We start from the raw sequence: 72,089 nt of genomic DNA on the forward strand, positions 1-72,089 counted from the left end.
TATGATATGCAAACACTCAGGTATTAGGGTTTGTGAATCACTGCATTACTTTCACTGTCACTGAAAAAGAACAGCCTCATTTTAAGCAGAGTATAATGGGGTCAAATAAATAAACAATAAAAAAGAAAGCCTAAACAGAATTGTTGCCCTCAGGGACGTAAAATTATTCTTATGAGAATTAGGAAATGAAAGACCGAAGAAACCAGTCCTGGGCACCAGTTAAAGGCAAGGACTTAGGGACAGAGGAACATTGTTCCTAAATCTGGTGCACAAACGATGGGGGGGATGGGGGCAATCCAGAAGAACGTGTCTGTTTATTAGAACAGAAAGTACGGGGAGGGTATGATTTCATTAGACTGATTCTTAAGTCTCCAGCAAAGATAGCACCACCATCCATTTATTCATGCATACATTTCGGCTTCGTGGATTCTGCAAATATTAGTTGATCAAGTAATATGTGTTAAGTGCTCTCCTGGAAACCTAGTAACCCAAACAGACGTGATATCTGCCTTGTGGAGGGTACAGCAGAGTGGAGATGATCACCCAAGCATGATAAGTGCAAGGAGAGAGATTAACAGGGAGCTGTGATGCAGGATAAGGGGGGCAGGTAGAGGAACTAATGAACATTAGAAAGAGGAGGCAGTGGGGCACCTGGGTGGCTCATTCAGTTGACCACCTGACTTAGGCTCAGGTCATGATCTCATGGTTCTTGGGTAATGTGCTGACAGCGCAGAGCCTGGAGCCTGCTTGGGATTCTGTTTCCCTCTCTTTCTGCCCCTCCTCCACTCATGCTCTGTTTCTCTCTGTCTCTCAAAAATGAATAAATATTAAGAAAAATTTTAAAAAGAAAGAGGAGACAGGGAAGGATTCTGACAGTGACCTACTTTGGCTGCAGTGGCAAAGGGAAGCAGGCTACTGTCTTCAATGTGCAAGAGCATGATGCTAAACCACAAGAAACATTCTAATCTAATCTAACACAACAATCAGAAAACAACTCTTGGGGCACCTGGGTGACTGATTGGTTAAGTGTCCAACTCTTGATTTAGGCTCAGGTCATGATCTTATGGTTTATAGGACGAGCCCTGCATCAGGCTGGGCTCTGTGCCAACAGAGCCTGCTTGGGATTCTCTCTCTCCTTCTCCCTTAGCCCTTTTCCCACTCATGCATGAACATGCTCTCTTTCTCAAAATAAATAGATTTTAAAAAAGCAAAACAACTCTTGCAAGAGAAAATATTTGGATTTTCCTTTGAACACACAAAACTATTTTATAATGTAAAATCTATTCATGTAACATGAATTATTGATCACTACCAACCCAGACTCCTGCAAATGTGCTTTTCTGTGTGATTTTGACACTATTCAGTCAGAAGTATATCCACATTGGAACACCTTGTACGAAGCTGGAGCTCAAAGTTTAACACTGGGACACAAGTGTGAAAGCCAGAGCTAGAACTTTTGACAAGTACTATGGCCAAACCGTTACTCTTAAATCTCCTTAATTCTGACTTATTTATTTTAATTTTTTTCTGTAAGCACAATGAACCTCTGGAAGAAGTCTGAACCAGTAATTTCAGACTGTAATATGGAATAGTTTTCACCTTACCTACCAATTCTCTGATGGGAGTGATGTGTTTAGTAGTATATTGAGGTTCTAACTGGATTCAGTAGCAGAGTACAGTCACAGCAGAGAAAGAGCAGGAACAAAGATTAAGTGCTAGCTATCAATTCTTTTAGCATTTATTCTTCAAATATGCAGTGAGTCCCAGAGAAAAGGGTATGAGGTTAGTTAGGAAGAGGCGTTAGAACACCAGACAGCTTTGTGAGCCAAATCTGTCAAGTTCTGTGGTCTTGGTTATTTTATACTATGGGCCTCAGTTTCCTCATTTGTAAATGGGAAACGTAGCTCACCTCACAGGCTTTTTAAGTGAATGAAATGGAGATAATTAATGTACTTGTCTTTTGCAAGTTCTCCAGAGCTAAGAAAATGTTAGAGAATCTAAGACACCAGCTGAGGTTACCTACCTACTGCAAAAGATAAAATTGACTCCAAAGCCAATTCTAAATTTTATGGAAAATCTAACACTCCAAGACTTCCTCACATTCTGAAAAACTGCATTTCTCCTTATCTATTCTGGCTCTGATTTCTGGCTTCTAGATGTGCCCTGCATCTGTTCCTGCTTCTGTATTCTCATTGAAACAGCCTCAATCTCTTAAACACTTTTCCTACAAATTCATCTTACATGAGGTAGAGATGCACAGGAAATTTTACTGTAGATTTGAGGGTACAAATAGGAGCTTACATGACTGTAAGCTTAACTGATGCACAAGTAATTAGCAGATACAAGAGGTCTTAAAAATCCCATTGTCCATTCCTGTTAATTTGATCTCTAAATTTTCACCTCTCCATGCTTCTAACCCCACCAAGGTTTTGACCCAGGTCATGATCTTATAGCTCATGAAATGGAGTCCAGTATGTGTGAGGCTGTGCACTGACAGCAAGGAGTCTGCTTGGGATTCTCTCTCCCTCTCCCTCTCTCTGCTTGCACACACACACCACACACACACACACACTCACTCTCTCAAAATAAATAAATACATAAATATTTTTTAAAAAGAGGTCAACATCCCTTATATCCAAATATTTTAAAATCATTGTCAAAAAACTGTTAAATAAAATGTGTTGTACCTCCTTTTTGTAACTACACCAGACCCCAGGTTCAAACCTAGAATCAGATATCTCTGTGTTATTCTACTGCACTCCACATTTCCTTCCCACTGTCTGCTCCCTTGTACTATGTGAGGAGATTGTGTGCCTGTGTGTGGACACGTCAGTCCCCCATGGTCAAAGCTCTATTCACACTTCAGCACAAACAGCCACCCCACCAGTGGTTGGGTCCACTCTTGAAATAACAGGCCCTGAGAAGAGGACAGAGCCTCAACCATTCAGGCAGGAAACTCTTGGGTCCCAGTTACCTGAATGTGGTCCTGAAGATTTACCCTGTGGGAAGGGGCACCAATGGAGAAGGGTCAGAGAATCAAACAGAGTGAGGTTCAATTATAGGTTCTGCTATGTGTAAACTTTGTGACACTGGGCTTAGTTCTTATAGACTTAATTTTCCTTAGCTACAAGTGATGATGATGTGACTATTATTGTTTTGTGATGGGTATTAAATGCCTTGGTGTCATGTAGTAACATTCCACAAATAGTAACTAAGAATTATCATTATCAATCATCATCATTATATGCCTCATTTACTGCTAGACTCAGGTGGATTCCATGAAGAATGAGAAAAGGTTCTCTCACAAATTCATAAGATTTAGGAATATCATGGAAGTCAGCTGGGATAATATAACTTACACAAACTGTCAAGCATCTGTTACTGACCAAGCTAGACAGCATGGCAGACATCAAATCTGTCTCTTCTTCTGGGTGGTGAAGGGAAGGAGGTGTGGAGACTATGCAGGGTCTCCACAAATAGATCATAAATGCAGAGAGAGAGAAGGGTGAGTGACTGAGATGCTTTAGGAGTGTGGGAGCACAGAGGGAGATCTCAGATTAGTCTAGAGATGCTTACATGTCTTAAAGCTGAGAATTCTGAGCCACACCATACAAGATGCAGAGTGAAGTGGGACAACCTGGCAAAAGGAGATAGAAAGCAAGATTGTTTGGAGAACTTCCTGTGGTTTCATAGTTTGTTCAAGGACTATAAGATAGTGTATGTGGGACAGCACAGGAGATGAAGTGGGTTCAGGGGGTGGAGACAGACTGGGGCAGATCATAGAGGTCTCATAAACAGTGCCAGAAAATTCGGATTTAGTTTCTGTCAGTGATTGGAAACGGTTTAGGTCATAGAGAGACATGCTTATATGTATGTTCTGAAAAAGTCTCTCTGCTTACACTTATGAAGAACAGAGGAACACCAGAGAATCAGAAGCAAGAAAACTAGCAGGAAGCTGCTCTATAGGGCATGAATAGATGAACATAGGAGATTTAAATATATATGAAAGGGATTCACTTAACAGGATTGAAGGACTAAAGGTGCAGACAGAATCAGGGATGACTCAGAGTTTTGGCTTGGGTGATAGAGTGGGTCACAGAGAAAGTATTAAAAATAGAAACATTGACACAGAGGAAGAAGAAATGAAGGTAAATGTGACCTTTAGATTTTCTAGCACTTGGTCTTTTCTAGTGCACAAAATGCAGGAAAGGAGGCAGGGGAGCTGAACAGAAGATTTACCTAGAGATAGAGTGCTTTGATGTGAGCCTGTCCTATGTTTTCTCTTTACACAGCTTTACTGGTGGCTAGATGGTGAGCAAATCCTTATATTTACCGTCAAGCAGGGGCTCAGCTAAGGTATTCATATCTATAATAACTCGGCATGTTGGATGGTCCTTGAAGCTGGTCACTCTGTGGATTCAGGTACAGTAAGCCTACTGAAGACTCTAATTAAATAGGACTGGTTTCCAAGTAGAGGGAACACTGCACAAGTCACACTGACTAGAACACTGGTATGAAGAACAAAGTAAATGGGATGTTGCCGGAGCCTTTTTATTGAGGAAGACTATGGGTGACAAGGAAGAGAGTTCATAATTCCTCAAGTTGGTATCAAAATTAGAGTTGTTAGTTGCAAAATCACTCTGCTTAGTCAAAGCAAGAAAAAGGAATTATTAGAATATTAGTTTACAGGATCTTCAGGAGTTAAGAGAGCCAGAAACTGAGCCCCAGTGCAAAATCAATGTTCAGTCCCATATCAGATGCCATGGCACAACAGGGATGTCCATAATTGGAAACCAGAAGCAATGTCATTACCATCCACAAAGAATTGGACTATTACAACTTTCTGCTTTCCTAAAATTCAATGCCCCAGACATGGCTTCCTTGGGCTATTTAGTTTTCATTCAAAATCTTGCACAAGTGAATCTTACTGGTAGTCTAGGTCAGAGTTTTCTACCTTCTTCCCTAGGGAAGGTTCGACTTACAATTTGGCAAATACTAGAATAGAAGAGGTTTTCAAAGATGATAGTTAGGCTCAAAGGAAAACATTGCTCCTGCATAGGTCAATAGAAGTCAGTAAACTCATATAGTACAAGTTTCATTTTAGAAAGTCATTAATTCAGATGCTTTATTTTTTAAAAAATAATCTGTCAATATAGTGAAAGAGAGAAAGTAGAAGTCTATTTGAATCTTTAGCAAAACAAAAGTGATTAAACCTGGGAATTTGAATTACTTTGAGTTGGGTGGCAGCATAGCATGAAACAAGGGCTTTGGAGTCAGAAAGAGTTGGAGTTTGACTCTTCACCCCACCAATTAGTGATGTGGCCGTCTTAGGTGATTTCCTTACCCTCATCTTCATCTGTATAACGGGGACAGTAAGGAAGCCTCTGCAGTGCTGTTGTGAGGGCGAGATGAAATAATGCATGCACAGCGCCTAGAGAAGAATTATCAGGAGACATACCCTCAGCTTTATTATTCAGGACTATGCACTTCTGAATTAGTACCAGAATGGTTTCCCATTATTGTGAACATCAAAAGCACTGTTTTTTGCCCTCCCCCCCTTTTTTCTGCTTTCAGTCTCTAAGGACAGCAATAAACCATATATGGAAGCCCAATTAGGCATGCACAACTCCTTTCTGTCTTATCTTAATCCTGCCAGTAATAGAACAGTAATTGTTCGAGAAACTACAAGGGAAATTGTGAATGAGGAGAGCAGACAGTGCTCCAATTGATCTCAATTACTGTCATGAAATTGAGTCTTCTGTCCGACATCTAAATTTAATGCTTCTTTTTCCCTGAGGATCTGTCCCTCCTTGCTGCGTCCCATTGTATCTGTGGTTGGCCTGTCACCGTCTACATTGCACTCTTCATCAGAATGATGGAATTGTTTTCATTTACCTAGTATCTCCTCTCTGTGCTGTTTGCTTCCCATATCCATGCTCTAGTCTTCTGAAATTCACATCTAAATCTTTTCATTTTCTCTGGCTCAACACCAAGAGAAGAACTATGTTGTGTTTTGGTATCCTAAGAATTGATTTCCATTCATGAGCAAGAAGACAATTTTTCAAAAGCTAAACAAGATGAGTGTATGCTTTGCCCAAAGGATGAAAACATACTCTGAAGTGAATTATTTCCCTTTTTATATGGGTGCAATTAGGAAAGTTAATGATGGGTAATTTTCAGCATGCATATGCTTTCGCTTTGCTGATTTATAAGTAGGCATAAACATAATTAGGTGTGCATATGCATACTCACAGTTTAATGGGCCCTACATTCCTGGTAATTAGGAGGCTCAGCATGTTGTTGATGTGTTATTTTTCAGGCTAAGGTATAGAAAGATTTTCAGATTGACTGTCCCCAGGAAATTACATAGAAATGCAAGGTATATAGTTATATGAGAAATAATGGCATCTTAGGATACATTCACCATCTGTTTTTCTTCTTAAATAGATTCAATAGATTTAGAAAATGTGTCTCTCTAAAGCAAGGGTTCCTTTTTTAAGTTGTAAAGTTCTCTGTATTTAGAAATTAACAGATTTTATAGTATTTTATAACTAGAAATACATAAGAGCATTAAGTGTAGATGAGGTTTTGTAGATGAGGTTGTCCAGGCTCAGTAAATTGAAGTGATTTTCCCAAGGTTATATAGTTATTGAGAAACCTATCAATGGCTTGCCAGAAAATGAAAGAAAAAATACAGTTTTTTGATTGTCGATGCAGCCGCCTCATCTCCCTAGAATCCCAGCTTTAGTGCCAGCAGGATCAGATACATAATTTGCGAGGCCCACTGCAAAATGAAAATTCAGGCTCCCTTGTTCAAATACTATGAAAAACAGATAGATGGTGATGATAAGTATTACACCAAGCACAGAGCCCTTCTAAGCATGGAGGTCTGTGTGCTGCACAGGTTACACACCTATCAAGATGGCCCTGAGTGCCAGTTTTGGATAACATAGACTGGGTCACAAGGGAGTTGTGAACAAGATAACATTGAGGCCAGGTATGTAGAGAAACAATGGTGGACAGCATTTCCATGAACATTGACCAATAGAGAGGTTAATATTCCATCTTAGAAAGTTTGCTTCATTATTTTTGAACAACTGCTCAAATGTTAGGAATAGTTTTCTTTTTTCTCTGATTAATTGGTAGCCAAGGATATGTGATGTATGCCTGAGACAGAGCAAAATTATTCCAACTTTTTATTTATCAGAATTTCTATGTTTTGGATAAAGAGAAGACAATGAAGGCATAGAATGTCTTCAGAAGGACCCAGTTTAATAAAGATAATCCACATTTACTGTGGGAGTATCTATTATATTCCAGGCACTATGTTGGGCAAGTGATATATAAAATATCTTTTTTTCTTGAAGAGCTTTCTGTCAAGTAGAAAAAAATAATCTAACAGAATTAGTTTCATAGAAATTACAAAGTGCTGAGAGGTTTGGATAGAAATTTCAGAGCTCAGAGAAATGAAACAGACTAAAATGGAAGAGAGGTAATTTATATTTATCGCTCCTGTATTCTATGCCAAACTGCTCTAGGGAACCCTTTGCAAAGCAGTCCTGTGAAATAAGTGTTATTATGTCCAGTTTAGTGATATGAGATTAGAAACTAAGAGAACTTATCTGCTGCTGACCACAGACATCATAAATAGGATGAGATTTTAAATATATCTGATTCTATAGGCCATTGGTTCTCAAGTGTGGTTTCTGGACCAAGAGCAGCAGCAGCAGAACTTAGGAACTGCTAGAAATGCAAATTCTGGGGCACCACCCAAACCTATAGGATATGACTATCTGGAGGGCCCAAAAATCTATTTAATAAGCCCTTAAAGGGTCATTGATGTATTAATGCAGTTTGAGAGTTACTACATTAGGCAGTATTCTTTCTCCCACCTTCTGCTACTTTTCTCTACTTACTGAGTACCTATTTTATAAGTCAGATCTGTTGCTAGGTCTTTTATGTATTTTAACTGTTTAATCATTATAATAAAATAGCAAAGAGAACGTTATGCTTTATTTTTGTAGATAATGAAACTGAGGATCAGATAGATTAAATAACTGGAATAACTACCTAGGCTGAGCACTATCTCAGGGTAAATATAAGGATTTGCTCACCATCTAGCCCCGAGTAAAGCTGTGTAAAGAGAAAACCTAGGACAGGCTCACAGCAAAGCACTCCATCTCTAGGTAAATCTTCTGTTCTGCTTCCCTGGCTCCTTTCCTGCATTTTGTGCTTTTTAAGTCTTTATCTGTGATTAGTGTGCATCATGGACTAATGGTAGCTCCTGAATTGAGATCAGTTGATGTGTGGTTAGGAACAGGGAAGTGCCATATGATGTGGGGCTCTTCTGAGTTCTCCAAGTATCATTGACTGTATGAAGACCAGAAGTATTCAAACCACTATGATTTTAATTCACCATTTGTATTTTAATTGAATGCAAAACAACAGGTTAACTGTTCAGATAGTTTACACTAGACATCCTGCATCCTGGAGATGTTTTCATAATCCACAAGTTTGTCCTGTGGACCTAACTGAGAATCTGGTCTCCATCGTTTATCTTTCTTCCCATCTAATGGAGGACACTGTTCACTACAATCCTATAATCCTGATACTATGCATATATCTTTTCTTAATAATGCCCCATGGGACAGATAAGGCAAAACTATAGTTTAATAAGATGTTACTGAAGGCTTTATGATAACAGAAGAGGAAGGTGTTTAGAATGGCTGCAAGATGTAGTTCTTCTCAGGAGCTACAGACCAAGACTCTCCCATGTCACAAAATTAGCTGTTTGACTTGAATATTCCTGAAAATGTGCCTTTTAGTCTCCATCATTATTTAATGCACACTCTAGATGCATATTGAATAAAATATGTATTAGACATCACACATGATAGAATTTGGCTAAACATAAACCACTTTCTTTTTAGAGTTTCTCTTTTTTTCACTATCTTCTCCTCCATATTTTAATCCCATACACAGATCCTGAAGAACTACTTCCCATTAACATGGAATAGTATTTCCTCATTTGCTTTTGTGTTTTTCAGTTTTCACTTGTTTTTTATATCTTATTAATCAAAGGACATTTGTTTATTGCAGAAAATTCAGAAGACACAAATGTAGAAACTAAAAGTACAACCATCACCAATTAACAACCAACGTCAAAAGAAAACTTGGTCTTTCCGCTTGCACACATTTATATACATATTACAAGTGACTTACATTGCACTCTTGTTTTATATTATATTACATTCATTACATAAGTAATGTGGCATTAATACATGTATAACATGTTCAACAACATCATAAAATCACCAGGAACATATATGATATAAGTTGTTTAATCAGCCATTCATAGCAGGATATGTAGACGATTGACAATGATTCAATGACTGAAGGCTGTCATGAACATTCATTCTGTTAACACTATATTTGTGTATATCCATGATTATATTTTAAAAGATGAATTTCTTAGGGACTTTTGGACTAAGTTATATGAAAATTTCAAAATTTTATGCTAACTAATAGCAAATTGACTTCGAGAAAGATGGTGCCAATTCATGCCAACCGGCAATGTGCGTGCAGGGCTATTACTCCATACTTGCACCAACACTAGCTATTGTCTCTCTCCCTGCTCTCCCCCTCCTCTTCCTCCTTTTATGATATTTAAGAGTGGAAAGGTTAAGTGTGATTTTTCATTTCTCACTTGGTAGTTCTTCGCTACATCTAACATTTCAAAAATATATATCAGTCATTTGCACTTTTTCTTTTATTTCTCTGGCTACATCCTTCATCTCATTTTTAATTAAGGTGTTTCTCTTTTTCCCTTTTATTAATAAACTTTCTTTTCAATCAGGCCGAAGAGGGAAAAGTTTTTATCCAGTTGTTGAACATGAAATATAGTCAAGTAGCAATGCTATGAAAAGGGTTCTTCTCTCATTTAATTCTAAAATGCATTGTTCTGCCTGCACACTTGCTGAAACCCTCTGTCCACTGGAGGGCTCTCTCCTAATGCTCCTGGCCTAATTGAACCTTACTGATCTTTAACACCTAGATCAGTCTTTATGAAGGGTGACTATTTTAATCCTGAAACATTTGTTTACAGAACTCACCAAAATGCATTGAGAAGTAGCTCACTTTTTTTTTGAATGGGCCTTATGAAAAATTTCTTAGTCTATTATTTGTTTGTTTGTTAGTTTGTTTAGCTGGATCACAGCCTCTCTAAGAAGTCTCTAAGAATCACAACCACCTCCCTATTCACAAAGAATTTGGGTTCAGGTTGACCCATAGTAAAACAAGGTTGTTGGGTGAGGTGAGATAACCAAGAACTAAGAGCCCCCTCTCTGTGAAAAACACAAAGTTTTTATTTTTGAAAAGCTTCATAGCAATCAAGCATGCAAGATGTTTTGTGATTATTTTCCCCATTTTTTTGAAATGGAAATCATGGTTCAAAGAGGTCAAATGCCTTGCCCAAGGTTACTCTTGTATTATTGTCTTCTTACTCTTAGGAGGAGGCTTCCTCCACTGGCTAGCTTAGTACATGCTTACCAATTTAATCTGGGATTTATCCAGAAGAAGCAAAATAACATGAGATCAAGTGTTTTGTCCATTTTTGCCTCATTGTGATTCTAAGATAACATTTTGGAATTTCATTTCATTGAGTAATGCTGGTGAGTATACAGATAACTTCAAAGCTGTATTTCATATCAGCCTTACCTCCTCTTTAGAGGCCACTAAAAATTGCTGGCTGTGTCAGCTCACTTCTGAGACTGGGAATTATATTACCATTTTCTATAAAAATATTGAGACATGCACAGACACCAAACCAAAAGAGGTTGTTATGTTCCATTTTCTAAAATTGCAGCAAAGAGAGTGAATTTTCTCCCTCCAGATAACATGTTGTCTTTCTTTTTTTTTTTCCCCTTGTGTTCTTTTATATATATATTTAGTGTTATTTCACCTTAGAGCAATTGGTTTATCTTTCACAATAGATTTTCTCTGGTGGTAGTATGCTCTGCTCAATAGGTATTGATGAGTTGGTTGTTATCATTATTATAGAAATAAAAAAGGAACAGTGCACTGAAATAGTGCATAATAGGCTGAGTGATTTGGAAACAGAATTTTGAATGCTGCATCAGCATCGGGTCATGATTTCTTAGAGGTATGATAATATCAGTTACCTTCTGCTTCACACGATTTATCTTATTTCTTTATAGAATTTGAATATTTCACTATATATATGCATACAATGCATATACACACATAGAATTTCCTTTATAGTTCAATATTTTATTTATATATACCCATTGAATATAAAATTATTTTTATAAATATGCTTTAGGTACATAAAATACATTATGTATTTTTATTTATAATAATCTTTAGACATTTATGTATTATATTTTATGTATTATATATCTATCTTAATATATAACAAGTATTAGTTTTATATGAATTTTATGTATTTTTATATATTTAATTTTTTATATTTAAATTTATTTCTATCTGTGTGGATGGATACAGATAGATACAGATATAGGCATTCTCTGATACTAATAGACTAAGAATTATTTGAAAGTAGAATTATTTGAAACTATAGAATATTAGTTGACATTTATAATTGCACTTACTAGCACTGCAGACACTTGCTGTTCGTATCAATAAGTGAATTGATAGATATGAGTGTCATGTGATTCCTTTCTGTGCTTCACTCTCTCTATTAATCAGTTACAGAGTTTTGGCCCTCCCCTCTCCTTTCAGTGCTTTTCTCTCTATGCCCGGCACCAAGATGTGAAGGGAGTAGTACTTCTTTTCTCAGTAGAGAAATCCCATCAATTCCAAAACCTCTCAGTTCATCCCCTCGCTAAAAGATGGGGATTACAAAATATGAAAGGTTATCTATCTAAAGAACAAATTTCTGTTTGACTACTCCCTTTTAAAATACTTTTAATCGGTCTTCCAAGCTGAACAAACCATCCAAAATGCCGTCCTACCACTTCTAAACAGCTAAGACCTGCCATGAACTGGATTTTCCTAACTTTCTAACCTCATCATTGGGAACCCTATCCTCTTGGTCCAGAATTTTCTATGCTCGTATTCCACCTGATCTTCTCCCACAAAAGTCCTACAGTCAAATAAGTATAAAAACAGGTCCTTATACTGTAGGGTTCCTCAAAGACTTTACTCTGTAAAGTGATATGGTAAATACAGGGAACAGCATGCCATGTTTTTCAAATTGTTTCACATTTAAATACTCTGCTTTACACTCTCCCTCTTTTAATTTGAACAACAACTAACAAATGCCCTGGCATGCTAGGAGAAATGCTACTTTAGCTATTCTTATTGATTTTTTTAAATTTTACTTTATTTTTAGAGAGAAAGAGCATATAAGCAAGGGAGAAGGGCAGAAGGAGTGAGAGAGAGACAGAGAGACAGAGAATCTTAAGCAGGCTTCACGCTCATCACAGAGCCAGACGTGGGGCTGGATCTCATGGCCCTGGGACCATGAGCAGAGCCAAAATCAAGCATTGGATGCTCAACTGACTGGACACCTCAGGCGCCCCTAGCCATTCATAGTAGTACTCACATCCATATCTCTGTTCTATTCTGCCTTGAATATTCTCTCTATATTCTGCCTTTACCATCTACTTGAACAAATGTTATGCTTTTTTGAGAGATTAAAGATCATTATAATAGGTTTGTGTTTACATCAAAATAGCCAAACTTATTATTCAACTAAGCCTAGAAACAATGGAATCTGATAAAAATTTTAGGATTTCTAAGAAGAAGGAATAGGTTATAGTAAAAGAGGAGAGTTAAGTGAAACATACGTGAAAAACAGGAAAGTCAGAGGGACTAATGGGAGTAAAATCTGGTAAAAAGTATGATGATGCTAAGTTATACAGAGAAATTGGTAATAATGGAGACCAAGACTGGTGAGAGGTCACAGCCACCTGTATGAGGTCTGTTACATTAGAATAAAGAAGGTAGAACTCTAGTTGGAGGGAACCGGAAGAGTGTGGTTATATGGCAGTGCACCAAAGGATACACACCACATGTGTTTCAGAAAACTCATAATGAACTAGCAGAGAGAAATAGGGTAAAGCTTAAGGAGCACAGGGTCAAATAAAAAGTTCTTTTCAGTTGTGGTAGAGGAGAAGTGTGGTGCATATTTGAAAGCAGGGCAAAGGAGGATGATGGAGATGCTGACAATTCTGGAAAGAAGGGATCTAATTGTAGGTGAAATAATGCATAAGAGTCAGGAGAACAGGCTCAGAAGCAAAGGAGTAAATGAATCTGAAAATGTTGTACAGTGCTGGAGTAAATGAAAATCAATACAATCTTTCTGGAAATAAATTTGGTAGTGGCCATTGACTTAACTGTGGTCTGGCAATTCTGTTTATAGGAAACTTGCCTGCAGAACAAAGTAGAGATGGGTACTCAGATTTATAGCTAAAGCTATGCGTTACAACAAAACTTAGAGTAGTGAAAACATGGAGCGAATACAGATTCTGAAATATGTGTATAATTAGTTATGTCATGCATTCCATGGGATATTGTACTTTCAACATTAATGGTCTGGGAAATTTCTTTTTTAAAAACTTTTAATGTTTATTTTTGAGAGGGAGAGAGACAGAGCACAAATGGGGGAGGTGCAGAGAGAGAGGGAGACACAGCTGTCAGCACAGAGCCCAATGCAAGGCTTGAACTTCTCGGACCACGAGATCATGACCTGAGCCAAAGTCGAACACTTAATTGAGTCCTCAGGCACCCCTGGTCTGGGAAAAATTCTCAAGTATTAAGTGAAATAAATGTGATTCAAGTACTATATATGCTGTATGATACGCACTATGATAAATACATATATCTGCCGAGAGGAATAGAAGGGAAGAAGTTAACAGTAGTTATCTCTGGATCGTGTGATTACAGATAATTACATACTTTTGATCTGTTTCATATATATATATATATATATATATATAATTTCTTCATAATACATATATATACCTGTGTGTGTGTGTGTGTGTGTGTGTGTGTGTGTGTTCATTTTATAGTTAGGAAAAAATATTTAGAAACATAGGTTTTAGCTCTAATTCTGTTACTTTTTACATCTGAGGTTATTAATCTTTCTTATACAAGGAGTGTTTTCAGTCATTCATAGACTCTGATATTATCCTCTAGAGTTCAATTCTCAATGTCCCGGCTTAGTAATTATGTGGTTTTAAAGTCTACCCTTTTTAAATCTTGGGTCCCTCATCTGTGGTTGCATAAAGCAAATCCTCAATATTTGCTACTGATTATAAGTAACTTTAAAGCAGGCTATCTACCTCAATAAGCTCTGGCAATTAAATGAACTAATGTATTTAAGACATATATATCAGGGTGTGGAACACTGCAGACCCTCAAAATATATTATTTTCCCTTCACTCCCCACTCCCACCCCATGCCCCTCTTATACCCTGCCTTTTCCCCTTTTCTTTTGAGAAGGGCAAGCTCTCCAAAGCAGCAGGCAGGAAGCCAGAGGGAAGGTGTGCTGCCACCTAGCGGACCACTATTTCTTCACTGAGGCACCCCAATGACATTTTTTTTTTTAAAGGCCTCCAGAAATATCATAAACCTATTTGTCACAGACACAGGATTTCTGCCGTCCTTGCCCTCCGCAGCACTGACTTGCTTTTTCTTCCTAATGCTGTTTTGTGGAAGGTTTTCATTTGTGAGGCAGCTGAGCCAGAGGCAGTTGCATTCCTTGTAAAGGACACCGCACCAGCATTCCTTAACCCACTCTTTGAGGAGCCCTGGTCAACCCAGGTGAGGAAACAGACCGGAATCAGACGCTTAAGGGGGTAACCAAGGAGGCACTACAGGCCCCCGTGGGGCGCATGGACTCCAGATAGCGGAGCTGCTGCCACTCTCCTAATTTTGCACCTTTTGTCTGGCCCTCCCACGTAGTAGAAAGGGAACCTGCTTTACCTCCACCCAACGTAGAGTGCAGAGAGAAAGACAAGAACAGTGCAGACCACTGTGCAGAATGGGCTTCTCTATGTCCCTCTTTTCTTGGATCTAAAGGCGTGTTCCTGGTAGGCTAGGTACCATGTAGGTTAATCAAATCTAATAACCTATTCCTCAGTGTTCTGTGGAAGAAAGCATGAGACAGAGAAATAACACAAACATTCAATCCTGTTTTAGTCACTTCCTAGCAGTATGATACTTGGGAAATTATTTCACTTCTCCGGGACTCAGTTTCTCCAATTTTAAGTTGAAAATAGCAATAATCATGACATAAATTGGTAGGATGACTTGAGATAACGTGCATGAACATAGAAGTTAATGTGCAAGGACCATAGTGTCGGACACCTGGTGGGTTATTAACAAAAACAAACTTTTCTTTCTAGGCTGTGTTCTGTGCTGGTGAGGGGATGGTGTTGGAGGCTTGTCTCTGGAAGGAAATATTTCAGGGCTCTCAGAATTTACTCTTTGTAGCAGAAAGTTTTTGTAATCATTAAGACTAAAAGAATAGTACAGCTTCTATGCTACAGGTAGTCAAAGTAGAAAGTATCAATCAATTACTTGGGGTCTACTGTGGGTTATTTCTTGGTTAACATGGTTGGCTAGGAATCAATCGACCTGGGCTCCAAGCCCAGTTATTTCATTACCTCTCACTGTACCCTAGGGTAAGCGTATACCTTGGGCGTTTATTCCTGTGTCCAGAGAGGTGAAGTGGCTGGTTCTATTTTACTCGTCTGGTCAGGGTCAGCTTTCAACTCCTTTGTCTGATTTTAAATCCTGGTACTGTCTGATTACAGATATTTTGAAGCAAAATATCCCTTTAAGTTATTTTGCAGTCGAAGGCTTACCTACTCGGGCAACATAAGTAGCCCTGCCAACACCAATATCCTCCCGACATTGCTAAAACAAAAATCAAGAGCTTCTAAGGCAGTTTGTTTAAAATAAGGTGATTTTAAAAGTTCAGAAGTCATTCTGGACTCCCTGAAATTTAATCACTATTTGAGCCTCTTTCTTTCTTTCCTTCTTTCTTTCTTCCTTTCTATCTTCTCGTTCTCTTTTGTGTGTGTGTGTGCACATGTGTGTGTGCTCATGCATGTGTGCATGAGTGTGCATGCATATGTGCTTGTTTTAGCCTACACTAATTTCATAGCCCAACCTAGAGAAGAGATTTGATTTAAATGTAGTCAATACAAGGAGGGAAAGAAAGGGGCTCTTTAGGGTCAATATGATTTAGAGATAGGTGAAGATTTGGACACTCACTCTCTCCATCCCCTTGCATGCTCTTGTTCCATCCCCCCCCCCCCCGTACATATAGAACAGCTTATACTTCTGTATACTCTTAGCCCTTTTTCAGTAAAGTCATGGATTAGAAGTTTGGAGTCAGAGGACCTGACCTTAAATCTGAAATCTGCCACTTAATGAATATGTAAGATCTAGAAAGCCACTTTACTCTTTGATCTTCAGTGCTTTCATCTACAAAATAAGGATAACGTCATCCACCTCTAAGTGATATCATACAGATATACTCAAACCTGGAGCAAACATCCCAATTCATGAGAAGTCATGTAATCTTCAATTAATCTATCACTTCCTTGTTCTAAACACTCCCAAATAACATCTTAACACTCTCGGCGCCCATGATCTTGAGCTCCTGGGGACATGTGAACAATTTTGGGGTCATAAGTAATTCATTATATATGTTTGGTTTTTAGTAAAGCCAAATCTTCTGGAGATGCCTGCCTTGTTGCGGGTCTCTTGAGAAGCAGGCATAATATGCAGTATATCACTTAAGAAGTATATTGTCTTCTGAATGTTCTGCTGTGTAATGATGACTTACTGTTGATCTACTGAGTTCATTTAGAATAAATTAAAGTGGTAGTTGAATGTGAGAAACGTTAACCACCTTGGGATTTTCTTTTGCATTGATTATAGCTTAAAAATAATTCTGAGGAGCGAAGAAGAGAAACATATAATATAGGAAAAGAGTTCATTGTGATGTGGTAATGCAGAGATGCAGCCACATTAATGCACATATACACACGCAAATAGGAAGATATTAAAGTGCTCAAAAAATGGATAGGATTTTAATTTTGTACCATTCTTAGGTGATAAAAATAGCACACACTTAATAAAAAAAGTAATAAAGGCAGAAACAAAAAAAAAAATCCAAGGATATGCCATCTGTAAGCCTGCAATCCAAAAGATCAGCTTCAGTTTACATTTTAGAGCATTTTCTTCAAATAATAAGGATTTTTATAAACACGCAAGCATAATCTGAGCTCAGCATTTAAATACATGGGAAAGTTTCTTGCAGTAACTCACTTAAGAATGTTTTGCTTTCAACATCTTTTATAAATTCTTACACAGCACAGTTCTCAGAACAAGGTGGCTGTATCAAAAAAACAACAAAGGATATTTAATAACAGGCTTTCTGGTGCCTAGCTGAGAGGGGACAGGATATCTGATACGATGAGATGGTAAAGTCAGGCCACACTTGAAAGGCCTTTAAAGGTTCTAATTCAGCACCTAATTACAATGTGTGTATGAAGGTCTACACCCCAGCAAATATTTCTGATACTGGCTGGGTATCTCACAATTCAACTCACTTCTGTGACTATCTACCTGAAGACAGCATCAGATTCCACAGGTTAGGGGCTCAGTCCCACCAGACTACCCCTCCTTACCCCACACATATTTCAGACACAAGTCACAGGTCCAGGGTGTCATCTGTGCTTCTGTCTAATTGGCTCTATCGACTGAAGTTTCCAGGGATCCTCTTCTTGGGTTTGATTAATTTGCTAGAGTAGCTCACAAAAGTCAGGGAAACATTTTGCTTACTAGATCACTGGTTTATGATGAACTGATATAACTTAGGAACAGCCAGATGCATAGGGCAAGGGATGGAGGGGGCACAGAGCTTCCATGCTCTTCCCAGGTGTGTCACTCTCCCCAAATCTCCATGTGCTCTTCAATCCCAAAGCTTTATGAACACAGTCCTCTTTTTTTTTATGTTTATTTCTGAGAGAGAGAGGGAGAAAGCAAGCCTGTGGGGGAGGGGCACAGAGAGAGAGAGAGAGAGAGGGAAACAGAAAATCCCAAGCAGGCTCCATGCTGTTAGAGAGCCCATTGTAGGTCTCAATCTCATGAACTGTGAAATCATGACCTGAGCCAAAATTAAGATCAGATCCTTAACTGACTGACCCCAGGTGCCCCTTCTTTTGTTTTCATAGAGGCTTCATTACAAAGGTATTATTAGTTAAATCATTGGCCACTGGATACGAAACTCAATCTGCAACCCTCTTCTCTCCCCAGAGATCAAGGGAATAGGACTGAATTTCCAACCCTCTAATCACAGGAATCACAGGTGGATTCCTCTGGCGACACGCCCCCCCCCCCCCCCCCCCCCCCCCCCCCCCCCCCCCCCCCCCCGTCCAAAGTCACCTCATTAATATAACAAAAGATACCTTTGTTTCATCACTTAGGAAAGTCCAAGAGTTTTAGGAGCTCTGTGCCAGAAATGGCAAATATATATCTCTTATTAAAAGTCACAACCTCATAGCCTGTTTCTGTTTCCATATGTCTTCGTGTTATGTAGTAATAGACCAAACACTCCCCTAATGGGAAAGCCTTCCTAGTTATTGCCACATAGTGGGCAGCCTGGGCAATCAGGATCTCTTGCTTCAAGTCATAGACTCCACTCACATGTATTTGTTGCCTTCATTCAAGCTGATTCCTCTTAAGTGGCTGGAGAATAGGTATGAGAATAGGGGAAAGGGAAATGTCTAGAAAGAGTCTACAAATTGCTTTGAAAGCTTCCAACCTTCTGAAATTCAGTCATGGTAAAAACTTTCTGCCTAGTTTGCTACTGAAGAATAATAAATTTGGAAGAAAGAGAAGCCATTTGGCTTGTTAACTTAAAAAAATTTTTTTTGCCCCATAACATTAGACTTTGAAAAGTTTTCCAACTCAAATCTAATTCCAAAAGAGAAGCATTTATAATGTACTTTAAACCTTTCAATGTCAGTAACTTCTCATCTTCCAAATTCAAATACACTTCAACACACAGAGTGATTACACATATACATGGATGAAGAGTATCAGGAAAGACAGCCTACTATGGTAACAATTACAATTTGTTTAAAAGTTCTCATCTTATGCTTTAATTTTTCAGATTCCCTGTCAGGCTGCTTGGCATCCCATGCTAACTCTTAAAAAATGAAATTATAAATTTTGTACCTAGGAAACTTATTGTCTTATTCTTCCTTTGATAAAGATTGACATGGTTCTGACCAGAGTGTGGTGGAGTGTTCATTGAGCAGACATCTTCTAAACTATGCATAGGGTAAAGGAAAGCCTTTATGCATGTATCTGATCAGTAAATCCATCTTCAAGAGTTCTGGCAGAGATGGGGCAAGTTATTTTCTAAGTCTATTTTAATAATTAGACTCTTGTTACATATTATTCTTCTTCAACATATTCCAGGAAGGGATGCAAGAATGGATCTCAAAAAACAATATTGAACATCAAGTTTGAAGAGTGAGGGGTAGTCAAGTTAAAAATGAGAAAGTCACTCTGAGATTTAAGAGCAGTTTGAGATTACACCATGAGTAGAGAGAGCTGAGCCAGCACTTCGAAATTCTACAAGTGTGGAAAAGGAGATGTCAGGAGATTTATTGCTCAAAAGCCCAACTGGCAGTCTGGTCATTACAAAAGTCTTGTTAGGGTCTCTTGTCTCCCAGGCAGTGTCCAGCCTGGATCAGGGATGTCCTCTGTCTGGATCTTTCAGAGAACTCTAATTGGAAGCTCAGGTGCCTTGCATCCAGTCATATCAGCTTCCAGGCCTTCTGTGTCTTATGCTCTAGTCCTAGGGACCAGGATTCTACCTGGTTCCTGGCAAGAAGACATCATGTTGTTCCCTGTGTCTAAATCACGGCCTATTTATAATCTTCAACTCCAAATATGTTCTGACAAAACTAAAAATTCCTTGTGGTGTTGTTCCCATTCCTTCCCCAAATGGGAATTCTTCCCTCACTTCCACTCCCCATTCAGTTGGGACTCCTGCGATTTGCTCTGAGCAATCTCTCTGTTGTCTTCCAGAATCTCCCCAGTGCTCGTACAATTTCCCCATTGCCAAGCTCACTCTACTCAGAGGGAAAGCTCCTCATTTTCTAGTTTTTGATTAATATCCCCCAAAGCTTTTTCTAATTGGACTTCCTGACAACTACCTGCGTTTCTTCTTCAGAGCTACCTGTGATGTTGATTATTACCTTCTTTCCTTGGAACACAGATGTTGGAGTTGAATTCCCAGTATATTTGCCTCACATCTTATGTCAGGATAACTTTGACACTGTTGTAGGGTTGTGTCTAGAAGCACAGCATTCTCTGTATTAGTCAAGGTTCTTCAGAGAAATAGAACTGCATATGTATATTTATGTATCATAAATATGTTTATTATGAAGAATTGGTTCTTTATAGAGGCTGAGAAGTCCTAAGATCTTCAGCATGCTAGAGATCCAGGAGAACTGATGATATAGTTTCAGTCCAAGTCCAAAAGCCTGGAAACCAGGAACACTGATGGTGTAAGTTTCAGTCTGAGTCTGGGTCCAAAGGCAGGAGAAAACCAATGTAGCAGCTCAAAGACATCTAGGTAAAGAGAATCGAATGCCCCCTTTAGTCTTTTTTTTGTTTACCTAAGGCTTTCAGCAGACTGGAAGAGATTCATCCACAATGGGGAGGACTCTCTACTGATTCAGATGTTAATCTCACACAACACACCCAGAATAATATTTAATCAAGAATTCAAGCAAGCATTCCATGGGGCAGGCAGGTTGTCACATAAAATTAACTATCACACCCTTTCTTCTCTTATTACTGTGGCTGAAAAACATACTTTCCACTATAATCATGAAATTCAGGATCATCAACATGAATCTGATACTCCATGAGCAAACTTGCAATGCTCAGACTTGGAGAAGAAGTAGTTTTTGTTATTGTTTTACTGTTTCTGGTCTCCATTTTATCGGATATGTTTCCTACATACCTACGTAGCTCACCTACCCATCTTATTAGACTCTTGCCTCACCTATTATACAACCCCACCCTTTCCTATTCATGGCTCAGATTTGTCTTTGCAAAAGCAGCCTGGTTTCTTATCTTATTCCTTGCTGAAAATAAATTCCCTAATGCATTATAATAGCTACAACAACAGCTGTCTTCTTGTGTGTACTTACCTGTGCCATATTTTACATATATTAGCATGCTAAATCCTCACAACAACCCCCGGTAGTGATGATGATTCCTAATTTGCAGATATAGTCACTGAACTGCAAAAGGATTACAAACTTGCTCAAGGCCACGCAGCTATTAAATGGTAACACCACAATTTAAGCGCACACATGACTGATGCCAAAGCCTGTGCACACCATCATTACGCACTGTGTTTCCTGCCTCCGCCTCTCCAAATTGTTTCACGAAAGGCTGAGTAGCTGGCTGAAATGGAAATTTTCATCTCTGATTCAGTCTGGTAGCTCTACAGAGATCCAAACTTAGTGATCTTTTCCAAGCATTGGCATAAACAGAAGGATTGAAAATCTTATGTGACTTCTCTGTGAGCAATTAAGGGGCTGCATTCTGTAGCGTGCCTTTCACCATTCACTATTCATCATCACAGACTTTCAGACATGCTGAAGGTCACGATTGAAAACAGTTATTTTAAGAGATGGCATTGTTCTCAAAAGCCACAGTAGGACCATTGCAGAATGATTTTTAACTCAGATCTATATTCAGAAATGAATTCTTCTTTCAGCTCAAATGACGCAGGTTTGTTAGTTTGGGTATGAGTAGGAGGTGAGGAGTTAAAGAAGGAGGGGGAGTACTCATTCTTATCCAATTCTTGCTTACCTTTTGGGTTTTTTGATTTTTTCATTTTTAAAGAGTTTAATTATTTTATTTTATTTTAGAGAGAGAGAGAGCGAGAGAGCTCATGAGTGGGGGAGAGGGGCACAGGGTGAGAGAGAAGGAATCTCAAGCAGGCTCCACACTCAGCACAAAGGCTGATATTGGGCTCAGTCTCAGGATCCTGGGGTCACGAGCTGACCAGAAATCAAGAGTCAGATGCTCAACTGACTGAGCCATCCAGGTGCTCATCTTCCTCACCTTTTGATAGTTGTTTGTCTCCTCTGTGCCTGGCAGACTGTTTCAAATTCCTTACTTCAGCCTGGCATCTCTATTTCATTTAATTTATTCCTCAATAAGGGATTTAAGGAATCAATTTAAGAAAATTGAAAGATATAAGGCACTTGCATAATGAAGTGTTTTTTGCAAACAGATGCAAAATTCTGTTTGGGTCATGTTTTTCTTCAAATACATGGTAGGGAATGTGTGGTGGGAATACGCCCACCTTTCTCCTGAGATTCTGCTTTATGCTCACTTTCTCTACTATAATTAGTCACCACTGAAGATCCGAAGATTTGGGGCAGCAAAGTATGGGAAAAGCTACAATACATACAAATGGTGATGATATGTTGTGGTAGACTGAACTGTTGGTCTTAATTCTCTACTTCTCAGTAGTAATAGTATGTATTCACTCTCTTGCCCTTCTGGGCAGCATACTTCTCCACCTCTTGCCTTTGGGTTTGCCCATGTGACTTCTTTAGCCAGTTGGTTTTCAGTAGATGTGTGACGGTCAAAGGCTTGTATTCCTGCATTTGTTCCGTTAGCATGAGACACACACGCTGTCATAGCTCACTGGTCCCAGCATAAGGAGCACACGGAGCAGACCTGAAATGAACTCTTTCAAGCTGGATTTGAATCAAGCCAGATCCAGCCTAGATCACTTGAATCCCAGCCTTGTGCAAAAGCAGCATGAGACACAGAGCACATTTCCATGCTTTTTAAAAAAGAAGTAAATGCTCATTTTTGTGAGACACTGGATTTGGGGGTGATTCGTTATGTCACATTTTTGTAAAAATGGCTGATGGATGCATGACAAACATCAGGGATAAGAAACCCATGTTAGAAATGAGTACATGACCCAAAGCTAGACTATATGCAACTTCAGATTCTACTAGTACTCACCCAGTGCCAATACAGTACTGGCGGCTTCACATGTTCTCTTATTCAAGTTTTACAACAATCATGTGAGGTAGGTGTTGCTGTACTCAGTTTACTAAAGTTCAGAAAGATGAAATGACTTTCTTAAGACTCCACGGTTAATAAGTTATAGAGCTAGACCTGAACCTGAGATTTTCTACTAGACCTACTTTTGCTTTGTGGAAACATTTTTCTTTTCTCAGTGTAGCTACTTTATTTTATTTTTTAATGTTGATTTTTGAGAGGGAGAGAGAGAATGAGTGGAGGAGAGGTAGAGGGAGGAGGAGACAGAGTCGGAAGCAGGCCCCAGGCTCCGAGCTGTCAGTACAGAGACCAATGCAGAGCTCAAACCCGCAAACTGTGAGATCATGACCTGAACCAATGTCAGATGCTTAACTGACCACCCAGGCGTCCTCACCTTAATCACTTTAAAGTTGTATTTGTGTGTATTTCTAAAGTAAGATGAAGAAAGCTAGTAACAATACTTTCATATTGACAGTATTTAGTGGTTTACAATGCATTTGCATACTTCTCTATTTTTTCCCTTCACTGCCCACATTCACACTTACAGATAATGGCTGGGATTACTCTGGCCATTTTACAGATTGAGAGACTGACTCACTAATGTTCTCCTTAATCTGACTCTCTGAGTAAACTTCAGACAGGTGTTTTCCTGACTTTAGCCCCCTTACCTTTCTTAGTAAAGATCATTTACTTTAGAAAACTTGGAATTATAAATTATTTATCTGCTCATTTGACATGGAAATTTTCTCCCAGACTTTTGCCAGTTTTACTGCTCAGGAATGTTTTTTTTTTTTTCAAGATTGAGCCCTATCTCCTAGTCTCTGTGAGAGGGTAGGACCCTAACTTCCAGAAACATCAATTAGCAACACACAGATGGTCTAATTACATTGGCCAACCTTCCCCCAAAGTCCTCTAGTACTTTCCCACTAGCTCTTGTCTCCTATTGAATTATCTTAAATAATGTCTTCTTTGCCCCTTTAACTCCACCTGGTACATTTTTTTTCTTTGACAAAAACAGGGGATGATTCCTTTAAGAACCCTCTGTAAATAATTGTCAGGGCTTAACCTCAGAGTCATTTGCTTTCAAATCTAATGCTTTCTTCTCTCACTTCCCTTCCACTCATACTTATTTGTTACTGATATTTGTGTCTCTTCCCTTTTCTTCTTTTCTCTAATGTAACCTTTAGAATTGTTTGTTTGTGAATTTTTCATTATTTTTACTTGGTTTGTCAGATTGGGTGAAGGAACCTAGGTTCAGAGCCTCAGCCTTTCCCATTGCATGAGAGGTTTGGCCTCAGGCCCTTAGAGACTATTAGTAGTCTCAGAGGATTGCTTTCTTTAATACTCTAGGAAATGCCCCAAAGCCTGTCATTTGAAGCAGTAATGTGGACTTGAGATATTTTTAATTAAAAGTATATTGTTTGAAGCCAGATTTTGGCCTCCTATTTATCACTTAAGTTCCCTACAGTGTTTTCAGCTAGGTCACTAGGATAAAAATGTCTCCCTTTCTCCACAGGATGGCAGTATAGGTTAATGTTAAATCTCACTACACACACACACACATCTCTTCAAAATCCCATAGAAGGGTTTTGTTCAGAATTGGCACTCAACTCTCCTTTTCTCCATATGCCCACAGCCTCCTGCAACCCCTGTTTTAAACATGTCTCACTTCCCTTTTTTTCTGTATCAAACAAAGGCAACCCCTTTAGTTCAAAAAGGACATTTATAAATGAAGATCCATGTAATACTCCAGCTTCATTATAAAAGGCCCTCAGACATAGGAGGCCAGAGTGTAGCTGCCCACAAAACCACATGCAACCAAGCCTTAGTTTGGGGATACTGAGTAGTTATTTATAAATAGCAGTGGTCAGTTACACATTGTCAGCAACCTGACCTAATCACTGTTAATCAGTAAAGTCATTGAAGTGTAATGGCCTCATTGGCAGTAGTTTGGCTCAGGTCTGTGCTAGAAGAAAATAGTCTTCACGAGTCGTCAGATGGTAATTATTTCATCAGAACAGCATGGCCTCCAACAGATCCAGTATCTAGAAAAGACTACAAAATCATGTTTGAGATTTTTTTTCCTATAGTTCAGAAAAAAGAAGTGAGGCAAATAAAATATTTTTGAAATTGGGAAAATTGGGTACTCTTGTAGACTTTAAATAAGAACCAAGGATATCCTTTGAACAAATAATTAGAATAGCATTCATTCTATTCTTTATAAGTGGGTAATTTTTAAAAGCTATCTTTTCTTCTATCTTTAAATAGTAAGATGATCTTCTAAGGCATACATAGGTCAGGTTTTACATCTTCAGAAAAAAACTACCGTACACTTGAAGCTTCTTCAACTCCCACAGAAATAATGCTTTCATAGTTGGGAATTAACCAACAGAAAGGTAATGTAACCAGAAATCTATCCCTTTAAAGTATATTTTGTACTTTTTCCTGTAGTAGAAACATCTTTGCTAATATTTCCTTTCAATTAATCCCTTTCTTAAGACAATATATTATAGATTATTTAAAAGGTATTTGTTTTTATTATTATTTTTATTTTATTTTGAGAGAGATGGCTCAGGGGAAAGGGGCAGAGGAAGAGATAGAATCCTAAGCAGGCTCCAAGTTCAGTTTGGAGCGCAGTGCAGGGCTGAATCTCATGAACCGTGAGGTCATGACCTGCGCAAAATCTAGAGTGCGTGCTTAACCCACTGAGCCACCCAGGTACCTGATATTATAAGTTATTTAAAAACACTGACATCTATTCTTCTTCATCATCTTCTACAATGGTTAGTGTAGGTTCATGACAGGCCTTCCCCTCTAAATATGCATTGATTAACTCATTGCTTAACAAACAGCATGAAAATAAATTACTGGAGATCCTTACCTAACTACAAAGTAGGGATATAACATTTTCAAATTGAAAACTTTATCAATGCCAGAGTAAATACTAACACTCTGCAAAATCACTACCCAGATTACTTCAACAAAATCTTACCCAAAAAAATTCTTGGAAAGAATCTCCTAAGATTAGCATGGAAAGACCTTAAAATGAAGAGAAAACAGGGTAATGTTTAGCTTTGACTTTAGCCTTTCTTTCAGAAAATAGAAGAAAATTGTTATGGTATTATATGATAGAAGCAATTTTCCTAATATTACTTTTCAAATCTCAAACGTGGGTGTTTGTAGGCTTGAGGAAAATGATGTATTTTTGAATGTAACTGGAGAGGTTTAACAAAGAAAGCCTTTTCTGGTCCCTATGGGGGGAAAATCAGCTTTAGACTGTTAGCACACACATCTAAAAGTTCAATGAACTTCAGTTAGTTGCTATGCCAACCAGCAGAAGACCTGTCCAGATATGAATTGATCACACAAATAAAATCTCCCCAAAGATGATGCTTGTTTGGCTTAAGGGCACAGTCTTTGTAACAACCCTTGAAAAATCATAGGTCTGTCAGTTTGGGGGATTTATTAGGATCACTATCCAAATTTCCTCAGTGTATTATAAGATACTTTCATTTTTTTCTTCCCATCGGAAACTGAGCAGTTGCATCTAAGGGAGAAATATTTTTTTTTCCTTTTCACTCCTAACTGTAAAAGTAGTGAATACAGACAGAGTTACATGTAGGTTCTGATTATCAGAAACAGTGGCTAGAACAAGAGCACTAAATCTTGGGAGAGGTTTTGTAATTCCAACATTACCTTGTGATGTGATGTTGGGAATCTACTTTCATATGTCAATACCCCCCACACCCTGCAAAGGATAGGGTTCCTAAGCACTCTCTGGAAAGAGTCTCTGATGAATGTCTTTTGAAGAATTTCTTTGTAGGGTTTGCCTTAAGGTTATCTATGCTGCAGATCCAGAGTGAACTAATGTGAGACTAAATAAGAACACAACTTTGGTAATGTGGTAATTGCCAACAACTTCCAAGGTATTGTAGGAGAAAACAGTAAGATGCTATCATATATTTTTTCCATGTATATTCCATTATTGTTCCCTTGGGAACTTCATTTGGATGATTTTGTTGTTGTTGTTAGACTGCTCTTCAGGCATCTGAGGTGCGTCTAATCTAAGGAATGGAAAAGAGTAGACAAAACATTTGGGGAATTATAATGGCATATTATATGCATATTCTGAATATATACTTTAATACATATGCCTACCAGCACATCCCATGAAATAGAGTCACCAAACATGTATTGTGTCTGTTTGTATCATATTGTCCTATGTTTTGAATCCACTCACATTATTCTAATTTTAATTCCACATCTCTAGATTTGTTTCGAAATTGGCTTTTAAACAGTTATCTCACATTGCTAACCCTATATTCTCCTCTTGAATTAAAACATACATTTTGATTCTCTAATGTTGATCCTTGGTGATAGATGAAGGACTCAGTTTTGTAAGAATTATTCATTTTTACATCTGGGTCATCCCACTTACTCCTAACTTCTTAATCCACTTTGCATTAGCTAATTTTGCCTTTGGCCTCTTTAAGAGAGGCTTGGATTCCCCATCAAGGGGATCCAATAAGGTGTGTAACAGATGTAATGAAATAGTAAGTGATTTCAGATTAGAGTCTTCCAATAGTTCAGATTGAGGAAATGATCAGTGAGAATGGGTATAGGCACTGTAATGGAAATTTCTGGAGAAAGAATATTGACTATCTGAATCATGCTCAATGAAATTCACATTCAGTCTATGGGAATAAGAAAACCAGAAACCAAAAGTGAACTGGTACACCACAGTGAGTTTCCCTTACTCTGAAACTGTCCTTTACCGTACTGATACATCAGTAACAAAGAAATCCCTGCCTTTAATATCATTGGTCTGTTTTCCCTTCATTATTAAAGTGGGTTATACTTCTAACAGCAAATTCATGGGACTATTCCTCATCGGTTCCTATCTCACAGGAAATAATAAAATTCTCTGCAGCCCAAAGCAAATTTATTCTAGATTTATATCCCAAAGCAAGCCCAGTGTTTGGAGATACTGAACCTTCCACCTTTCTGCTTTTTAAATAATAGTTTAGATTCAAGAACTCATTTGGAGGGGGGAAAAATGAGAAATATCTACATTAGATAAATATTCGCATGCTTACATATTCCCATAGGTAGCTGAGTAAAGGCTGAGGCTTAGTTGACCATTCTTAACCTCTTTCTCTCTCTTTGCTCTATAATAAGCTAGGCTTGGGCTATGAAAAGAGAGGAATTTTGAGTTAAAAGGTATTGTTTCAAAGTGTTCCCAAGTAAATACTTGTACTCAAGAACCAGGCCATGCAGAAGATGCTTCTCAGCAGTGTTGATGTTTTATGTAATTCATTCCCAGTATCTCTGACTAGTACTGTGAAACAAAATTTGTAATCATGTGTTATCCTCAAAAGATAAATGCAGTTTTCTATTCAAACTTCCTCCTTATGGCCCACCCAATGAAAAATAGTGGTGAGGTAAAAAGGGGGCACTTGGTAGGAAATAGTATTTGGGACTGGGGTTGAACAGAACCCATGAATAGAACCTTCTGATAAGTTGTGTAACTGGTGACCATTAGGTGGACGGCAGTTACGTTGACTGCTTCTGTTTTCCAACCACTCTATGGTGGCTTAAGGGTTCTGAAGAGGTGTTTTAATATTTGCTGTGAAATTTTGTGGGGAGTGAGGAAGAACAGGTGAGCTACTGTTGTTCCCCAAACTTAATTAAAAAATATTTATTATTTACATTTTTTAAGAAAGTCCATGCACACACAAGTGGGGGAGGGGCAGAGAAAGAGGGAGAGAATGAAGCTTAAGCAAGCTCCATGCTCAGTGTGGATCCCAACACAGGACTCAGTCTCATGACCCTGAGATCATGATTGAGCCAAAATCAAAGGTCAGATGCATAACTGACTGAGCCACCTAGGCATCCCCTGAAACCTTCATTATGATTAGAGCAACTTTATTTCTATCTGTTTATTATATTGGGATTCTGAAAAGAACTCATTTGAAGAATCAGGTCTATTTTTAAAAAACAGAAGAATTACCAACAGTAAAACCTGTTGCTCATTGGAGAACTCTAACAGGACATATGGGTCTTTAAGTCAGTGAAACAATAAAGGCTGAACCTCTCTGTCTTGATTCTTCACATCAGTAGTTCATAAAGTACAGTCCCTCAGTTAGTAGTATCAACATCTCTTCGAAACTTGTTATAAATGTAAATTCTTGGACCCCACCCAGACCTATCTGAAGCAGAAACTCTGAGGGTAGGGTCTAGCAATCCATATTTTATCAGACCTTCAGTTGATTCTAACACATGCTCAATTTTTAGAACAACTGCCATAGAGACTAATTTAATTTACCAAGGAAAAGAAATGAGGTAAAATGAATAGAAAGAAGTTATCATTGCAGTTTCTAAGGAAAACCTTTTCCAAGTATTGCGAGTCAGTCCCATCTAGTCTAAATCTTCATAGAGAGGACTGTTTTTCAGATTCAGGAACAGAAAAATGATACTAGTCCTTCTATTCTTCAAGTCCCATAAATATCCATCCAGATAAAGCAGTACCCTTCCAACTTAAGGCTATAAAATACCCTCACAACTTAAGGCTATAGAATACCCTCTTGACAACTCAACTTCATCCCAAATGTGTTCATTGGAAAATAGGTAGAGTATATGTAAGAGTCAATAATAAAGTCATCATCAAATTCCAACTTCCACTGGGTAAATTCAGTCTAGTATTTTATGGAGTCGTTAAAAAAAAAAAAAACTATTGTGTCTAAATTCCACCCCGCTTAGGTCACTAGATGATGTACACCTTGGAACAGGGCTAGATGAAGCTGTAGTCAGAGGGAATGAGTCAGAGTTCGGATATCCATTGCTTTCATAGGACCAGGACACCCACAGCTAGAGCTGCCTTCCTAAACTGATGCTATCTCCATGTGAAATTATTCTGAGAGATAGTCTGCATATAGACTTTTTTAAAGGCTAAACCCAGCTCTTCTGAACATTTTAGATCCGTGATGCTACACCACTAGATGGCTCCAGAGTGTCTATCTGGCAGCACATGAAAGTCTAGAAATTTGAAAATTGAAGTGTACTTTGTGAGCCATCACCAGCCTTCTTCCTCCACTATTGACTCCCACTCAACCAAAAGTGATGTCTCATTCTCTCCTCCATCTTCCAAGAGTAGTCCAGTGATGGTATCTCTAAGTGGGGGAAAAGGTTTCAGACCAGGAGAGCACTTGGCTTCTCCACATTGCAAACTGCAAAACCCAGCTTCAGGCAAAGGACATGTGTGTCCTAAAAGTGTGAAGTAACATTCTGTCCTTAAAGTTGATTACAGAATTTCATAACTTAGGTGGTTGTGTTATTAGGGGATATAATCCTGCAAGAACAGATAAAAGATCTCAAGGGCTCAGGTCTTGTTTGATCAGGGGAGACTTATAGATAGGTAACTAAGCATTATCATTATCTGAATTACCCTTTTATATCCTTCCTAGAGGTGTTAGTATAAAAACTCAAGTTGTTCTTATTTTCCTGAGTTTTTAAAGTCATTGTAGCTGTTATTCTTTTATTTTCAATCTATGACATGAACTCAGTTTCTTCTAGGTTCAGCTTTCTCTTTTAAATTGATCTGATTTGATGACAGACTCTAAAGTAGGCAGTTATATTTATCAAACTCTCCCAGTGTGATAACGAATTGTTTCTGGGATAGATATTTGAACTAAGAGAAAAGCAGCCACAGACTGAAATTACTCATTTAGATGCCTAAAAGAGAATTTGAACCGAGACACAAAAAGCCTAAATTAAGAGGAAGACGGCTCTAGGATTGGAAAGTCACTCTGTGTCAGAGTAGGAGCATCAAAGGCAAACCAAAGCCATAAATAATCTGAAGTTGTGGGTGAGCTGATGGTATGAATAAGCAGAATAAGTCAGTCTGCAGAGAAGAATGGAACATGCATGAAAAAATACCAGGAAATGTCGACTTAGAAAGATGGCGTAGCTATCTTAAATATATCCAGTTCCTATAAGGACTCTTTGTATTTGCTTTTGTCAAATTCCACATGCAGTTCTCTGAGTTTTTTCAACCATCCCCTCCATTGCCTTTTAAAATTCTCCTTGAGCTGAGACTTGGCAAAGACCCCTCAACAGGTAACTTTGTTTCCTACAAACAAAAATCTAGAGGTGCCTGCGTGGCTCAGTTGGTTAAGCGACTTCAGCTCAGGTCATGATCTCACACCTCATGAGTTTGAGCCCCACATCTGTGCTGACAGCTCTAAGCTGCTTTAGATTCTGCCTGCTTCAGATTTCGTGTCTCCCTCTCTCTCTAAAAGAAATACACATTATAAAAATCTCTAGACAGCATCTTTTATCATAAGTTAACTCAATACTAAATTCCTGATAGTTGAGTTTATGAAGTAGAGAAAATTTCTGCCTTAAAAATAAAACAACAACAAACAACAACACTAAGGGTTCCTGGGTGGCTCGGTCAATTGAAAGTCTAACTCTTGACTTAGGCTCAGATCCTAATCTCAGGGTGGTGAGACTGAGCCCCAGGTCCTGGCTTCATACTCAGCCTGAAGACTGCTTAGGATTCTCTCTCTCCCTCTTCCTCTGCCCCTCCCCTGCTCATCACACACATAGTCTATTTCTCCCTTTAAAAAATTTTTTTAAACACTGAAATTTGAGTCACTTGGGTGGCTCAGTTGCTTAAGCATCTGACTTCAGCTCAGGTCATGATCTCACAGTTCGTAGGTTTGAGCCCCATGACCAGTTCTGTGCTGACAGTTCAGAGCCTGGAGCCTGCCAAGGATTCTGTCTCCCTCTCTCTCTTCCCCTCCCCACTCATGCTCTGTCTCTCTCTGTCTCAAAATAAATAAAACATATAAAAAAAAAAAACACTAAAACTTGCTGAAAAAATTTTTTTCACATTTTTCTTCCAAAATTTTTGTGTCCCTTGATTCCAAATATACTAACTTGGTAAACAGAAGTCAGAGACTGTGGTGGGTTGGACTTTAAGCTTATGGCTGGGAAATGCACTCCACCCTTTCCACAACTGCTGTTCATAGTTATGCTCCTTATAGAGACAAAAGAAGTGATCGAAAAGAAGACTGTCTCTGAGCAACTGACTTTTAGTTCTTTGTAACCACTGTGACAGTGTCGGTCATTCATCTGATTCTCATTTTTTGTTATTCTCCACCCTACAGGAGAGTAAATTTTTCAAAGCATAAAGTTGATTTTCTCACCCCTTGATATAAGCCATCTAGCTCATAACAAAAAAAATAATAACATAAAGCAAAATAAAATAAGTAAAAGGCCTTAATAGTGCCTTCAAGATCCTTGGTCTTAAAACTGCTCATTTCTCCAACCTCATCTTAGAGACCTATTGCCTTCCTTCTCTGTGCTCCAGCCATCCTGGCCTTTCAAATTCTAGGAAAAGCTGTTTTCTTTCTGACTTAGGACCTTTTTTCCTTCTTCCCAGAATTTCCATTTACTTTTCAGCTTTTCCAAGTTAACTCTTTCACCCTTCGGTCTTCTACATCAAACGCTATTTCCTTGGGTTGGAATTCATTAACCCACACCAGATAAAGTTATAATCATATATTGCTTGTTTTCTGTGAAACACTTATCTCAATTTGAAGTATTTATCTGTTCACTTGAGTGTTCCCACCTATTCCCTCTCCAGAAAGCAAATTTTATGAAAACAGAAACTTCATATAAACTGCAGGAAGTTCAGTATATAGGAAGGAAGGAAGGAAGGAAGGAAGGAAGGAAGGAAGGAAGGAAGGAAGGAGAAGGAAAGAAGGAAGGAAGGAAGGAGAAGGAAGGAAGGAGAAGGAAGGAGAAGGAAGGAAGGGAGGGAGGGAGGAAGGAAGGGAGGAAGAAAGGAAGGAAGGAAGGAGAAGGAAGGAGAAGGAAGGAGAAGGAAGGAAGGGAGGGAGAGAGGGAGGAAGGAAGGAAGGAAGGAGAAGGAAGGAAGGGAGGGAGGGAGGAATACTTGAAAAGGAGTCCTGGAGCCTGCAGCCTATTCTGTGGAGAATTTTTATTGTTCTGCTGGATACTCCAGTTTTCTTTATCTCTGATATTTGTTTTTGTGAATGTAAGGCTGGTACAGTGTGTCGATTTAGCATTGCATAGTTCTTGGAAGACCTTATATTTTGGAAGGAAATGTGAAAATATTCAACTTGCAGAATGTTTCATTATAAACAATCTCAGGTACACATCCATTTTTGTGAACTGATATTTATTTCTACTTGAAGGATGAAACAAACACAACTGTGACAAGAAGAAAATTGAAGAATTTTTAGAAGACATTTTTTATCAGAGGTGTTGGGAACTCCAAGGTTTTAAGGAATCTTTGGTTCTTATCAAGGTGAATTTAAATATACAATTCTTATATTTCCTGGATATCCTTGGTCATTTCTCAGTGACTACCACAATAAAATCTGATGACTAGAATTACTTCAAAGAATAGGAAACGCATTATAGTCATTGCCTGCAATTTATCAGGATTTCAAAAATATAAAGAATTAACTACAATTTTTCAGCATTGAAGGAATTTTTACAACTCCGTCTTTGGGATGTGAAAGAATTCAAACATGTTCGAAGATAGTTTTGTAGAAAGTTTGGAAAAAGAATATGAATAGGGAGAAGAAATCTTTGTTGGCATTGAACTGTTTATTCTGAGTTGAATTGATAGAAAGTTTACTCAATCAAGAAAGTATTTGAATTTACTATTTTCCATGTTATTTTTTTTATTCCATTTGGCCATTAAGACAGATTTTTTAAAAATCACCAATAAAACCTATAACCGGTAGATAATTATTCCTCGACTGTACTCAATATTCCAAGTTTTTCAGAGAATTCTCCCTCTACCCTATTCTTGAATGTATCATTGGCATCTCTTCTGAAATATCAATGCCATTTCTGAACTTATGGGTATTGCTGTATGTTTACTAGTATTGTTAGATGCCTCTTGCCTTTTGGGAAACTTCTTTCTTGATTCAGTTGAGAAAGTTAGGACTTCACTAATTCCAGTATTTTGGGAATTATAACACTAGACTGAAATATACAAAGCAGCCAATGTTTGACTATTTGTCATACAAAAAATGGCAACTTTGTGGTTCTAATATAATAATAGCTAACATTTATTGAGTAATTACTATATTTCAAGTACTACATAAGTGTTTTATATACATTATTTTATTTAAGTTTCTCATTTTACACACTAGGAATTTAAGTATCATAAAAGTTAAAATAAACTACCAGTAATTAAATCAGTATTAGTGAAACTGGGATTTAAAGCTAGGTCTATCCTTTTCCAAAGTCCTAGTTGTTAAGCCATATACTGTCTCTAAGGGTAGTTGCTTATTTTTTTTATATATATTTTTGGAAATTTTTAGAATATCATTATTGAACCCTCATTTTAAGGGGAGCTATCACGAACTCATATAAAAGTGATAATTTCAGAAAAACATCTCTGTGGTTCATATACACAAAGCGAAATATAATGTGATTTTGAGGAGCTGGACTTAGATAAATACCCAGATGTTTTCAAATAGCTGAACCATAAATTGCAGTTTTCGCTTTTTATTGGAATGGTTTCTCATTTTGTAGATAAGAAACATTTTTATATGTTCTTAAGGCAATTTATTTTTTAGAAACACAATGATTTATAACGTCCAGAAATAAGGTTCAATCCCTAATAACTGAAAACATTTTGACTTCTCCTAGTTGGCACTGGAGGAGAATATAAATATCTAGGGAAAACAACCGTTCATGCTATATAACTTGCCCTCACAAATCATCCTGGAAATAAATCTGCACTCTCTGCTTGCTAGTGGTTTTGTTTTGTTTTTTAGAAATCTTTAAAAGTCATTTTTAATTACTGAGCATGGGGTCTATATGTGGCTTTAAGAATTTCTTTTTTTAAATATGGAAACTGTAAGTTCAAAATTCAAATCAAATATGCTTTATGAGCTTTAGAATATGGGATTATACAGCCATCTGGCCCCCAGGCCATCTCTGCATATAAGACATTACTAACATTTTTAATTTAAGTAATAGATAAATCTGTTTCAAGTGCCTCAACATCCATTCTCAACATTGCCTGCAGATCAGTTGATCCTAAGTAATATTTTCAAGCTGTGGTAGGGTTATTGGTGTTCTGAAGCAATCTGGAAATACCAAGTTCTTAGGCCAGGAAATGGGTCAAACTGTAATCTCTTCATGTTACTGTTTTGATTTCAGAAATAGTTCTGTCCTTCACACACTGGGAGCCTGTATATTTTACCCTTCCCATGGATTTGATTACAGCTGCCATTCTGTGTTTCAGTGAAAACTTTATTAAATATCTACTTTTAATTAACCTCACTGGTACTGGAACCTCTCCACAACCTCAATCTATTTTTAGTCTCCCAGAGCTGTTTCATTTTTCTCCTTAAATAGTCATTCTATATTATGCCGTCCTCCAATAATTATTACAAAATAGCAACAAACTTGTGCAGCCAAGAGAGACTAGACAGCATACACTTCAGAGTCTGATGCATGTTTGTATCTTAGCTTTGCCTCATGGAGCTATGTGATTCTGGGCAAGTTACACTCTCCTTCCGGATGCCCTTTGTCACTGGTTAACTGGAGCAACCTCGCGGGAGGTTGGGAAGTTCTCATCACAAGAAGAACGTCAAGTGCCCCTAGTGCTGAGAACAGTTATTGGCTTTAGATGCTACATCCCTTCCTTTCTGTTAGGTGTGAACATGCATCTCATAAAGAAATAGATTTATTAAGTCTTTTCTTTTATCCCCTTATTTTCTTGGCTTTATCTTTCTTGTTGAAAGAAGCTAGTGTTTCCTGTGTTACTATTTTGTTTAAGAATTGTACAGAGTCTAGTTTGTCTTATTTCTCTTTTTTTTAATATAGAAATACTTTTATTTCTGAGTTCATTCCTATAACAGTGGGTCAAGCATGTACATTTATTCCATAAGTATCTCTATCATTTGGGTATCTGACAGCATTTATGGCTTTATCTTTGTCGTCTCTCTTCATCATCCTGGTGAGGACTCTGGGTCAAGATTCTGAGATAAGTGGGGACTTCAGACATTTTAAATAGGAAAATTAATGTTCTTTCCAAGCAGCAAAGTAAATCGACAACACTTTATTCACCTCTTTTGTTCTTTTAATAAATGGCACAATAAAGTTTCTGGTCAATTCCAGGCTTGATATACGTACATCCACTTCAATGGTTTTTATGGAAAATAGAATGTGAAAACCCAAGAGAACAGCCCAAGGAACTCTTGATGGTTTGGAAAGGAAGATTATTCTACGATGAAGGGAAAAAAATGGCATTATCTAGAAAATATCCCACATGTTGGCATGCCAACTTGACCTTGCAACATTATCTTGAAAGAGTTTATAAGTCATTTAGAAGTAGTGATCAGGTTGAAGGATTAACTGAATGGGTACCCAGCCTTGGTGAGTTGTCTTAGGGCTTTGTTTGCAGTGAAAGCTTATGTTATTTTATTTATATGGTGAGCCACTACCCAACTACACATAGGCCACAGGTGCAGTTATGAGTAGAATGCAGAAGTATGAAACTCTAGCATAACAAAAAATTCATTAAGTGCACTCTTGAATCTTGACATGATCTGTCCCTCATACACATACGGCAAGTATGTCCATGGCTCTGAGCTACTCTGATCAAGCATCCTTGTCATTCTAATAGATTAATTAATGACCCAAATTTCAGTGTACATCTATGTAAAATAGGAAAGGTATTGGAGAGTCTGGTTCCCTTGCTTGTATCTTTGATCCTACATTCCCTTTGAACTGCCTAGTTGCAGACTGAGTAGTAAATGCTAGTAAACAACCTCATAATGAATTTCATTATTAGTCTCCAAACTTGCATTTGCAGTTTTTTTTCAATTTAGAAGGTGTGTTTTTTTGTGTTCACTTAAGAGAAACAATGGATATTATGGGTGATTGTACTTGGGACCCACCATGGTTTTGTCACTACCTTTTAGGATAGGTAAGTCTTGAAGAGAATCACACGTAGAAAGAGAAGCATATGCAGGAGGAATTAAGCTCGTGGAGTAGCAGGAGGACCCTGGGCTTGTCTCAACCCTCTAACACGGCTAGATCAAAATCAAATCATTTTGAATACTTAGGAAATTGTTTTGAGGATTAAGAGAACAATCTTCATAATTTGAGAGAGAGAATGTGACAGGTATGTGGTGTGGAGAGGTGAACTGGGGGAGAGAAAAGCCATGGTGCACTGCAGAGGGGATGGAGACCTCTTCTTGGAGACAAGAAAGAGAAGTGGAGAGAGAGAGCAGAGCATGGGGTTTCCACAAGAAAAGCCCTACCCCAAAACCAATGACTGGGGAATTGGGAGAAACTGTCTCGCATTTTTGAAACAGCAGCACATGCAAATAACAATATATCAAAACAGAGGCCATACTTGAAGGGCAAAGTGGGAGATACTGCTGGCAAAAAGTTTAATGAGATTGTAGAAGGTCTTGAACTCCAACTCAGTAAAAACCAGATGTCATTGATAAGGGGCTCCTGAAACTTAATGTATATAGAGTGATATGGTCTTTATAAAGAGACCACAGCTGTATTTTAGAAAAATAAACCTCTAACCATGGCATGTACAGGGGAACAACAGCAACAAAAAACAGCTCATGTTCACCTAGTAAGACATAAGCAATTTAATAATCGAGTAAGAGATTCTCATGTTTTTCTTTGGACTCATTTTATACTTGTAACACATAATTAAATAAAATTTAAGGCTTTGTAACAAAATTTCATTTTGCTAAATAGCTGTCAGATAGTATTTATTTGCAAAGTCAAACTATTTATACACATACTTTACAAGAGTCAGTAATTAAGTCTACATGCTAAGGCTTATTTTGATAGTTGTTTCCATAGCTGGTGATATTTATTTTTTCCATCTTAGAGCTTCAGTTCTATTAGGTGTTTCCCCCCCAAATGAATTATTTTTAAGTTATCATCTGAACAATTAAATTATTGGCCATTTTAAATGTGGTAATTGATGATTTAATGACTAGTCTTCAACCAACCCTTTTATCAATAGCAAGATGACAAGAAATGTATGATTACCACTCCCATTCTGTAAGCCTCTAATATAATATTCCCAACATGTTAACATTTAATTTTGTTTTGCGGAGAATTGATCAGGTTGTAGGAATACCAGTATATCCTATAGGTCACAGATCTGTTTCAAAACGTAGCATCAGTTAGAAGATTTATTGTTAAATCAAATGCTAGTCTGAAATAACAGTTCTAAAGCTGCTCTTTAGATGGATTTATTGATTATAAGCTTCTTAAAGAAAGATCATTTTGTTTCCTTCCTTTATCTTTTTCTATCTATATCGGTCAGGTCTAGAACAATGATAGACAAATAATAGGCACTTATCAAATAAAGGTATGAACAAATACCTTTCATGTTTTGTAATTGTTATGACAGTGCAAGAGGTGCCTGCTTCAGGAAGGAGCTCTATATGGTGGATATTTAGTATCCCTTAGACCCCGTTACCTAAAAACTCTTCCCCTTCTTTTAATTTAGGAAAGGAGATGAGATTTGTGTTAGTGAATGTAAAATCCAGCACTAGCATTTTAGCTATGAGATGATGGGCAATTCACTCTTCCTCAGTCTTTTTTTTTTTTTTTTTTTTTAATTTTTGAGTGAGTGAGAGAGAAACAGAGTGAGTAAATGGGGAAGGGGAAAAAAAGATAGAATCCCAAGAAGGCTCTGCACTGTCAGCACAGAGCCTGACATGGAGCTCAAACACACAAACCCTGACCTGAACTGAAACCCAGAATTGGATGCTTAATTGACTGAGCCATTCAGGCACCCCTCTTTCTCAGCCTTTTAATGGAGATAGTAGTGTGTCAGGCTGAGAGTAACATCAAATGAAATGAACATCTATAAAGTACCTAGTTCTGCGTCTTGAATATAAAGGTACCCAATGCATAAATTTGTGTCTTAGTAAAACAGTGCTTAAAACTGAAATCTATAGGTTCCTGATACTTTGTTCCATTTCTATCTGTATGTATTCTATATGATTCTATAGACTCAATGATGAGTATGATTCTATAGTCTTCTTCAGCCAGTGCATGCTGGAATGGTAACACAAAGATTTTAATATTTCACAGATGTCCTACTTTCTCAATACCTTAGAAATCATAAAAGCACAATATACTACATATCCTCACATACCCAGTATATTTATTTTGTTATGCTTAAAACTTTATAAATACCCTAGTATGTCTGATGGCTTATCAATGTTTGCTGTTTCTCTCTATGAATGTTAAATTGTCTTGAGCCTTCTTCTAGGTAGATTTTAATCAGAAGCAACACTATTAGTATAGTTGGAAGAAAACAGTTTCCCCAGATCACATTGCCATTTGAAGTTTTGCCTGACTACTTATTCTTGCGTTAAAGTGGTGCTGTTGCCACATGTAGATAAAAATATTAATAGGATCTTAGAGTGCACCTTTTATGACTAGCTTTAGGGTAAAGTTTATAGTAAACTTTAATAGGCTAGTAATGGCTATTACTCAAATCATGGTTATTACTCAAACCTCACGATTCTAGGTAAAATGTCCTCTTTTAGATTTTAGAACCACTTGAAAATTTCTTCCAGGGGCACCTGGGTGGCTCAGTCGGTTAAGCGTCAGGCTTCAGCTCAGGTCATGATCTCGAGGTTCGTGGGTTCAAGCCCTGCATCAGGCTCTGTGCTGACAGCTAGCTCAGAGCCTGGAGCCTGTCTTCAGATTCTGTGTCTCCCTCTCTCTCTGACCCTCCCCTGCTCATGCTTTCTTTCTCTCTCAAAAATAAGTAAAACATTAAAAAATTAAAAAATTTTTTTTCCATCACACCTGGAACCATGTCTGGATCTTTATCTTATACTGTTTGTACATGGATATTATGTCATACATTGCCCTTCACATTATTATGAAGCATACTAAAATGATGCTGTAAACCATTTTCAGAAATAAATATGTCTATGTAAATGTAAATGTCAGATGTCTCTGTAGAAATAGGGATGCCCATGTTCGTTTTGACACTGCTGGCACGTTTGTCCTATGCAAAAAGTGTATGTTTGGAAGATATAGCCTAGAAGTTTGGAATGAGTTTTGCCACATGCAATTGAGTGACTCAATGGGAACCACACCCACAATGTAGGCTCAATAATAATAATAGTAAGCATTTATTGAGCCAATACTAGGTACCAAACATAGTAATAAGCACCTTGTATGAATTAACTTGGTTAAGTTATAAAAAAATCCTATAAAGTACATAACATTTTCCCTGTCTTTCTGATATGAAGGCTGGGTTTCAAAATCATGAAGTAGATAAATTTCAAAGAGCATACTTCAACTGAAGTCACTCCAGTTCCAAAGCCCATAGGGTAGTGCAACATTATAGCTTCTGCTTTTCATGAAGATCTGGCACAGCACCATCCAGGTGGCATATAAACTTTCTAACTCTGAGTTTATCTCCAACTGAATTTCCATATAGAGTCCTACTATACATCAGCCTTCCCAGCCTGTGATTTCAGTTGTGTCTACACAGTCACTCCCTGGCTGGGGTGGCTGAGAACATTTCCATAGCATTCTTCAGCCCCAGAGAGCTATTGCCAAAGGACTCCACCCCAGCTGTAGAAAGACATTAATTATTTGTAAACTGTCCCAGTCACAACTCTTATATGAACATAATAAATGACAAAGGAGTTTGAGTCATCTATAGCGCATCTGTAGAACTTGAGGAAGCTTTGCCACAAGACAGAATAGACAAAGCCAGCCAGCTTTTCTGATTTAACATGATTTTTGCTTTAATTGAAATGATTGCTATGAACAGCTGCCAGGTGAGCTGGGTGAGTGTGGGTGGGAGGTGACTAGGGAAGTTTCTGCAGCTGAGACCAGATTCATTTATAAATTACTTCTTCCCTCCCTCATTCCCTCCTTCCCTCCACCCTCCTTCCTTCACTCCTCCCTTCCTTCCTTCTTTCTTTTCTTCCTTCCCTCCTCCCTCCCCCTCTCCTTCCCTTCTCCCTCTACCCTTCCCTCCTCCCTCCCTCCCTTCCTCCCTTTCTCCCTTCCTTCCCCCTTCCTTTCCTTGTTTCCTTCCTCCCTTCCCTCCTTATCCCCTTCCCTATTCCCCACCTTCCCTCTTGCTCCTTCCCCCCTTTCCCCTTTCCCCTCTTTTCCACTTCTCTGCTTCCTTTCTCCCTCCCTATGTCCTTCTAGATGGGGAGGGGTGAAAGGAAAGGCAAGTATATACTGCAGAGTAATTTATTTTATTTTTTATATTTTTTTGAGAGAGTAGACTGCAGAGTAGTTTATTGAACCACTGAAAATGACACAAAGACATTTCAGAGCTGGACTGTGTGGGAGACAAACATGACTTTAGATTCTGGGAGAGGCTCAATATTCAATTTTCACATATGTGAATAGAAATTCTTCATAAACTTTAAGCAGATGAAGAGTACAAGGTAGACAAATCATTTAAAAAATATCTGGGATAGTTAATTAAAGGAGAAGTTGAGTTACTCATTTTATCTTCCTTTGTTTTCTTTTTTACTAAGAACAAGTCATATGTATATATAGAATTCTTATCTGAGAGTCCTCTGCTTCATTTTCTTGGCTTGAATGGGTAATAGAAACTTAGAACTACAAATGGCCATAGAAGTCATCTTACACTCTCATTTTAGAGAAAACTGAGGCTCCCAGAGAAAGGAAGAAACATATTGATTTGTTTAAATCCTTGGTGAAACAAGGAGGAATAAATATTAAATAGATTGAGACAATTAGGAACAAGCCATTGAGAACAATGCCTTGTTCTGGATCACCATGGTGACTTTGTATATACCCTTGTTCTTGTCTTCTTGTCTTCAACCAATTTGCTACTTGTGAATTATGCTATTTCATTTTAACATCATTTAATTGTTTCTGCAGTCTAAGAGTAACCACTCAGGATTACTTGTGCTTTGCTTTTTGTTTTCTGTCATGCATACTTGGAATTTGTAACCCTTTTTTTTTAACTACTTAATCTTTCCAGGGTAATGACCTATCATTTCATTGCTTTTGATGAAGTAGAAACACTGAAAGAATAAATATTAAGTTGTAATTTGAACATAAATATAATTAACCGCTGGCATTTTATTGAGGATTTACTATGTGCTGGGCATTGCATCAACTATATTATATATTCTAACTTTTTAAATTCTCATAGCAACTCTATATGTGCATTTGTTCCCTCCATTTTGTACTTACGGAACCCAAGACACAGAAAGGTTCAGTAAGCTGGCCACAGTTGGACACCCAGACATCTATTTTTTAATGGTAGTTCCAATTTATTCAGTCTGTAAAGGTTGCTTTTTTAACAAATGTGCTCTAACTTTTTATTTAGTATGAACTAATTTTGTAGAAGAAAACTTACATACTATGTGTCAAGCATTGTGCTAACTGCTAAGAATACAATGAGACAGAATGGTTCCTTTCTTAAAAGTACATATTAGAGGTGAAAGTCTGGAATTGTGATGCCTCCCGTTTTGGTTTTCTTGATTTTTTACTTTGCTTTTCTGTTTGGAGTATCATTGTAACTACTGTATTGTAAATGACGGAAAATAATTGCATATGTTAAAAAAATAAATTGTGTAAAAAAAAAGTACATATTAATGAAAAGGAAGGGTGGAGGGAAGGAGGGAAGGAGGGAGGGAAGAAGGAAGAAGGCCACAGAGCCAAGAAGTATTGAAACTGATAGATGAATGCAGGTCTGTCTCTTACCATGATGCTGATCATGATAAGCTACTGAGAGCACCAGATGTCACAGAGCAGACAAAACCAAATGGGAAAGGCCAGCAAGATGCAAAGTGGGACCTTTGTACTATAAAGGAGTTGTACTATAAAAGGCAGTTTTGGGGGGTTCTGAATCTGGGGGATCAGTCCTACATTTTGTCAGTGTACCCCACAGCATTGCTACAAGCTTGGGAAGGCAATCTAACTCCTGGAACACAAATAGGCTTCAATCCAACCTAAATTTGTTTAGTTTCACAAGAAAGCAAATTCATAATCTGATGTCATCTTAATCTCGAGGGAGACCTGCAGCTACCTAAGTTTACAGAGTCCTTAATCCCCATGTCCATATGGGGTGAGCATGGCTGCCTCCATGGAAAGCCAGGATGTGTGGGGGTCATTTTAACTCAGAGAAACATCTCCTTAATTTCTCAGCAATCTTTTATACCTGTATTTACATAGGCCCAAGGCCTGCATGCCCAATCCCAGCTCCTCCAATCCAGGTGTATTTCCATACAGCAGACAAGGCAGAACAAACATTCCACATTTATCTTAACTCTGTAGTTTCCAAGGAAACAGTACTGCAAAGACAGACACTGAATTCCCAGTTCTGTATCAGCCCAGGCCCGATATTAACCCTTTATACACAGTTAAGAAGACCAAAGTAATATCTGACACAGTGCTAGCACCCAGTAGGCTTTCAGGAAATAACTTGAAGAGTGTATGACTCTTTGAGTGAATAACACACATACACACACACCCCACACACAATGAATATTACCTATCTCTTGATTATCATCTCACAGTGATTAGATGCAATGAACTGATTCTTAAGACAATTATTATATAGTTGAGGATACTTCTGGCAGATGACTCAGCTCTGGGTTTTTGCACAGATAGCCTTGCCTGTTATGTATATTAATAAGAAAGATCACATTTCAGACCTGAATGTCCCAGGATGACCAGGAAGCTAGTGTAAGTAATAACAAAAAAATATTACTCTTGAGGAATCATTCTCATTTCCATTTTTAAAGTCTAGTGAATTTACTTTTGTGTGTGTGTGTGTATACACATACACACATATATATGTATATACATACATATGTATATATAGTTATTATTGGAAATAATATACTTTCCCTGAACAATATTGGAGGATTGTTGGGAAATTCTCATATTTAAATCTATTTATAGTCACTTATTTATTAACTCAAGAAATCATTATTGAATCCCTTTGGTATGGCATGAACTCTGCTTGATGATGGGTTACATATGATGGGCAAGAACATTCATCTGCCATCATGGGGCTTACTTTCTAGTGGGAGAACATAAATTAAACAAATATCTAAACAATTATATACAAAATGCTGAAGACTATAAGTGCAATGAGAAATGTTAGTAGACATACAAGAGCATGTATTTGGATGAGGATTTATGAGTAGTTATCTGAATGGGTACTAAACCACCAGATTTTGGAATTGGGAGTGACAGCCACTAGAGAATTCATTGGGGGAAAGCACTCCAGGATTAGGGGATAACATATATAAAACTCTCGAGGCAGAAGAGAAAGTACTGTACATTTGTTGAAAAATCTGTCATTATAATATGACATTGTAATTTATGTGTACCATTTCTAAGATGGTAAAATATCAGGCATGTAAATTTTCAATAATTCCTTCAAAAATTTACTTTTAAAACTGAAAACATACTATGTGTCAAGCATTGTGCTAACTGCTAAGAATATGAAAACATACTATGTGTCAAGCATTGTGCTAACTGCTAAGAATACAATGAGACAGAATGGTTCATTTCTTAAAAGTACATATTAATGAAAAATCAAGCAAATGTGATTATTGTAATTATTGGCAACACTCTAGGCATTTCAGATAGAGAAAGGCTAAGCAAGTCTTAGAGGAAGTGACATCTCACCTGAGATGTAAATGTAAATTAAGTCCTGGGCATCAGAAAACTTCCCAAAATTCTTGCATAGGCTTAAGCCAAACCCTGCCTTTATTATTATTTGGCAAACCACATTCTACACTTTTTAAAAAATTGAAGCATAATTGACACACAATGTTACGTTAGGTTCAGGTGTACAACATAATTCAGGATGTCTATATGTTATGCTATGCTCATGGCCAATGTGGTTACCATCTGTCACCATACCACACTACTGCAATACCATTGACTACATTACCTATGCTATTATCTTGTTTCCCCATGATTTTTTCATTCCACAATTGGAAACCTGTATCTTCCACTCCTCTTCACCATTTTGCCCTCTGCCCATCTCTTCCCCTCTAACAACCACCAGTTTGTTCTCTGTATAATGGGTATATTTTTGCATTTTTATTTTTATGTTTTGTTTTTTAGATTCCACATATAAGTGAAATCATATGGTATTTGTCTTTCTCTGAATTATTTCACTCAGCATAATGAATCCTCTAGGTTCATATCTGTAGTTGTAAATGGCGAGAACTCATTCTTTTATGGTTAATATTCTATTACATACATATGGTACATAGGTGTGTGAGTGTGTGTGTGTGTGTGTGTGTGTGAACCTATTGAGGTAGTGTCTTTCTAAACCTACCTTGTTGTGAATTTTTATCATGAACGGATGATGAATTTTGTCAAATGTTTTTTCTGCATCTATTGAGATGACCGTATGATTTATATTCTTTATTTTGTTAGTGTGGCATATCTCATTGATTGGTTTGTGAATATTGAACCATCCTTGCATCCCCAGAATAAATCCCATTTAATTATGCTCAGTGATTCTTGATGTATTGTTGCATGTGGCTTGCTAATATTTTTTTTTGAGGATTTATATCTAGGTTCATCCAGGATATTTGGCATGTAGTTTTCTTTTTTGGTAGTCTCTTTGTCTGGTTTTGGCATCAGGGTAATGCCAGTTTCATAGAATGTACTTGAACACTTTCCTTCCTCTTCTATTTTTTTGGAACAGTTTGAAAAGACTATGTATTAATACTTCTTTAAATGTTTGGTAGAATTCAGCTGTGAATCCATCTGGTCCTGACTTTTGTGGGGAGTTTTTTGATATACAATTCAATTTCAGCACTAAATTGGTCTTTCCAGATTTTCTATTTCTTCCTTAGTTTCAGAAGATTGTATGTTTCTAGGATTTTATGTATTTCTCCTATGTTATCTAATTTGTTGGCATGTAAGTTTTGTAGTAGTCTCTTATAATGTTTTGTATTTGTGTTGTCAGTTGTTCTTTCCCCTCTTGAATTTCTAACTTTGTTTATTTTTGTACTCCTTTTCTTGATAAGTCTGTCCAAATGTTTATCAATTTTGTGTATCTTTTTGAAGAACCAGCTCTTGTTTTAAGTTTTACTGTTTTTTAGTCTCTATTTCATTTATTTTCGTGCTTATCTTTATTATTTCCTTCCTTCTACTAACTGTGGACTTTTAAATCTATTTTTTCAGTTCTTTTAGGCATAGTATTATTATTTATGAGGTACTTTTTTCTTGAAGTAGGTCTGTATGACTTTGATGTTTTCTTAGAACTGCTTTTCCTTCAACCTAAAGATTTATGGACCATTATGTTTTTATTTTCATTTGTCTCCATGCATATTTTGATTACTTCTTTGATTTCTTCAGTGATTCATTGGCTTTTTAGTAACGTGGCCGAGCATGATCCATCTTGGAGAATATTCCATGTGTGCTTTAGAAGAGTGCGTATTCTGTTTTGGGAGGACGGCATATTTGTATACATCTGTTAAGTCTATCTGATTAATGTGTCATTGAGTGTCGAAATCCCCCACTATAAATTTCTCCCTTTATGTCTGTTATTATTTGCTTTATGTATTTAGGTGCTCAAGTATTGGATGCATAGATATTTACAACTGTTATATCCTCTTGTTGAACTGATTATCTTTATGAAGGTCCTTCTTTATTTCTTGTTATGGTCTTTGTGTTAAAGTCTATTTTGTCTGAGATAAGTATTGCTACCCTATTTTTTCTTCTATTTACATGGAATACCCTTTTCCATCTTTCACTTTGAGTCTTTATGTGTCTGTCTCTTATAGGCAGCATATAGATGGGTCTTATTTTTTTATCCATTACCCAACCCTATATCATTCAATTGCAGCATTTAGACCATTTTATTTAAAGTAATTATCAATAGGTGTATACTGTCATTTTGTTAATTGTTTTCTTATTGTTTTTGTAATTTATTTGCTTTTCTTCTTTTTTTGCTCCCCTTTCTTGTGATTGATGACTTTCTGTGCATTATGCTTGGCTTTCTATCTCTTTATATTTTGTGTACCTACCATAGGGTTTTAGTTTGTGGTTACCATATGGTCCAGATATAACATCTAAGTATATAGCAGTATATTCAGGTGAAGGTCACTTATGTTTGAACCCATCCTAAAATATTTTTTACTTTTATTATATGTATACATTGTTACATTATACGTTATTTATCATTTTCTTATGTTTAATTTTGACCTTTTCCACTTAAAGAAGTTCCCTTCCAAGGTTGGTTTAGTGGTAATGAAACTTTTGAAACTTTGTCTTGTTTTTTCATTGGAGCATATACCTATGTCTCTTCATTTTGCTTCACTATCTATATTTGTATTTATGAATTACACAGAACAGCTACTTCTTGTATGGCTGTCCTCTGTGTATACTGTGTGTCTGGTCACTTTGGCTGGAGTGGCTTGGAGGTACTGGGGCTTTATTGATGGGATGCCCAGAGCTGGAATGTGTGTGGGCCTGGGAAGTAATGGGGCTCTCTGTGCAGAGGATATCTGAATAGGATAGCTGACATTGAAATAAATGCAAACTGAGGTCTTTTGGGACATTCCTTATAGTGGGTGACTTTATGGGATTGCTGGAGTCCAAGTTCCATGTGAGCTGGTAGAAGCTTCTGAACTTCCATGTAGGGGGCATCCCAGTAGATGGAGCTGAGGTGGGGGTTTTCTTGGGTGCTTCTTCAGGGGGTATCCTGGTAGGACAGTTACAGCTGAAGTGGATGCAGGTCAGGTTTTCCTGGGTTGCTCAGGATAGGAGGTATCCTGGTGGAGCAACTGAGCCAAGGCAGGCTTAGGTCGGGGTATCCAGGGGTGCTCTGCACCAGGGATACCTTGACAGGGTGGTCAGAACCTAGGTGAAAATGGGCTGAGGTTTCTTAAGGTGCTCCAAGCAGTAGATACCCTGGCTAGGAGTCTGGAGCCATGGTGATATGGGCCTGTAGGATTCTGGGGGTGCATTGCATCTGTGCATATGCACAGGCCCATATCACCTTGGCACAACAGTTGGAGCTGTAATGAGCAATGACAGGGCTATTTCAGTGTGCAGTGCACAGGGGCTGCCTTCATGGGCTGGGTAGGGCTCCTGTGGGCCAAAGATCTGGGGGTAACTGAGGCAGGAGGCCAGCTAGGGCAGCCTGACCCTTCTCTCCTCCATACTGTCAAAGTGGAAGAGGGGCATGGCACCTTCAAGCCCCTCGATTTCAGATAGAGAGTTTCAGTAGCCCCTCTCCAATTTGGCAGGCTATTAGGTATAGTTCCCCTATATTCCTGTGACTCTTTTAAACCAAAGGGTGGTTTTCTTCCTTTTTTTTTTTCTATGTCCCAGGTCAGATGAATCTGCTCATATTCCCAAAGTATTCTCCCTCCTGACTACATCAGAGGTACGTGTTCTCTTTGTTATCATGTCCTAGGCTTTCTTGCCATTCTCTGTGTGGTCTATCTTCTGTTGTGCTTAAGCTGTTCAGGTCAGCTTTCAATTCTTCATGTGGATGAATTGCTCTATAAACAAATATACATTGGGTGTATCCATGGAGGAGATGAATTCAGGGTCTTCCTATGTTGCCATCTTGAACTGGAACCTTAGGTAGACTTCTGATTTGATTTCCCCAGTGAATGTCTCACAGATGGTTAATTTTATGAATGTAATGTGAACTTTTAATAGCTTTAGGCATTTTTGTCTAATTTTTTTTCTCCAAATACATAGCCCATAATTTTTCTACTTAGTATATATACGTGTGTGTGTGTATATATATACACACACACACACATATACACACATATACATGATATAGAAACAGATACAGTTATATTGAGAGAGACATACTGTCAAAAATACATTCCAATCCACATGTCTCTAAAATATTCAGAAATTCATTTTGAAAATTTTGAGTGACTGCTGGTTAATGCAGAGCCAAGACTAGAACACTTGGTCTGGTGTTATAAATACCTTGTCTTGAAAGGAGAAAGAGCAGCCCCCTTGAAAGAATTGCTATTGATTGGGTCTTTTATTTGAATTGCTTAGAAACTGAAGTTGCTAGCAGAGATGTTATGAAGGATTTGCTGGAATCAACTTTGGTGAGATTTTCTTGGGAGAAATTTTGCAGCATATTTAATCAGGCGACCAAGAAACAACAGCTGCTTGTGTATGAAGCATCAGTAAAGCTGCTAAGATTTATATAATCTTTAGTGTTCAACAGATTGCTAGCATTTATAGGACAGTCAATGTATGCCTATGCTCATATGCAGTCATATAATGCTACCTTTCCCACTGCCTCTGAACAGAGGGGCTTCCCTCTGAAAGAAATGCATTGGGGAAAGATGAAATGAGGACTAGAGGACAGAGCATTTGTGATCAGCTTCCAGGAAAGTGGTGATAATAAGTTGCCCACCAGAGGGCAATGAGGGTAGAACCTACTTGTAATTGGGAAAAAAAGTTATTCAATTTAGCCTATATGTAGGTAGCCACCTATCACTATAGCAGAAGAATCATTTCACTGACATTACTTTTTATGGCAAAATCAATGTAAAAATATTTATGTGCTGGTATAAGTATGGAAACATTTCTAACTCTAGATGATTATCAGTCACTTTATTAAAAAATATGATGATCATCAAATGCCATTGGTTTTAATTTTCCTTACATGGAACTAGTGAATTCATGCAAAGGAATTTTGAGATGTATACTTGAAGACATATAGAATTGGAAGGGTTCTTAGAGTGTATTCAGAATCTACCCAACACTTTAAGTAGATCCCTGTGGTCAGCTGAGGCAAATCTATTGACAAGAGCATGAACAGTTCCAGTGCTCTGGACTCTTAGTCCAGTATTTTCTCAACCATTTTCTACTGTTCTAAATAGGGTTTTCTCAGGCTAGCATTGTAATACTCAAGAAAATATCTCCTCTTGCACTCTAATGTTTTATTCTGTGGTTTCCCAGTGTGTGTGTGTGTGTGTGTGTGTGTGTGTGTGTGTGTGTGTGTATACACATACATAATCTCCTCCTCAAAGAGGGTATACTCATGACCACCCTTAAGTTCTGGTTTTATACAGCTTTTCTTTCTTTTTGTTGATAATGCTCGACATTCTTCAAGATCCAAGTCAAAGCCCAGCTATCCCACAATTGAGGCCCTGAGTTAAAAATGATATCTACTTATCTGAGTTTACAGAGCATGTAGAGTCTTAGTCACCATGTAATAGCAGTTTTTACATTGCTTATTAGAGGCTTTATCACAGAGTAGAAAGATCTTGGTCTTAAGAGTTAGGCAAATATAGATTTTAATATCTAACCCTACCCTTTGACCCCTATATGTTCTATATATTAGTATATAAATATATTAGTATATTAGTGAGGTGTGTATGTTAGGATAGGCTCTGCTTTTCTGGGGAAGTAAATAATTCCTGAAATCTAATTTCTTTAGTGCAAGAAAGATTTATTTCTTGCTCATAATAAGTCCAATGTGGATTGGGAAGCTCTTTCAAGCAATGTCTAAGGGATATAGGTTATTCCTGCTCTGTGGCTCTGCCATCCTCATCTGTGGCCTCCAGTTTTGTTCAGAAAAGACAAAGGTATGGAGGTGTTATACAAGTTCATGAAGGCCTGTCCAGAATGTGGCTATTTTCATTTCAACTCACACTGGATAGCACTAGTCCTATGGCTTTGTCTGACTTCAAGTAATCTGGGAATTCTTGTTTTCCAGGTGCCAGATAAAACATGAAGACTGGATAGGGGTGAGTACTAATGATATCTATTACAAGTCATTTAAATTAGATAAGGTGCCCAAGTTTTTGTCAGAATAAAATGAGATAATAAAGTGCCTAGTATCCAGCACATAGAAGCTCAATAAATGAAAACTAATCTAATTTATTCTAACAGAACTTTGAAAAAGGTTTATTTTTACAGAGAGAGGGAGTGAGCAAGTGGGGGAAGGGCAGAGAGAGAGAGAAACCCAAGCAGGCTTTGCGCTGTTAGTGAGCCTGGATCCCATGAACTGTGAGATCGTGACCTGAACCAAAATCAAGAGGAAGATGCTTAAAAAACTAAGCCACACAGGAATTCCCAAAAGAGTTTCTTAAGGTCAAGTAAATCTCACTTATTTGCCTTTTTCGTGCTGAGTTTGGAAATTAAAGCAGGACAGCAAGATAGCAATGTAGGAAAATCCTGAACTCACTTTTCCACAGACATAACAAATCTACACTTATTTATACAGCAATTATTCCTGAAGAACTGAGGGTTGACTGAACAGCTTCTGAACAACAAACAATACAGAGACCACACAGATAATGGCAAAATGACAGATAGAGACACAGTTACAAAAGAAACCTGCACCTCTGACAAAGCAAACTTCAATAGGGAGAGAGAGTACCTGGGGACCATGAGCACATTCTTCTGCCCTAAGGCACACAAAAAAGCCATCATTTAAAAGGGGAACTAAAATAAAGAAATTAGCCCTAGCACTCTGCCAAATGGAAAGTGAGCTGCTGGAACCTGCTCTGGTTCAGAAGGGCTGGGGAGTACCATGTTTTTTTCCCCCTCCATCTTGACAAAGCAGATGAAAGCAGTGTCCAGGAAACCTAGCCACTCTGCCACCTCAGTAAGTCACAGCACCCTAGCCCACATCAGTGCCAGTCATCCCATCAAGGCAGCCGCATCCTGGCACTTCTGGTGCTCTCCATAGTTCCAGCTGTCTCGCCAAAGTGACACAGGCACAAAGCTCCCCAGACATCCCAGGCCTGTACTGCTTTAGCTCCAGATGAAGCCCGTGACAGGGGCACCCCAGTGCAGAGAGCCTTGGGGCCACCCAGTCTGCATTGCTTTTATTCCAGCCACCTGGCCAGTGGCCAGTGTGTACAGCAACCTGGAAACCACCAATTCATGCCCATCTTGGCTCCAGTTGCCACACAGGTTGCCCCCAGCATGGAGAAACTCAGACTTCCCGAGCAAGCTTCAGATGCCTTATCAGGGTGCTCCCTGAGCAGAGCACCCCAGGACACTCCAGTTTGCACCCACTTAAGCTTCAGTTTCCCTTCTAGGTTGCTCTTTGTGCAGAGAGCCCAGAGACTACTCTGGCCCATGCCCAATTCAGCTGTCTTGCCTGAGTGTACTTTGAAAAAAGCACTGGGACCAACACAACTCATAACTTCAGCTCAAGCCATGCCACAAGGGCAATCCAAGAATGGAGTGCTCTGGGGCCACCACCTCCAGCCTACAGCAGCCACAGCTCCAGTCAACCAAAGTCATACAGCCTACACAAGGGACAGCCATACAGAAGGCCATTCTTTCAAGTTTAGGAGATATAGCTGTTCTCAAGCAAAATGAGGAGACGGACATATGCTCTAAATGAAAGAACAAGATAAAACTTCAGAAAAAACTAAATGAAAAAGAGATAGCCAGTCTACCTGATAAAGAATTCAAAGTAATGATCATAAAAATGCTTGCAAGACTAGAGAAAAGGTAGATGAATTCAGTGAGAACTTCAATAAAGAGAGGAAATATTAAAAAGAACCAATAAGATAGAAAAATACAATAAATTAAATGAAAAATAACCAGGTGGAGGCAACAGTAGATTAGAGGATGCAAAAGAACAAATCAGATCTAGCAAATGGTAATGGAACGTACACAAGCTGAATCTTAAAAAGAAAAAAGTAATGTAAAAAATGAGATACATTAAATGATCTCTTTGACAGCATCAAGTGAACAAACTAGGGGTCCCAGAAGAAGAACAAAGGGGCATAAAACTTACATAACTGGGGAAAGGAAGTCCAGGTTCAGGAAGCACTGAGAGTCACAAACAAGATGAATCCAAGGAGGGATGCACATCATAATTAAAATCTCAAAGATAAAGAGAATTTATTTTTATTTTGAGAGAATCCAAGCAGGTTCTCACGACCAGCATGGATCCCAACATGGGCTTGATCTCATGACTCTGAGATCATGACCTGATCTGAAATCAAGAGTTGAAAGTTCAATCAACTGAACCACCCAAGCACCCCTAAAGAGAGAATTTTTAAAATCAGCAATACAGAAGCAACTAGTAACATACAACTGAAACCCCATAAGGCCATCAGTTGATTTTTCAGAAGAAACTTTGTAGGTTAGAAGGGAGTGGCATGATGTATTCAAAGTGCTAAAAACAAAAACAATCAAAAACTACCACCAAGAATACTCTACCCAGCAAATTTACCATTCAGAATTAAAGAGATATCACTAAACTGGCTTTACAAGAAATGTTAAATGAACTTCTTTAAGTGTAAAAAGCCATAATTTGAAGAAAATTATGAAAGAACAAAATTTCATGAATACAAACAAAACACAGTAAAAGAAGTAGAACACTTTTAAAGCTAATACCAAGTTTAAAAAACAAGCTCGCTCACTCGCGTTTGCTCTCTCTCGTGCTCTCTCTCTCTCTCTCTCTCTACACACACACACACACACACACACATATATATATAAAACATGAGAGGGTAGTATAAATAAAGTTCTTTTTAAAATGTGTTTGAAGTTTGAACCTAAGTTACCATCAACTAACTTAAAGCAGACTGCTTATATATATATAGGATGTTACTTACATATGGACCTCATGGTAACCACAAACTCAAAACCTGTAATAGCTACACAAAAAATTAAAAGAAAAAAAATCCAGGAAGAACTCTAAAGAATCCTCAATAACAAGGAAAAAGAATTAGAGAAGAAAGGAACAGAGGACTACAGGAACAACCAAAAAACAATGAATAAAATGCCAATAAGCACACACCTATCAATAACTACTTTAAATGTAAATGATCTAGATTTAAGGTTACTGTCCACAGTGGTGACATAGGAAGACCCTGGACTCGACTCGTGAATGGACATACCAAATCTGCACGTATTTATAGAGCAATTCCTCCTGAAGAAGTACTGAGAGCTCACTGAGCATAAGAAAATATATAGAAACCACATAGAAAATGGCAAGAAAGAGACATAGTGGTTGGTAAAGGGAATCCCTACTCGCAAAGCTTTGAACTGCAATGGAATGGGATAATACTAAGGGACCATGAGATTTGTCTTCCCCAGGGAACAGGAAAAAATATTTGAAAGGGCAATTAGAATAAAGTAACTAGCCTAGAACCGTGACAGATGGTGGGAGCACTGATGGAACTCTCTCTGGTTCAGATGGGCTGGCAGGTACCACTATTTATATTCACCCTCTGCCTTGATAGTATAGATAGAGCAGGGGTGCCATAGCTGGCATGCTGCCCCAGCCAGCTGCAGCCCCTAGCCTACCAACTTCAGACACCCCAGGCACAGAAAAGTTGTGTTTAAAAAGAGCACTTAAATATAAAAGTTCTAGCCCTATAACTCTACCAAATAGGGGCAGAGTTACTTAAATTTTCTGTTGGTTGGAAGGGCCAGTGAGCACCACAGTTTACATTCTCCCCTCCACTTTTATAGACTGGACCAGGGTCTAGGTGCCATGACTGGCTTTCTGTCTCAGTGGGTCCCTGCCCCTAGTCCCACCAAGGTGGCTCTAGCATGGCAAACATTGAGACACACCTGGTCAATGCTTAAACTACAGCTCCACCTGTCCTGCCAGGTGTACATAGTGCATAAGATCCCTAACATTCTAGGCTTGTACCACTTCTGTTCCATACAGCTTGGCAGGTCTAAGTACTCAGGGTCCCCCAGCTCATTCCTGCTTTATCTCCAGCCACACTTCCAGGGCATCTCCTTCATGGCATTCCCCAGAAATCCCTAGCCTTTGCCCACCTTGGTTCCAGCTATTTGGCCAGGGCACCTCCTGTATAGAGTATCACAGGACCTCGTGGCCTATACTTAATTTTAGCTCCAGCTGCCTATATGAAGGTCCTCTACAAGAACACCATGGCCTGTGCTAGTATTGGCTCTAGCTTCCATGCCAAGGTGCCCCCTGTGCTGAGCATCACAGGAAACAATGGCTTGTATCAATTTCAGTTTCAGCTGTCCAGCCAAGGCTCTCTCTGCATGAAGACCTCCAGAAACATCAGTCATGCACTAACTTCAATTTTAGGTGTTTCTTTTCTTTCAGGATGTTTTCTGTGAGGAAAGTTCCAGCCTGTTCCCACTTCAGTGACAACTGTCCTGCCAGATCACCCTGGCTTGCACCCACTTCAGCTTCAGATATCCTGCCCTGATGCCCTCTGCAGAGAGAGCTCCAGTGCCGTGTAGGTCCATCTACAGGACTGACCATCCCACCAGGGCATTCTAGGAACAGAGTGCCCCAGATCCTCTAACCCATACAAGCCAATCAACATTACTGGGCAAATAGAGGACAACCATACCTAAGGCCTTCCCTTCCAGTTTAGAGAAGTAGCTGTTACCTAATTCATAGAGACAAACACAGGTAAGATGAGGATATAGAAAAATATTCTCCAAATGAAAGAAAAAACAAAATCTTAAAAAAAAAATGAAATGGGGATAGGTAATATACCTGAAAAAGAGTTTAAAGTAATGCTCATAAAGATGCTCCTTGGACTGTAGATAAGAATGGAAGATTTCCATGATAACTTCAACAAAAAGATAGAAAATATAAAAAAGAACTAATTAGAGTAGAAGATGCAATATATAAAATGGAAAATATACCAGTTGGAATCAATTGATTAGAGAATGCAGAAAATGGATTGGCAATCTGGGACATCTGAGCAACTAAACTAAACAGCAAACAGAAAAATAAGAATTAAAAAAACTGATAGGCTAAGGAATGTCTTGGACATCAAAAAATAATCATTAACATTATATGAGACCTATATGAGACAAATAGAGGGAGAGAAAGGGACAGAAAACTTATTTTTAAAAAATAATAGCTAAAAACTTATTTAGCCTAGGGAAGGAAACACATATCTAGGTTTAGGAAGTGCAAAGAGTTCTAATAAATAAGATCTCAAAGATGTCAATATGACCACACAGAATTAAAATTTAAAGGTTAAACATAAAAAGAAAATTTTAAAAGCATCAAGAGATAAGCAAAAATTTGCGTACAAGAAAAACCCATGAAAACTATTAGCTATGGAAGAGATAGAAAATCTGAACAGACCCATAAACAGTGAAGAAATTGAATCACTTATCAAAAATCCCCCAAAGAATAAAAGCCCAAAGACAGATGGCTTCCCAGGGGAATTCTACCAGCCATTTAAAGCAGAGTTAATACTCATTCTTCTCAAGTTATTCCAAAAATAGGAGTAGAAGGAAAACTTCCAAACTCATTCTATGAAGACAGCATCACTTTGATTCCCAAACCAGAGACCCAACAGAAAAAGAGAACTACAGGCCAATATCCTTAATGAATACAGATGCAAAAATACTCAACAAGACACTAGCAAATCGAATTCAACAGCACATAAAAAGAATTACCCATCATGATCAAGTGGGATTCATTCCTGGGTTATAGGGCTGGTCAGTATTCACAAATCCATCAATGTGATACATCACATTTACAAAAGAAAAGATAGATGCAGAAGAAGCATTTAACAAAATCCAGCACCCTTTCTTAATAAAAACTCTCAAGGAGGTTGGGATAGAAGGAACCTACCTAAACATTATAAAAGCAATTCATGAAAAGCCCATAGCTAATATCATCCTCAATGGGGAAAAACTGAGAGCTTTCCCCCTGAGATCAGGAACAGACAAGGATGTCCACTCTCATCACTGTTGTTTAACATAGTGCTGGAAGTCCTAGCATCAGCAATCATACAACAAAAGGAAATAAAAGGCACCAGAATTGGCAAAGATGAAGTCAAACTTTCACTTTTCATAGATGACATGATACTGTACATGGAAAACCTGACCATCTCCATCAGACACCTACTAGAACTGATCCATGAATTCAGCAAAGTAGCAGGGTGCAAAATCAGCATACAGAAATCAGTTGCATTTTTATATACCAATAATGAATCAACAGAAAGAGAAATCAAGAAACTGATCTCATTCACACTTGCACGAAAAACCATAAAATAACTAGGAATAAACCTAACCAAAGATGTAAAAGACCTGTATGATGAAAACTATAGAAAGCTTATGAAAGAAATTGAAGAAGACACCAAGAAATGGAAAAACATTCTGTGCTCATGGATTGGAAGAATAAACATTGTTAAGATGTCATTATTACCCAAAGCAATCTACACATTCACTGCAAACCCAGTCAAAACTGCACCAGCATTCTTCTCAAAGCTAGAACAAACTATCCTAAAATTCATATGGAACCACACACACACACGCAAAACGCTGAATAGCCAAAGTAATATTGAAGAAGAAAACCAAAATGGGAGGCATCACAATCCCAGACTTTAGCCTCTACTACAAAGCTGTCATTATCAAGACAGTATGGTACTGGCACAAAAATAGACCAATAGAATAGAATAGAGAACCCAGAACTGGACCCACAAATGTATGGCCAATTAATCTTTGATAAAGCAGGAAAAAGTATCCAATTGAAAAAAGACAGTCTCTTTAATAGGTTGTGCTGGGAGAACAGGACAGCAACATGCAGAAGAATGAAACTAGACTACTTTCTTACCCCTTACACAAAAACAAACTCAAAATGGCTGAAGGACCTGAATGTGAGACAGGAAACCATCAAAACCCTAGAGGAGAAAGCAGGAAACAGCCTCCTTGACCACAACCACAGCAATTTCCTACTCAACACATCCCCAAAGGCAAGGGAAATGAAAGCAAAAACAAACTATTGGGACCTCATAAAGATTAAAAGCTTCTGCACTGCAAAGGAAATAATAAAAAAAAACCTAATAGGCAACCAATGGAATGGGAAAAGATAGTTGCAAATGACATATCAGATAAAGGGCTAGTATCCAAAATCTACAAGGAAGTCACCAAACTCCACACCCGAAAATCGAATAATCCAGTGAAGAAATGGGCAGAAGACTTCCAGATGGCCTACAGGCACATGAAATGATGCTCAGCCTCTCTCATCATCAGGGAAACACAAATCAAAACCACACTGAGATATCACCTTACGCCAGTCAGAGTGGCTAAAATGAACAAATCAAGAGACTATAGATGCTGGCGAGGGTGTGGAGAGATGGGCACCCTCCTACACTGTTGGTGGGAATGTAAACTGGTGCAGCTGCTCTGGAAAACAGTATGGAGGTTCCTTAGAAAACTTTCAGTAGAACTCCCCTATGACCAAGCAATAGCACTGCTAGGGATTTACTCAAGGGATACAGAAGTGCTGATGCATAGGGGCACATGTACCCCAATGTTCATAGCAGCACTGTCAACAATAGCCAAACCATGAAAAGAGCCTAAATGTCCATCACCTGATGAATGGATCAAGAAGATGTGGTATATATATACAATGGAGTATTACATGGCAATGAGAAAGAATAAAATCTGGCCATTTGTAGGAAAGTGGATGGACCTTGCGGGTGTCATGCTAAGCGAAATAAGTTGGGCAGGGAAGGACAGATACCATATGTTTTCACTCAGAGGTCTAACAGTAGAAACCTAACAGAGGACCACGGGGAGGAGATGGAGGGGGGAGAGGGAGGGAAGCAAATCATGAGAGACTCTTGAATACTGAAAATGAACAGGGCCAAATGGGGAGGGAGAATGGTAAAGGTAGGTGATGGTCATGGAGGAGGGCACTTGTGGGGAAGAGCACTGGGTGTTAAATGGAAAGCAACTTGACAATAAACTATAAATAAAAAAATATTTAAAAAGCTATCAGCTGATTGTTTAGCAGAAACTTTGCAAGACAGAAGGGAGTGGAATAATATATTTAAAGTGTTGAAAGACAAAAAAAAGGCAAAAAAAAGTCACTATAACCAGCAATACTATCCCAAGCAATGTTATAATTCAGAATTGAGGAATACTTAAAGAGTTTACCAGACAAAGGAAGCTCATCTCTAAGAAGACCTTATAAGAAATGTTAAAGGGACCTCTTTAAAAGGAAAAGAAAAGATTATCATTACAAATAAGATACTGATAAATTAAAAATGTAAAATAGGGGCGCCTGGGTTGCTCAGTCCATTAAGCGCCCGGCTTCTGGCTTTGGCTCAGGTCATGATCTCATGGTTCCTGGGTTCAAGCTCTGTGTTAGTCTCTGTGCTGACAGCTAGCTCAGAGCTTAGAGCCTGCTTCTGCCTCTGTGTCTCACTCTCTCTCTCTCACCCTCCCCTGCTGATGCTGTCTCTCTCTGTCTCTCAAAAATAAATTAAAAAACATAAAAAAATTTTAAAATTAAAAAAATTAAAAATGTAAAATATGACAAATATAAAAAAGGTAGAGGGATAAACAAGAATTATTTTGAATGTGTTCAAATTGAAGTGGCTATTAACAAATATAAACTGCTATATACTTATGATGTTATATATAAATCTCATGATAATCACAAACCCAAAACCTGTAATAGATACACAAAAAATAAAGAGGAAGTAAGCTAGGCAGAACACTAAAGAAAAGCATCAATCACAAGAAAGGAAGAGTAGAATAAAAAGAGAGAGAGAGTCCAAGAACTACAAAAGCAACCAGAATACAATTTTTTAAACTGCAATATGAACATATCTATCTATAATGACTTTAGCTGTAAATGGTGCAGATTGTTCCCATCAAAAGACAGGATAGAAAAATGATAGGGGTGATTGGGTGGCTCACTCAGTTAATCATTTTTATTCTTGATTTTGGCTCAGGTTATGATCTCACAGTTTGTGAGATTGAGCCCTGCATCAGGATCTGCACTGACAATCTTGAGAAGAACAAAGCTGTAAGTATCACGATCCCAGATTTCCAGACATACTAAAAGATATAATAATCAAAACAATGTGGTACTGGCACAAAAATAGAAATGGATCAATGAAACAAAATAGATAGCTCTGAAATAAACCCATAATTATGTGGTTAGTTAATGACAGAAAGGGAAGAATATACAACGGGAAAAAGATAGTTATTTCAATAGTTGGTGCTAGGAAACTGGATAACTACCTGCAAAAGAATGAAACTGAAGCACTTTCTCACACACACCCCCCACACGCCCTCAAAAATGGATTGAACCTGAAACTATAAAACTTTTTGAAGAAAACATATGCAGTAATTTCTTTAAGTAGTTTCTTTTTGGTTTTAGAAAAATTTGCAAGATATGTCTCCTCAGGCTAGGAATACAAAAACAATATTAAACCACATCAGAAGAAAAAGTTTTTGCACAGCAAAGGAAACCATAAATAAAACAAAAAGGCAACCAACTGAATGGAAGAAGGTATTTGTATGTGATATATACAATAAGGGGTTGGTATTCAAAAAATATAAAGAACTTGTACAACACTAAAAACCAAATATTCCAGTTAAAAATGGGCACAGGACATGAATAAACATTTTTCCAAAGGACCAAAGGTCCATATTTTCTATATGTCTACAGATAGACAGCAGACATATGAAAAGATGCTCAACATCACTAATCATCAGAGAAATACAAATTAAAACAGATCAGCTTACCCTTGTCAGAAAGTCTAGAATCAAAAAGACAAAAAAATAACAAATATTGCTAAAGGTGTGGAGAAAAAAACCCTTGTGCATAGTTGGTGGGAATGTAAGTTGGTATAGCCACTGTGAAAAAACAGTATGTTTCCTCAAAAAATTAGAAATACCATACAATCCAGTAGTACCACTACTATTTATCCAAAGAAAATGAAGATAAATTTGCAAAGTTATAGGCACCCCTATGTTTATTGCAGCATTTATTTATAATATCCTAGGTATAGAAGCAACCCAAGTGTAAGCTGATAGATGAAAGGATAAGGAAGATATCACAGACACACACACACACACACACACACACACACACACACAATGGAATATTACTCAGCCACATAGAAGAATGAAATCTTACCATTTGCACAACATGGATGGAAATAGAGTACAGGTTTCTTTCCTTGTAAGAGGTTCTGAAGGGCTGGCCTGGTCAGGGTGGAAAGGAGGCAGGTCTGAAGTGGCGGACATCATCACCAGCGAGCTGGGTCTGGAGACCTCTTTGCCTGTGACTGCTTGGGTCGCTCAGCTGTCATCACTTCATTCAGTCCACATTGTCCAATGGTGTCATTACCCAGGGACCCTGCCCAGGAAGTAGGTAATGTTACCAAGGTCTTAAAAGGCTTTATCTGGCTTCAGAGTGGAAAATAAACTATGGGCTTGAGAGAGCAAGGACAGTCTTTATGGAAGCTACTGCTATAGTCCAGACCTTGCCCTCCTTTGCAGAAAGAACGGAGTCCTCCTGCACATCATGTAACCAGAACTGGACCTTCTGGAACAACTATGAAGCATGGGGATAACATTTATAACTGGTACCATCAAATCAGCCCATGACCAGGAAATGCTGCAGGTCACTGCACACCCTTTGCTGAGTAACCACCCTAAACCCCTTTACAAACCTCTGGTCCAGGTAGAAACCTCAGAGTTGGCTTTTGGACAAGAGTCCAACTTCTGCCCAGGTTTCCAGCCTTGTGAATATATCTCGAATTCTTTTCCAATCAAAACTTCTCTCTAGAGTAATGATCTTTCAGTTGACTGGCAGCCTAACTTGGGTTCAGTAATACTTTCTTTGTACTGATCCCAGAAATTTTCTATAGACATAAAATTACTGATGAAGTAATGTTAACCCAGCTCCCCAGGAACAGTAATAAAGCACATGTGGTGTGCAGTTTTGTAGTGATCACAGAAAGGTTTCAAAGACTATGCATTCATCGAGTTCTGCAGAGCAACAGAACCAATATACAGACAGGGAGAGAGGGGGGAACTTTATATTCATTTTTCCTCAATAAGAGTGGCTTAATAGGGACATCAAAGAAAGGGAGAGAGATTTTCAAGGAATTGGTTCACAAAAATGTGGAGGCTGAAAGTCTAACATCGTAGGGGTCAACAGGAGATCCAAGGAATAGTGGATGTTCAGCTTTACTTTGAAGCCAGTCTAGAGACAGACTTCCTTGTCTGTGGAATTCCTGACTGTGCCCTTCTCATCTGAAAATATATTGTATATTTTATGTAAAAAAAGTGGATGCAACTAGAAAGTATAATGCTAAGTGAAGTCAGTCAGAGAAAAACAAATACCATAATATTTCACTCATATGTGAAATTTAAGAAATAAAACAAATGAAGAAAGGAAAAAAAAGAGAGAGACAAAACACAGATTCTTAACTATAGAGAACAAAATAGATGGTTACCAGAGGGGAGGTAGGTGGGGAATGAGTGAAATAGTTCAAAGAGAGTAAGAGTACACTTATCATGATAAGCACTGAGTCATATATAGAATTGTTGAATCACTATATTGTATACCTGAAAGTAACATAACACTCTATGTTAACTTACTAGAAAAAATAAAAAGGATGAGATTTTGCCATTTGTGACAACATGGGTAGACCTAGAGGGTATTATGCTAGTTATAACTAGATAAAGACAAATATCAGGGCACCTGGGTGGCTCCGTTGGTTGAGTGTCCAACTTCAGCTCAGGTCCTGATCTCACGGTTCAGTCTGTGGGTTTGAGCCCTGTATTGGGCTCCCTGCTGTCAGCATGGAGCCTGCTTCAGATCCTCTGCACCCCCCCCTCCCTCTCTTTTTCTCAAAAAAGAACCACTAAAAAAACAGACAAATCTTAGGATTTCACACATATGTAAAATCTAAAAAACAAAATAAATGAACAGAAAAAAAAACCAGAAACAGACCTATAACAGAGAGTACAAACTGTTGTAAGTTGTATGAAAGAGTAGTGGGAGGGAGAGGGCAAAATGGGTGAAGAGCATTGAGAAAGTTATGGAATGATTCATGGGGATAAAAGGCACAGTATAGGGAATATAGTCAATGGCATTGTAATATTCTTGTATGATAACAAGCAACTGTGATGAGCATAGCAAGACATATAAAATCACTATACTATAAACCTGAAACTAATGTGACAGAGTGTGTCAACTTACAAAAAAATAATTAAGTTTATTTGAAGAAATTTAAGCTTTCAGGAAATCTCTCCCTCATGCCAATCCTTGACTTGGTTCTATTTTTTCTTCAAATTTCTGTTGTTTTTTCCCAACACATAATATATCTGATTTTAAGATATTTTATTCAATGACTCCTACTTCCTTTCTTCCATTGTAAAGTCTCTTTTTAAGATGATGCACATAATTATATATGTTTTCTATGTATTTATTCTTACCTACCTACTTGTAAACCATGTTGTGTATGGGCCATTCTTTGTATAAGACTCTGATGATATGTACCCTAGGCTTGGACTCTGCTTAGCAGCCTATCTGCCCTAGTTCAGGGAAATGAGTTTTTTTCCCCTTAAAGAAGACATGAATATTTCATGAAATATATAAATATATAATCCAAATGTTAGGATAAGTAGGAAATCTTTTGTAAACTGAGTGAGGCTATGCACATACAACCTAGTGTTATTTATACTTTGTACCCTATATAATTTGTTAAATATACCTATGTTAAATCTCATTAGTTACAAATTCAATCAAACTAAATTTAAACTATATTTATTGAACAATAAATTTGGTTCCATCTACATGTATCATTCTATGATTTGCTTTTTTAAGTCAATTTTAGCATAATAAAGGCCTGGAAGGAAACTTAAAACAAAAGTGATTTATCATTAATCCATCTACTCTGATGTAATTGTTTCTAATTATTATTAATAATTTTAATTTTTTCCCACTTTCCATTCCAAAGAAGAAATAATTTTACACTCCGATTAGAAAGAAACAGTGGTTAGTTCATGGAGAACTTGAAGTCAAAGGAAATTAGAATTAGAAAAAACCAGAGTACATATAAATTATTCTCCTTCTTGCCATCTTTACCTTTTTTCCATCTTTGGCATCCATCTATTGAGAAGCTCCTCCACTGGAAAGAACCTGAAAATGTGACCTCGAAAAGAGGGTGCAAGCCTTAGTTTTCCTTGCTAAATGGAATTCTTCTCTCGCCTTTACTTCATCTTTTCTTTTCTCTTGCATTCTTTACCTTCTTGACTGGTAATATCACCATCTTTTTCTCCTCTTTTTCAATCATTTAATTAAAAAAATGTTTTTTCTGAGAATCTGTGCTTCAGACAAAATGAAGCACAGTGGAGAAAAGCATAACACCGACGAGAGGGTTAGACTTCAGTATTTTGCTGTTACAGTTTGGACTGAACATAGCAGTCCATTTAGAGGTAGTCATTCTAGCCGTGAAGGGATATATTTCTCCATTTGGGCCAAAAGATAAGGGCATTTTCATAGCTTAGAGAAATTGCTTTGAGACTTTCCAAGAAATGCACTATAAAAAAAGAGACATTAACAGAGAAACTGTAGTGGGACTAACCTTCAGTATTTCTGCTGAATAAAGAGCTCTTGGGCTCAAATCATATTAGTGATCACATTGGTACCTTCAGTTCAGAATGACTGAGAGGTGACTAATAGGTCATGGCCAGAGTCTGAGATCTCTTACCTACATCAACAAACCCACTGTAGTTTATTTCAACATTTTCCTCTGTGTGAAGGCTGGTTGCTCCAGATTCTTAACAGAGAAGTGCTAAAGCGCTTACAAAAAATATTTCTAAATATATCCTTAGAAATATTGTTGAGGGCAGGTGAATCTTCTGTCCAGAATTTTCTGTCCCTGACCTTCAGAAATTCTTGGATTGAGGAGAAGTCCCCCCCCAGAGAGACCAGAGAGAAAACAGAAATCCTTCCCAATAAAAAGGATGCTTACTTATTTCAATAAAATAAACAGATCACAGGGTTCTCTTGATTATATCCCTCCAAAGGCTTTTATCACACTAAACTGTACAATCTCTTTACCAGATTCTGAAGGTTCCACATTATTTGACACCTGTCTACCCCAGTAAATTCATCTCCCACCACTTTGTCCATTCTTTACCCACTCTGGTTGGAGTAGCTTTCTAAGTTAGGGTTCCAACTCATTGTTTTTCCAGGATTTTCTGTTTTTGCACTGAAAGAGAAGCATCCCAGGGGCCCTCAGTCCTTGGCAAACTGGAACAATTCTAAGAGCTCTTGGAATGTACCTAGTTCCCTCTCTGGGTTTTTGCTCTTGTGAGTCTCTCTGCTTAGAATGGTGTTTCTTCATAGCCACATAGAATGGATTCTCATTTTTTTAACTTCACTCAAACATCACTTCTTTTTTCTTTACCAATATATCTTAACCATTTTCTTCTTTCACTTGCTATACCCTGAATCCATCCCTCTCGTCACTTTTTTTTTAACCTATTTATATCTGAAATTGTGCTTTGTTTATGTTTGTTTATTGTTGGCTTCCTCTATCAGAAAACAAATCTAGTGAATTTAGGGACTTAGTATATTTTGTTCACCTCTGTTTCCTAGCATGTAGAAGAATTCTTTGAACTTCATAGGTATTCAACAAATACTAGTTGAAAGAATAAGTAAATAAAAATTGAGGAGATTAGTAACAAAAATTAACTTCTTATTCTCAACTTACTTTATAAATGCTTTGTTACAAATTCGGTAAATTACATAATTTTCAACAAATAAGAAACCAGAAATAATCAGCAGAACATTATCTCCCAAAGGGATAATTGGTAGAAATATTTCACAATTTTAGAGTATCAGGAATTCACAAATTTCCTATGTGCATAATTTTTCTCCAAAACTATTTGTCATGCTGGTAGAATAAATGACCTTTATTGTATGATATTTCTGAGATTATAAATGGAAAGAGTGAAGCCATATAAGGCATCAACACTGTATCCAAAGTCAGTCTTTCATTCTGAGTCATATTGTGACCAGAGAGTTAGGTTGGGGGTGGAGAGAAAAGAAAAAGAAAAAAGAAAAAAAATCCCATCACTTTTAACTGAGTGGAAGGACCTGGAGGAGATTAGTGAAAGAAAATTACATACAGATACTTTTGTTCTAAGTGCCTTGGAAAATTTTCTTTAATTGCAAAGCTGGGATCCTGATAAATTGATTTTAAAAATGTGGTAATGGAAGCAATTAATCTCTTCCTTCCCAGTGGTACCATAGCAATTGGTGTGTGCCTTTATCAGAGCACTTAACAATCTATCTTGAATAAGAGATACTTGTGGAGGGGCTTCTTCATCCAATAGGTTGTATAGCCCATGGGCTCTGATTCACTATTTGTATATGTTTATACAAAATTTGTTTGTTTTTGTTCTTTTGCTATGGCATTTATAACTGGGATGCATTAAATGGTCAATAAATGGTTGGGTTGGTAAGAGTAATTGGCATCAAGGAGAGAGAATGACATCTGTATCAAAAAGAAGAGAGAGTGCTTGTTATATTCTTCCCCTAATCTTTTCCTTATTTAGAAAGCAATAAAATAAAAACAAAACAAAACAACAACAACAAAAAAGCTTTTGAGCCTTCTGGGTTTATAGGCAATATTCAAGAGAGAGTGGAAGGGAGTTGAGTCATTAAAAAGTGGCTTCAAAAGATTTCACCTATTACCCTGGAGGGTATGATAGATTTCCATTTCCCTATATCTTTGATACTCCATTTTGGCAATATTTTATTTTAAAAAATTGTTTAATGTTTATTTTTGAGAGAAAGAGAGTGAGAGGGACAGAGTGCAAGCAAAGGAGGGGCAGAAAGAGAGGGAGACAGAATCAGACACAGGCTCTAGGCTCTGAGCTATCAGCACAGAGTCTGATGTGGGGTTCAAACTCACCAACCGCAAGATCATGACCTGAATCAAAGTCAGGCATTTAATTGACTGAGCCACCCAGGCTCCCCAATTTTGCCAATATTTTACACTATTTTATGCATTAGATGGGTAAAAAACATGCTCTCTTTCAGTTGGGATTTCCCTATCGGTGAGATGTTTTTTCAATTTATTTCTTTTTTTTCTGTAAACTATATTTTCATATATTTTGGCAAATATATCTCTTTTTTTCTACTGATTTTAGAGAGCTCTTTAAGCATCATGTATATTTATCCAGAATGTTAATGATGTCTATGTTAACCTAGTTTTAAAAGTTATTCTCATTTATTTTTATGAGGACAAAGGGGATAATGTATTTCTTAGATTTTTTGGATTTTGTATCTTTCTTAATGAAGCCCTTCTCTACTATAAAATTATAACATATTCACTTATTTCTTACAATATTTATGTAGTTTGATATAGCTCTTTGATCCATTGCAAATTGAACTTGATGTATTTCTGAGTTACGGTTTGACTTTATTATTTTCCAAATAAAAAGCAAATTATCTGTATATGATTTAATAGTCCATCTATTGCTAAGAAATTTGAAATCTAATGGATTGGTCTATACTGTACTAATAATACAGTCTCTCTCTCTCTCTCTTAACCATGGGTAGAAGTGTATTGAATATATTTAAAGATTTTTCTTCCATTTGAACTGAAGTTATTAAAGTTATAAAATTCCTATTAGTATTTTGATTCCAATCCACTAAAATCATCAATTATTTTGGGAAATATTTCTGTCTATAATAATACATCTTCCTGTTCATGAACTTAGTATGCTATTTGATATTCTATTTGATAGTTTATTAAAATTTTTTTTAATGTTTATTTATTTCTGAGAGAGAGACAGACAGAACACGAGGGAGGGACAGAGACAGAGGGAGATATAGAATCTGAAGCAGGATCCAGGTTCCAAGCTGTCAGCACAGAGCCTTACATGGAGCTCGAACCCATGAACCATGAGATCATGACTTTAGCTGAAGTCAGACACTTAACTGACTGAGCCACCCAGGTGCCTCTGCTAGTTTTATTAATGTTAGCCTTGAGCTTCTTATATTAGGTGTGTTCCTATGCATTTAATCATATTTTTTGATATTGCAAATATGATCTCTTTCTATGACTTTATTTTTAAAATTTGGTTACTTTTGGCACATAGAAAAATTATTAATAAAAAATACACATCGAACATTAATGTGCCCTTTTTTCTGAATTCTATCATTCATTATTAGAGATCTCTTAGACAACTTTCTTGTTTTTTAGGTAGATAATCATATGCATATAGTCACAGTTTTGGCTCTCCCTTTCTGTTATTTATAACTCATTTCTATTCCTTGTTCTCTTTCATCGACTTGGTCAGCTAAGATCTTGCTGAATAGTAGTGGTCATAGAGGGCAAACTTGGCCTGTTCCTATCACAGTCAAATGTTTAATAAATATTTATCAAACCTCTACTGTGTGTTAGAAACAAGTTCTAGTTATTAAATAAAACAATAAAAATTGCTGTATTATTGGAACTTATCACAGGAATGGTGAACAACACAGAATACCCACAAAAATACGTAAATTAGAGAAAATATTAGGTGAAATTAATATGGTTAAAGAAAAACGAACACAATTGGAAGGGTTAGGTTGTAGTAGGGTGGTGAACAATATTTCTCAGAGGAAATGATATTTTATTAGGGCCCAGTGGTGGTAAGAGAGTTAGCCATGTGGACATATGGAGAAAGAACTTTCTTTCCAGGCACAGGGGATGCCGGTGTAAAGGCCTTGGTATGAGAGGTTGCCTGATGCACTTAAACACCAGTGAGCAGGCCAGCATGGCTGGAGCAGAGTGAGCAACAAGGAGAAGAGGAGATGAGATTGGGCAGGTCATGGGGGCGGATAACACAAAGCTATGGAGAAAAGGACATTGGCCGTGAAATTGTATGGAATGAGGAAGCACTATAGTGTTTGGAGAGACAGATGACAATATCTGACTTACATTTTGAAAGGATCACCTGGTTGCCATTTGAGGATTTGGTGATAGGGACAAGAGAATTTGTAAAATCAGGAAGACCACATAGGAGGTTATTTAATAATGCAAGCAAAATGTGATACAGGTATATGAAAAATGGTCAAAGCATGGATATACTTTGAGGTAGAGTACACAAGATGTCCTTCTGGCTCAGCAGTGAAATGTAAGAGAGAAGACTCAAGGCTTCCATCTTAATTTCACTTTTTTTTTCCTTTCACAACTATTAGCTTGGGTTTCAATCAAGTGAGATTATGCAAGTTCGGAGGTGGGATAGAAGTTCATATTTTGTTATGGCGAATTTGCAATGACTGTGGACAGCCAAACGAAATGGTTGGGTACGTGGGTCTGGAGTATAGCAAGACCAGGAAGTCGTCAGCAGACATCGTGGTCAGAACTGTGAGTACAAATAAATTCTTCTAGGCACTGCAAGTAGGAAAGAAAAGAGACCCTGGGAATGAGTTATGAGGCACTCTAATGAGTAAAGGGGATTGAGAGGAAGTGGTCAGGAGGTAAAAGGAAACCAGCAGAGTGTGGTATTCTGGAAAGTGAACAAAGTGTATCCATGCACAGGAGGGTCAACTCTGTTACGTATCTTTGATTTGAGATGTACTAGAAATTTAAAATCCCTATTTCAAAAGAAACTTTATCTTTTTTTTTCACAAAAACTTCTCATGACACAGAAACTGCCAGCAGCCAGATGAAGACACCTGTCCCTATCTGCATGTGGAGTCATAAGCAGTCATTTCCTAACTTGGCAGTGCTCCTTCAAGTGACATTTCCAACACCACCTAGAGAACCAGGAAATTCAGTCAGGCTGGCAGCGCCAGAGGTGGGCCTGATCAAGTCCCTCTTGGCAAATTCTTGTTCAAGAAATAAGAGAAAAATGGAAGACCCTGGGCATAAATCCCAAGACGCTATAGAGAATTTTTTGGAGGTAACTGCTAATTTGAAAATTGGCAAAGTTTTTAAGTTTTGACTTGTTTGGATATGGAAGAAAAATAATAGTAATAAAAAGAAAGTCTTACTTCTTTTCTATTATAATTACCCACAGAGGATGAAGAGAACTGAGGAAATTAATCTTAAAGACTCAAACCCCTCCCCTCTGGAAACATACTTTCCCTCATTATTTGGATATTTTAAATAATCAGATCCCCAAAATGGCTTCTAGTTCTTCTCCTTTTCATGGCTAGGTAGCTTTCCTCTTTCTCTCTTTTTTTACTTCCTTCGTCCCTAAAAATAATTATTGAATACAAAGAATATTCCAGGCTCTTAGGATACATCACGAAACTTTATAGACACTGTCTTTGTCTCCAAGGAGCTTAGTCTGGTGGGGGGATCAAGCATCAAATTAAAATGCATACAAATTGTTATATAATTACAGTAATTGCAGTAATAATAAATATGGTACTATATTTTTAATAAGTCTGTAAGTTCAGGTAGGACTTTCCCAAAGAAAATAATATTCACGTTGAGACTAAAAGGATAAATCATATATAAAGTAATCCCAAATATAGAAGCCTCCCAGAAGATGGAAGCAGTCTCTGTGAAGACATAGAAAATGAACAAAACAATCTCTTAATATAGTCTATATTTAGCCCCATAGCCAACATTATGTCAAAGAGAAAATGATGCTCTTTCTACAATCTCTGTTTTTGAATCCTATTCCAGAAGAGATGAGACACTAGAAAAAATGCCATCAATATTAACAGATAACCTAAATGTATTTGTAACCCAGAACTTAGATGATCCATAAAGGTAAAAGAACAAATAATAGCAAATACTACCCAAAGGAGTGTTACAAACATATATTCTGTCTAAACGTAATGATTTGCATCCTCAGTATGGAAGTGCATTTATTAGGGTATAAGTTTGACTGCCATGACAGAAACTCAAAATAATAGAAGCTTAAACACGGTGAAAGTTTGCTTTTCTCTCCACTAACAACCTGAGTATAAGAATACCAGAATTAGGATGGTAGCTCCATGGTGTGAAGGCACAGTCTTCTTATATCATGTTGTTCTATGCTCTCTAGAATTTTTGCCCTCAACTGCATGTTTCAAGATGACTCATAAGAAAAGGAAAAGAAGTTAAAGAAAAGTACATTTCCCTTTAAGAGGCACAATCCAGAATTTTCTGATGCCATTTCTGCTATTAAATCATGACCTAGATAAACCTGGTCACAAGGCCACCCTAGCTTTGGGAACATAGTCATTATTCTGGGCACTCTTATGCCCAACTGAAAAAAAATGAGAAAGAAAGTGATATCAGATAATTGGGAGAAATGTATGCACCACCACAATGACAAAGATGAAAAGCATTATGGTAACCCAAAGGATATAAGAATGAGTGAGACTAGGTTCCTGACCTGAAGAATGCCAGGAGCCAGTGATTGGGACAGGCAGCAGACAGGCAGTAGAAGAGAGGTAGATTTTCGGAGTGAGGAAAGGCCATATATTGATTCTCTTTGTGGAATTATCATTATAGAAAATGTAACAACTAAGTTGGATTGTAAATTATGTGTCAGATTTCAACAGGAAGAGAAAGGTAAGAACCTTTCAGGAAGAGAAAACCATGTTATAGCAGCTTCCTTCATGGATCTACATGTAGTTAATATGCTTGTTGCTGTATTCACACTTTATCTGTAGTCAGATGATTTAAAGGGTAATCTTAATTACAAGTCTTAGTCAAAGTAATGAGTCTTATCCATCTTAATGTAAAAGTGAATTGTGAAAGCTTTTGAATCATAACTAGTACATTCCTGAGTAGTGAGATCCTACTTGATAGACCTAACAAAACAATGAAGGCTGAGATTCTTCTTGGAAGCACTAATCCACAAAGTATGTAGTCATAAGCATGACTTTTCCTTTTACATTCTGAAAACATCCACAAAGTAAGATAAACAGTGAAGAAGGATCTGTAAAATAATCCATCTCAAGAACATCACAACTCATAAAAATTGAGTTAACTAAACTCTGGCAAGATGAGAAAATAGCATTCATAATTTCCATGAGTTTTTAAAATTTATGGTTTTTTTAAAAGTATATTTACATACATTATCAGTTGATACTTAATATAAATCTATGCTATAGGTAGAGCTGGTATTATTATTTCAATTTTAAGAGTGACACAACCAAATCTAAAAGATTTTAAGATATCAATAGCAAATATGAAGTTTCGGAGATGAGACTCAAACCCAAGATGTAACAAGAA

The sequence above is a fragment of the Suricata suricatta genome, chromosome 11 (assembly GCF_006229205.1).
Source record: "Suricata suricatta isolate VVHF042 chromosome 11, meerkat_22Aug2017_6uvM2_HiC, whole genome shotgun sequence".
Classification (NCBI taxonomy): Eukaryota; Metazoa; Chordata; class Mammalia; order Carnivora; family Herpestidae; genus Suricata; species Suricata suricatta.